The sequence below is a fragment of the Helianthus annuus genome, chromosome 3, assembly GCF_002127325.2.
Source record: "Helianthus annuus cultivar XRQ/B chromosome 3, HanXRQr2.0-SUNRISE, whole genome shotgun sequence".
In the NCBI taxonomy this organism is placed as follows: Eukaryota; Viridiplantae; Streptophyta; class Magnoliopsida; order Asterales; family Asteraceae; genus Helianthus; species Helianthus annuus.
Window position 1 is genome coordinate 67,243,532 of NC_035435.2, and position 72,089 is coordinate 67,315,620.

Genomic DNA, 72,089 nt, shown 5'->3' on the forward strand with positions numbered 1-72,089 from the left:
CAATGCATTTGAATCAATTATTTTATTATACAAAATAACATATTCACTTGTGCACATTACCCTCCATGTATACATTCTATTTACAATATATGTTGTGCACATGTGCAGGTGTCACTCAATATAACTGAACAAACAGTAAGTTGTACATGTCTTGGGTTCACTCATATTGGATACCTATGCTGACATGTATTCTGTATATTCCATTATAACCAATTTGAACGAATCCTGTCACACTGCATCATTCCATGTTGGAAACGAGATGCGCTCCCATCAGTTGTGCATAGCATATCTAACATGTACTCATCCGACAACAACGAGTTTGCTATCATCGACAATGAAATATTGGATTTAGTCACCCATATCACAAACTGACTCAGACGTAATCCTGATCATCTACGTTCGTTATCTGCTGAAATCAAACACATTAGGAACCGCATATTCGAAACATTCCCATGTGATCCACAGCCTCGTTCCATCCAAAAAACTGCAAACATCAGCGGCAAATTAAACATACTTGCAAATCTAAGCACAAGTGTCCGTCCTCCTCAAGGTATTAGAAACAAAGGGTGTGGGACCAAAAAAACAACGAATCGGCCCGGGTGGTCAAAAAAATTAAAGATAAACGAAATATAGCTGGTAAATGTCAAAAAGCCACTCGTTTATGCAATAAACTAGTGTTTTTCAATGACGTGCGTTGCGCGAAAGGCATTAGTGTTTTTAATGGCATTGCAAAAAGGATTAGATTTCACTTACTTTCAATTCGATCAATAGGTAGATATAGTTTTATTAATCAGTCTCAAACATATATTTTTTCGAAATTTTTACAAAGGCGTCAGTTAATAATAGTATGAAAAACAGTTCACTACTTGTTTCATTTCAAAACCACTCGACTTACAGTTCACAAAAAAAAGCAACCATTATCTAAACTTCCAGATGAAAACAAATTAGCATACTCCACCTTGAACCATATATCTTGTAACATTCTCAGCAACCAACAAATCAGAAGCAACAACAAGTGAACTAACAACAGCGAACAGATCATTAGAGACCCCAACCATGACCTCTATTCTAGACCTTATAAGTGCTATAAGTGCCCTGAGACAATCAATCTGTACCAGTCGATTTCAATGTCACATTAACTCTTAAAATCCTAAAGAGAGTGGAAAAGTTTTAGAATACAATTCAAAACACATACCACCACTATATGACTTGTAAACACCACAAACGGCGCCATACTATAACAATAACTATGCCAAAACTGCATTTATAAACAACCTAAGCTTAACATTACCTGAGTTAGACTGACGATACGCTTATGCGGATGTGGCAGTGGCAGTGCCAGTGCATATTTCTCCCCATTGTCACACCCCCAAAATCCACACGCGGAGTATCACCGCCTGGAGGCGTGACTAACCAGGTTCAAGCCACCAATCATATTGAACATAACAAATAATAAATAAAATTCAACCACACAACATGAAAGGTGTTTCAAATCACAAACGTAGTTAAGCGTTTAGCGGAAGCATAAATATGAAAACCCAACATAAGTATGAGTTTGAAATGTCATAAATGTTTAACATGGCAACCTCGATCCATGTCCCACAACAACTGCGCCTTCCTTTGCAAGCTCCATGAGTACCTATCGACCTGCAAGGCATGTAACAACGAGTCAACAACAAAGTTGAGCGAGTTCACAGTTGGTTGTTTAGTTGTAGTATTCGTTTCGTAAATCATATGTTCGTTTGTAAACCATGTATCGTATTAATTCGTATCGCGGTCTCCCAGACATGTGTGCGATGATTAGTGGGGGTTTCCCATGTGTTCTAGACTAGTTGTATCTGTATTCGTAACGCGGCCTCCCAGACATGTTTGCGAAGATTAGTATTCGTATCGCGGCCTCCCAGACATGTTTGCGGAGATTAGTATTCGTATCGCGGCCTCCCAGACATGTTTGCGAAGATTAGTGGGGGCTTCCCATGTGTTACTAGTCTAGTTGTATCTGTATTCATATCGCGCCCTCCCAGACATGTTTGCGAAGATTAGTGGGGGCTTACCATGTGTTACTAGTCTAGTTGTATCTATAGGTGTCCTTCCCCGAACGAGGACAGTGGTACGTATTCCAGTAGCGATGAAAGTACGAGTAATCATTCAATCCCATTCCCAACCCACCGGGAATCCCATGCCTTGGTAAGAGTGTGAACTTACCTTGGTTTGCTCGTTATTCTAAACTATGTGCTCACAAGAAATCAGTCAAGTCCTTTAGTGTGCACGTATACATAATCAGTACATGTTTGTAATGTTTCACACACGATCTATGTCACCAAGTGTGTTTGGCAATTAACATCATGCATCACGTAAGCAGTTAATCAATTTCATGCAACTCATGTTTCACATTTCACATACATGTCCTTCAAAGTTTATTCTATCATGGTTATTCATTAACATACTTAACAAAGTTAACAAACTTAACAGGATTAACATACATAACAGGAACAATAAGCTAACAGTGTTAGTTAACTAACAGAGTTAACAAACTAATAGAGTTATATACTTAACAGAGTTGCATACATATGTTAACAGAGTTAATAGACTTAACACAGTTAATAGACTAACTGGGTTTACATTCTTAACATGCATAACAGAGTTAACTTACCTAACAGAGTTAACATACTAACAGAGTTAACATACTAACAGAGTTATCACACTAACAGAGTTATCACACTAACAGAGTTAACATACTGAACTACTGTTACTTATAATTTCACGAGGAACCTTAAGTAGTTACAGGTTTCACGAGGAACCTTAACCTTCCCCTACGGGGAACCTTAACCTTCCTCACGAGGAACCTTAACCTTCCTCACGAGGAACCTTAACCTTCCTCACGAGGAACCTTAACCTTCCTCAACTGAAGGTTCCCCAGGTAATCATCGTCATCAGTTACAGAACACAGGAAACCCTAATGCTCATCTAGTAGGTACATAATCACATACTGAAAACTCTAACCATCATCACTAGCCGTTTCATCATACTCATCAATCATAAAGTTACATTCCAACACAAGGAACATTCATGGCTATCTATCATCATTCCTAATACATCACAGCCGTTAACCTCTAGCATGAATCCCTAAATCATAAAGTAATTATATACGATCTAGATTTTGTCATATATGCATCCGATGATTCGACCCATTCAATATAAATACAGTAGATAATATACAATGTCAATCATCAACCACAACTAATAATATTGAACGTTGAATAGAACAGAAATAATCACAAATCATCAGACCTAGTTTAAAACATCAAACCCTAGTTGATGACATATGAGAGCATGGATTCTAGTATCGCACAAAATAACCAAGTAGTGCAACAATGAATCTAATCGAATGATCGTATACTAACTGGGTACGTGGTGAGATTAACGAGGGCTTCGCGAGAGATGACAGTTGCCGTCGGGTGGAAGAGGGAGAGAAGATGAGAGCTAGGGTTTGGCGATTCGCGTAACTGATAAACAGTCGGTTCTTAACATAAAGTGAGGAGTTGGGCCGAACTTCCTTGGGCCGAGGCCCGTTTCCCCACGAAGGTTTCAATCTTCGTCGGAATGTTGGTGTGATGAAAGTTGGTGTGACGAAGGTTCAATGTTCGTCGAGTGGTTGTTTCGGCGAAGGTTCCAAGCTTCGTCGAATGGATGTTGTGGCGAAGCTTTCAAGCTTCGTCGTGTGTGTGGGTGGTGAAGGTTATTCAGAATCCAATTTCACCATCTTTATTAATAGTTCACAGTTAAATGTTTAAAATAATTACATCCACATATATCAAGCATGAGCAAGTTATAATGCAAAGAATTACAAAGATTAATCATGAAACGATTAATGTGTCAAGTAAAACCTTGGAAACTCGGGTTGTCACATTATCCCCAACTTGAAAGAAATTTCGTCCCCAAATTTAGCACGTGGTTACTGAGGAAGCTAGTTGTGTTGCGTTGTTTTCCTCGTTTTCCTGGGGTGTCACATCATCCCCCCGTTGGTTTGGAATTTCGTCCCGAAATTCCGCGGTAGCTTCAGCCTCAGTAGTGGTTGCACTGTTCCCGAACAACTGGGGATACTTGAGTTTGATTGTACTTCTCGTTCCTAGGTAAACTCTGGGACACGACGGGAGTTCCAACAAACCCGAACAAGGGGTATTCTGGTGCGCTTGAGGACCTTAATGTCTCGGTCCGTGATTTCAACTGGTTCCTCGATGAATCGCAACTGATCGTCGATAGTGAGCTCCTTCAAAGGAACTATGAGGGTCTCATCTGACAGACACTTCTTCAGATTTGACACGTGAAAAACGTTGTGAACTCCACCAAGTTCTGCTGGTAGGTCCAGTTTGTAGGCCACTTTGCCTAATTTCTCTATGATTTCGAACGGTCCGACATATCGCGGATTGAGTTTGCCTCGTTTGCCAAAACGAACTACACCTTTCCAAGGTGAGACTTTGAGTAGCACTCAATCCCCAACCTGGAACTCGAGTGGTTTTCTGCGCTTATCAGCGTAGCTTTTGTGACGGTCACGAGCTGCCGCCATTCGTTGTCGTATCTGAGCAATTCTTTCCGTTGCGTCAACTACTAGTTCTGGACCCGTGATCTGACTATCACCCACCTCTGCCCAACAAAGAGGTGATCGGCATTTACGCCCATACAATGCCTCAAATGGAGCGGCATGAATGCTGGTGTGGTAACTGTTGTTATACGAAAACTCCACTAATGGAAGTTGTTTTTCCCAGCCGTTGCCGAAATCAATTACACATGCCCGAAGCATGTCTTCTAGAGTTTGGATGGTGCGCTCAGACTGCCCATCCGTCTGAGGGTGATAAGCTGTGCTCATGTCTAATCGAGAGCCAAAAGATTTGTGCATTGGTTGCCACAGTTCCGGAGTAAAACGTGCATCACGATCGGATATAATAGAGGTTGGCACCCCTTGCCTCGAAACCACTTCCTTAAGGTAACCGTCCGCTAGAGTGGAGAACTTATCCGTTTCCTTGATAGCCAAGAAGTGTGCAGACTGTGTGAGTCGATCCACGATCACCCAAATAGTATCATTCCCACGTTGAGATCTAGGCAGGCCAGTAACAAAATCCATGGAAATTTCCTCCCATTTCCATTGTGGTATCTTTGGTTGCTGAAGTAGGCCTGATGGTTTCTGATATTCCGTCTTGACTCTCGCACAAGTCAAACATTTGCTAACGTAAGTTGCTATGTGAGCTTTCATGCTAGGCCACCAATACGTAGTTCTGAGATCGTGGTACATCTTATCCGAACCAGGATGTACCGAGTAGCGAGACTTATGTACTTCATCCATCACAAGTTCTCGTAAATTGCCATAGAGTGGGACCCAGATGCGTCCTGTTACGTAATAAGCGCCGTCTTCCTTTTGTTCTAATCGTTGCCTTGAGCCGCGTAAGGCTTCAGCCCTGACGTTTTCTGGTTTCAATGCTTCCACCGGAGCATCTCGTATCTGTGCAGGAAGACTAGACTGGATGGTAAGTTGTAATGCTCGCACGCGTCTAGGTGCAGTATTTTTTCGACTGAGGGCGTCAGCCACAACATTGGCTTTGCCTGGATGGTACTTGATGACACATTCGTAATCATTCAATAGCTCGACCCATCGACGTTGTCGCATGTTCAATTCCTTTTGCTTGAAGATATGCTCAAGACTCATGTGATCGGTGTAAATGGTGCACTTGGTACCGTACAGGTAATGTCTCCATATCTTAAGCGCGAAAACAACAGCTCCTTGCTCCAAGTCGTGTGTAGTGTAGTTCCTTTCGTGAACTTTAAGTTGGCGGGATGCATAAGCAATGACTTTATCCCGTTGCATCAACACACAACCAAGACCCTGAATTGACTCATCACAATAAACCACAAAATCGTCGGTGCCTTCAGGCAATGAGAGAATAGGTGCGCTACAAAGTCTGCTCTTCAAATGTTGAAACGCTGATTCTTGAGCATCACCCCAACGATAGGTGACACCTTTCTGAGTTAGTGTGGTGAGAGGTTGCGCAATCTTCGAAAAGTCTTTGATGAACTTTCTGTAGTAACCTGCCAAACCCAAGAATTGGCGAATTTCGGTTGGTGTACGCGGTGCAGGTCAGTTTTTAATCGAGTCTACCTTGGATGGATCGACATGAATCCCATCCTTGTTTACCACGTGGCCTAGAAAGTGGACTTCACGAAGCTAGAAGTTGCATTTGGAAAACTTAGCATTAAGTTGCTTTATTCGAATGAGTTCCAAAATAAGTCGCATGTGCTGCTCGTGTTCCTCCTGACTCTTGGAGTATATCAGAATTTCGTCGATGAGAGCAAGTGACATATTCATTTGGTTAGACTAGGTTCGAACGTCGAGTCTGAGAATCCATATCGGTCGTATCAAGTTCAAAGATCAGTACTTGTGGTATCATCACATGTATAGCCCAATGCTCATCGAGTAATATTCGTAGAGTGTAACTTGTCCAAGCAAGTGTCCGCGGGGATTGTTGTTAGGATCACTGAATCCCAAAAGTATATCATGCATTGGTGTGGCAACATAAGAAAGAGTAGTCTCATTCGGTGGGTAAGCGTTTAAGAATCTACAGCAAGGGTTTACTTGATATTGAATGTATAGCTGGCTGCATGCCAGTTGGGTATAGTTAAGATAAACTATGTCGTTGCTTACATATTGTTGTCACGGGGTTAAATCAATCAGAACAAGAACTTAACATAGCAGCATGGTTATCGAACAATCGTGTAGCGTTAAGTTTCACCGTGACTCCCACTAGAAGCCGTTGAATTCGCCCCCGTGTGAAGGAGGGACAATTTACCTAAATCCATGAACTTAGGTGTGTGTGTTTCATCAAGTAAGTAACCAAGTCGGGGGGGGGGGTTTCCTTAAGTCGTGCTATTGAGTCTAAAGTACGTCTGTGTATTCATGAGGTTCCAAGGAAAGACGTGTAAACGCATTCAAGAGAGTATAATCGTATCAACATTACACCCCTATTCTCAAGGTTTCGTGGAGTGATCACCAGTGATAAGGAGTCTAGCCTTTTAAATTCTCTAAGCTGGAGAGTGGTTCGTTTCAGTGGCTCGTCATGGAGGAGCGAGAACGTAACGTTGTGGTGGTACGGGTGTGATGGTTTGCTCGGTATGCTAAACTATGTGCTCACAAGAAATCAGTCAAGTCCTATAGTGTGCACGTATACATAATCAGTACATGTTTGTATGTTTCACACACGATCTATGTCACCAAGTGTGTTTGGCAATTAACATCATGCATCACGTAAGCAGTTAATCAATTTCATGCAACTCATGTTTCACATACATGTCCTTCACAGTTTATTCTATCATGGTTATTCTTTAACATACTTAACAAAATTAACAAACTTAACAGGATTAACATACATAACAAGAATAATAAGGTAACAATGTTAGTTAACTAACAGAGTTAACAAACTAATAGAGTTATATACTTAACAGAGTTGCACACATAATTTAACAGAGTTAATAGACTTAACACAGTCTATTAACTAACTGGGTTTACATTCTTAACATGCATAACAGAGTTAACATACCTAACAGAGTAAACATACTAACAGAGTTAACATACTAACAGAGTTATCACACTAACAGAGTTATCACACTAATAGAGTTAACGTACTAAACTACTGTTACTTATAATTTCACGAGGAACCTTAAGTACTTACAGGTTTCACGAGGAACCTTAACCTTCCTCATGAGGAACCATTGTGACAACCCGTATTTTCGAGGTACAAGTCGTTCGTTTTGTTCTTACGAATAAACGTATATACTTATCGATTTTCGACAAATTAAATTTATACTCGTTTAGTTATCGTGTGCAAACTTGTAGTCGAAACCAAGTCCATTTGGTGATGAACCTACCCGAACCGTTTGAACCATGACATAACCCGTATAACTCAAACTTTTGAGGCCGAATCCTTAGCGTGAATATAATTAATCTAAGCTAGTTGGTTAGTCATAAATTTTTTATTAGTTATTAAAATGTTTAAAATAATAAAAATGATAATCATAATCATAAAAATGAATTTACATAAGTAAATTAACCCAAACCAAACTTCCCAGCCCACCCCCCTTAACTCTTCGGCCCACAAAACTAATTCCACCGCCCCATGGATTTTTTTTATGCGTGACCTTATACAAGCATGCCTCTCATAACAATACCCTAACTCTAAAGAAACCAAACTTGCGATTTCTGTTTCCCTCCTTTCTTCCTGTCGACACCAGCTAGGGTTTTCTAGACTCTTTCTCATCTTTTGGTTCAAGTTCAAGCGGCTCGCATCGCGGTTAGATCTCGGTAACACTTTAGTTTTATTATAGGTTGTAATCTCTTCTTTAATTACTCATTCATGGCTGTTAGTTTGATATTACGTGGCTGTGTTTCTGCATAAGTTGGTGCTCTTGAGGTTTTATGATGTTACGTGATGATTTAGGGAGTTTATAAGTTGATAGAATCACGTGTGGTAATGTTTATACGAGTTGCTTGCGATATTAACATGAGTTCATGCATGTTTCTGTTATCAAACCATTATGACTTGGCTGTGTTTTGCTATATCCTGATGAATATGTTGATAATACTGTTAACTTGATGAATAGCACGCATGAAAATCGCATATGGCGTTTGTTATACCGATTAGTTATTCATAGGCTTATATGTGTTAACTAGGGTCCGCTTTCGATTTGAATATTACTGATTTAACAGTAAATATGACGTACAATCTGAGGTAAATGATGATTATCTACTGTAAGTAAACATTACGGGTCATTGGGTGCGCTAGGCTTTTGGTTAGGGCGATCGGGTATCGAAAACAGAATCTGTCCAACGAATTCAGCCAACTTCAGTTGGCTGTAACCGGGTTAAAAATTAATGAAATCTGAATTTTCTTGAGTCTATAATGCGTATTTCGAAACACGATTCAAATGGCACTGGAATCATGATTTTTGGACGTCGTTTTCTATTTTAAATAAACTATTTCGTTTCAGCAACTAAAGCTGAGTTTTTCTGCAGAAAATACGCTGACTTGCGTAGCCTGTTCCGGGACTTTAAATTATCGAAACCTTACGTTTTCAGAGCCTAAAACCAAGTAACCGGAAATAGCTTTCAAATAGAAGTGGTTTCGTATTTTTTGGACAGGTCTGGGTATTTTTAGCGGAATTGTTTGTAAAACTGCTATGAGCTGCCATTTTCTGTAGAAAATGCAGCGAACGTTTTGCGTCATAACTCGGTGTGTGTTTACTGTTTGAATGTGAAAATTTTACTGTAGATACTAGGGATCGGACATGTGATTTTGTTTTTGGTTTCGCGCCAATTGGATAAACAGATATTTTTAAATAAATTGTTCGGCCAACATGATCAGATTACATCAAATCTGATCATGGTTTGGCGCATGATTTTTCACGAAAAATCCGTAAGGAATTTGGTCACTAAATTATAATGCAATGGTCTCTGGTTCAATTGAAACGTTCTGTAATTCTTCGAGAGCTATCCGATGTCCGAACGGTCCCGATTAATGCACCGCAAATTGTTCGAAAATGCACTTAAAAGCTGAAATTTTGTGACAAGATTTACTTGTGATTTGTGACGAAAATGTGGTCACTATTTCGAATAGCGACACTTTGCATGCATGTGTACATATATAGATATTATAATAATTTACGTGCTACGTGTTAGATACGTGTATGAGTTTTGTGCATTACTTAAACATGAACCTGACTTGTATGGTAACCATGTTAGGACGTGGTTGACCACATTAGCTCAAGTGACCATTTATCTGCCGAGCTAATCCAAGGTGAGTTCACACTTTCTACAAGGAATGGGATTCCCAGGGGTTGGGAATGGGTAAAGGATTTGAACTGAAACTGCGTGATCTCCTGGTTTGGAACACGTACACACCCTCTTTATTGAAGGGTGACAACACGTACTAAGAACTTAATCGGAACCTGCGTAATCTCCTGGTTTGGGGATTTCGTACACACCCTCTTTACTGAAGGGTGACAACACGGATACTAGACCAAAACTCTCTATCATGAAATCCCTCCTTTTATATCGACTTAATCGCCGGGCCAATGGTGAGCGGGTCATTAGTTAGATAGTGCTATTTAGGTTTGACAAGCCTCACACCGTGCCGCAGAGGACGGGCGTGAACTAATGGACCAGGGCACTAGTCAATGATGATAGACATTGACGTCAGGGCACCAACTTACTTTAGTCAGTGGTCGATATGGTAAACGGGTCTAGTGGTTCACATGGGGAAGCCCCCACTGATTATGGATATGGTTTGGGAACGATACTGGTTAACTCGTGGTTTACGAAACAACTCATGGTTTTCAAAACAAACTTGTAAAACTAAACAACCAACTGTGAACTCGCTCAACTTTGTTGTTGATTCGTTGTTACATGCCTTGCAGGTCGTTAGGTATTTCAGGAGCTTGCACGAGGAGGCGTGGACGTTGTGGGACATGGACCGTTGTGTGCCATGTTAAACTTTAAGAACTTTTGACTTATATTTTGGTTTTATATTTTATGCTTCCGCTGATAACTTGAATTTGATTAACTTGTTTTGGAACACCAATTATATTGTGTGGTTGGACTTTTATTTATTTATTTGCATTGTTCAATATGATTGGTGGCTGGATCCTGGTCAGTCACGCCTCGAAGCGGTGATACTCCGCATGTGGATTTTGGGGGTGTGACAACCATAACCTTCCTCACGAGGAACCTTAATCTTCCTCACGAGAAACCTTAACCTTCCTCACGAGGAACCTTAACCTTCCTCAACTGAAGGTTCCCCAGGTAATCATCGTCATCAGTTACAGAACACAGGAAACCCTAATGATCATCTAGTAGGTACATAATCACATACTGAAAACTCTAACCATCATCACTAGCCGTTTCATCATACTCATCAATCATACAGTTACATTCCAACACAAGGAACATTCATGGCTATCTATCATCATTCGTAATACATCATAGCCGTTAACCTCTAGCATGAATCCCAAAATCATAAAGTAATTATATAGGATCTAGATTTTGTCATATATCCATCCGATGATTCGACCCATTCAATATAAATACAGTAGATAATATACAATGTCAACCATCAACCACAACTAATAATACTGAACATTGAATACAACAGAAACAGTCACAAATCATCAGACCTAGTTTAAAACATCAAACCCTAGTTGATGACATATGAGAGCACGGATTCTAGTATCCCACAAAATAACCAAGTAGTGCAACAACGAATCTAATCGAATGATCGTATACTAACCGGGTACATGTGAGATTAGAGAGGGCTTCGCGAGAGATGACAGTTAGGGTTTGGCGATTCGCGTGACTGATAAACAGTCGGTTCTTAACATAAAGTGAGGAGTTGGGCCGAACTTCCCTGGGCCGAGGCCCGTTTCCCCACGAAGGTTTCAATCTTCGTCGGAATGTTGGTGTGACGAAAGTTGGTGTGACGAAGGTTCAATGTTCGTCGAGTGGTTGTTTCGGCGAAGGTTCCAAGCTTCGTCGAATGGATGTTGTGGCGACGCTTTCAAGCTTCGTCGTGTGTGTGGGTGGCGAAGGTTATTCAGAATCCAATTTCACCATCTTTATTAATAGTTCAGAGTTAAATGTTTAAAATAATTACATCCACATATATCAAGCATGAGCAAGTTATAATGCAAAGAATTACAAAGATAAATCATGAAACGATTAATGTGTCAAGTAAAGACCTTGGAAACTCGGGTTGTCACATCCATGAGCAGCTCTCTTTGGAAAATTAGTCTAATTTTTAGTTAGGTTATAAGGCTCAGATGGTGTCGTTAACATGGCTGCAATGGATGCCACGCCAATGTGAGATCCTTACCCGATCATCATAGCCTAATTTTTTAGTTAGGTTATAAGGCTCAGATAATGTCATCAACATGGCTGCAATGGATGCCACGCCAATGCGAGATCCTTATCCGGTCATCATAGCTTTATCGTCCATCTTCATCATATTAAAAAACCCACAAAACGTTTGTGCTTTAGTGGTGCCTTATTGTCCATCTCATCATATTCAAAAACCCACATAACGTTTGTGCTTTAGTGATGTAAACCTGATGAAGTGGAAAAGACACCAGGCACCGCCCCACAACATCCAATTAAACACATCCACACAGAGACGTGCAGGTTGAAGATGAAAGGCCAGGTGTTGCTTGGGTGGACTCACACTATAGGTTATATCAACCTATCAGAATGAAGTACTATTCATTCAGCTTGGTTTATTATTAGACTACTATATAACTGATTTTTGTGTTTGATTTGTTAGCGAAAGGTAACATGCATACGAAATTCACCGCCTATGAACCCCAACCAGAACTAACATCGCAAGAGGAAGGGTTCCAGCTGAATACACGCGGATTTGGTGGAAACCATATTGGTACCAACCTCCCTACCATGAAACACGTCCAAGAAGTATCCTCTTTTCATCTTCATATTAAACGTAACCTTAAGTCGGAAATCTGTAACTTCTACATGTTCACCCAGGTCATCCTGCATACCAGAGTAGAACAAACAAAAACAACTTTTGGATATAATGAGTCTGATGTGCAGATCAAGTTCCTCACCGACTACACATAATACGCGTACTGAACAATGGATTAGTCATATATGCATGCAAATGGAATTCATACTTGAAGCTTAAAAAATACAAATACACAAACCATGTTAATCAAAAGGATATATGATTTTGGAGTAAAACCAAATACTTACAACTTTATAATTGAAAGAACACAAGTATCGTGATAATGAGATAAACAAAACCCAAATCACTTTCACTCTTACCTAACAAAGTGAAAGTTCTTTGTTTGTGGAATCGTTTAGGAGGATTAGCAGTTATCTAGTTCACATGAAACTCGAATAACATTCATGACTCAATAACAAACTTAAAGAGCATACGCATGAACAAAAGGAATACATGCATTACTGAAAAAACAGGCCTGCAGCTCCAAACTCCACTTTTTATATAAATCTGTTAATCCAAACACCCTCTTTACTTTTACTCATAACTTGTTCCTTCCACCTCATATATCTCACATGGAGGTATCACATCAAAAAGTAATGTACACCACAGAAGCATATTTATCTCCCCATAAGTTGCTTTGTTTTTTTCTTCCTTTTACCCAAATTTCAAAGCTCAAGGTTATATCAACCGACCTATATAGTTTGTACAAAATTTTACTTAACAAATGATCCCACAATAACCATATGAAGGTAGACATATCAGGATTGCTATTTATATAATTTCTATTCTTAGACATAAATAGATAAAGTGATGCATTCCAATTTCCAAATGACAAATTGACAACAGGATGGTTTATTGATTTTTAATGATTAAAGTAATGTTTACTTGAAGATGGTATATGAAGCATTGCAAAGGGTCTTTATAGTATTATTTAAGAGGGTAAAAGTAGATAAAAGTAAGTGTTTAATCCAACAATGAATCAAAAGACACCAAATCAGAAGATTACCTTTAAATCTTCTAGGCCGCTATTTGATGAGTGAAACAAAGATGAGGGTCATTGTTCCTATTGTCTGAGTAAATCAAAAGCACCGCCGATACACCACCGGAACCCTCATGAGAAATTGCCACCAATGAACGCCTTGCAGCATGGCGAAGGCGGCGGATTCAGGACCGCCACCGTCCGACAGAGGCGGCGGCACCACCATCCACCACCTACTAACCAACAACATGGTGAAAGCGGCAGATTTAGTACCACCACCGTTCGCCAGAGACGACGGAGAGAAGACACGGGCTGCTACAGGCTCCGTCTCTCTCTATCACTTTCTCTCTTTAGATGGACATTTGGTGATTTACTTGTGGTTTGGCGTCTAAATCTGATGAAGAGGAAAAGCACCAGGCACCGCCTCATCATCCAATTAGATACATCCACACAAAGACACGTGGGTTAAAAGATGAAAGACCAGGTGTTGGGTAGGTGGATTAACACCATTGGTTATATCAACCGACCTGAATGAACACTGTTCATTTAGGTTGGTTTATTAATAGAGATTAATGCAACAAATATGTATTTAACCATGATTCACGCAACTGCGAAAAAATCAAGGCTGCCAAACTTGCTACACGAGCAGCTAAATGTGCTGCTGCTATTGATGTTGTACTCCCTGCCCCGCCTGATTCCTGTTCTGATGATACTGATGTTGATCTCGATGACACCGATGATGACATCGATGAGTATAATTCTTCTGATTAGGGTGCATCTGAATACCCCGTCTCCATGCAAGAACCATCTGGACCCGAATAAACAACTGTTAGGGATGAATATGAGCAAGCTCGTGAACCTGATCAAACTCTTAGGCATTCAACCAGATGTCGCAAACATCCAACCCAACTTGTGATTTTTGAACTTATTCGACTTGTTATTATTGTCATTAACTACTTGTGACTTTCAGTATGTTTTTATTATGTTTTTTTATTTGACTATTTATTCGTAAAAACATGTTTACCATGTTTTTTTAAATTTAATATTTATGCGTCTTTCATATATTAATTAGTATGTTTTTAGCGTGTTTAATATTAAATGAAACAAAACAATAAAAAAAACAATGCACATGTGCATATATGCCTAATAAATATATAACCAACAAAAAAAAAAAGATAGCACGTGTATAATGTGCATACATGTTTACTGTATTGACCCCACATAGTTACTAGTATTAACATATCCAGTTGTCACAATTTGTGATGTTTTACATATGAACATATCCGGTGTAATACATTTATTACATAACACAACGAATTACTAATATAATCATCACTGTAAACAACAAATGTACGTGTCATCACTTTATGCACATGTGCGTATCCGACAAACACATTACACACCACAAAAAAAAGCCTGTACGTCTTAACACTCAATGCAGTTGTGCATCAGCAACCATATTCACCATTTAACTGTTACCATGAACATGTGCATAACAAAGCAACAATTATAAACTCCAAATATCAACTGATATCGACCAAAAGTACCCGCATCACATCAACTATTCATGTGTTAACCCGTCTAACCAAACAAAAACATAAACTGTAAAATAAAAATGTAACCCACACATAAACTGTAACATAAACGTGACATACAACTTGAACGAGTAACGTTAACCATCAAATGTATTACTAACTTGAAACCTAAAATCTCATACTTTTTATCCATTTTTCACTTGCGGGGCACGTTCCAACATTCATCTTGATCCAGCGCCTCTTTCTTTAACATATTCTACACCCTTTCATCTTTCAGTCCATGTACCGTCTCCTTTGCGAGCTCCATAACAGACCATTTATATACGTTCGCCTCTGATAACAACAACTTTGTCGCTATCTTCATCCGCAAGTTTTTTAATTGCATTTTCTAAATATCTTTATTGGTACTAAAACCGCATTCAAAGCTAATAGCACTCCCTTTATACATCTCCATGTGTCGCATTGCGAACACGCCGCAATCGTTGAAATTGTTGGTCGTTGCCCATTCTAACCTCTTTATCGTAACTGTTGCGTTCACCATTGGTGATGCCAATGGATGTCCGACATCTTTCAAATACCCATCAATATAATGTTTCTGCAATACATATATACATTGTCATAAACTTACATCCTTATTCACAAATATAACGTTAAATATAAAATATATACAAACCACTTTACATGGCGACCCTAAATATCTAAAATTCGTTCCTGATGTCATCTTGTAAAATCTAAGGCTATCTTGCATATTATCGACCACTTCTACCGTTGCATTATCCAAATCAAAACAAATCAGGTAAAAATGTTTTTTTTTCAATCATGGGTATGATTATAATGTTGAAATCCCTCAACTTCAACAGTTCGTTATCACGCTCCACCAACTCTTTCAAGTGTGATGTTATTGTTGCAAATGCCTTTTTTTGTGTTTGTTTTGTTTTTAGCATAAACTCCGGCTACACACAATACATTAATACATGTCATGCACAAATAATACTTAATTTAATTACATTTGTTTTGTTAACCATAAATTATGATACACTTACAATTGTGGTTGTATAACACTAAAACCTCCTTTTCCATACTGGATTTTCCTTCTTCTCCGTATAGTTCAACAGTGCTGCCCAACAGTCTATTACATTCTACGAAATCCACTTTCCTTCTTCCAATGTGTTTTTAAAGAATGCTCTGGTTGACAATCCTTGCTGAGTTTCAAATATATGGTTGTTACATACATCACATACATTTCATCAATTTATTTATTTATTTTTTTATTATTTTTATGCACATGTGCATCAAACACATTACATACATTATAAACAACATTTATAATAATATAATTCACATGACATATTGTGTTCGTATGTCGTAATACATAATCGTATATGCATATGTGCATCAAACAAAAATAATAATATAAATCATAGTAATAATAATAACAACAATAATAATAGTATTATTAATAGTAAATATAATGCATATGTAAACTTACTTGAAAGTCAACTTTATCTCCTTCATCTCATGTTCGATGTCTATCTCCTCGTTATCATTCTTGTTATTGCGTTCCGCCATATAACATCAGTTTGTAGTTCAGTTTGTTATAATGTCAATACAAATCATATAATAAAATTGTAACATTCGTAGTTACCCCCGTTTATCATCCATAATCGTCAACAGATACTGCCATATGAGTTTTTCATCATCATTCAATGGTTCGGTTATTTCAATCTCTTTGTTCACTGGTTCATTCGTTTCAATCCCCTTTTTACCTTCGACACTCTCATACGCGTTTGATTCAATTTAACTTTATGTATCTGAGGAACTCTTTGAGCTTTGTGACAGCAACATGAAGCTTGGTATTGAGTCATCAACGTACTTTTTCTTACATGATTTTCCTTTCACGACGCCTTTAGCCGCATCAACATCTTCCATCGTATCTCTCTTATCATCCATGTCGTTATCTTTACCATCGACAGTATGCACTCTAACCAGAAGCTCTGCCATCTTGTGGTCTCTTTTAAATAATTTATCAAAATTCCTAACAAGCTCTACAACCTTCTCATTTTTCGGGTATTTTGACCAAGCTTCATCTAACTTTTTAACCAACACTACTTTTGTCATCAATATATCATCCATTAATCTTTGGATTGAAACCATATGTTCCTGATTATGAAAACATTATTAATAACAAATATAAATATAATAAAACTTTTATGTACATTTGAAATATCATTTTTTATATTCGTCATATGTTATGTATTATTTATATTCATTATGCACATGTGCAAACATATATATATATATATATATATATATATATATATTTATTAATGTGTGTGTCAACTTTACTTTTTATTATTATTATTATTATTATTATTATTATTATTATTATTATTACTAATAAAACACATCTGCATTTTTTCATAAATAACATGAATATTATCTTATATCTATACTACTTTAGTAAGGATATAGGAAGGACAGAATGGTAATTCAGCAATGTGTTGAAAACACCCTCAATGCACAATGTACAAGTCTTAAGACATAAAGAAACACAATACTTTTACCCTTTACCCGGATCCATCAAGAGCCGTCCATTTTCTTTCACTTTTTCACATGGATCATAATCTGACGGCTGTTTTTGTGTTCACACGGATCCACCTTTCCCATTCCTTCTCTCTCACAACTCAGATGTCTCACAAAACTCCAGATCCTCTCTCTCTCTCTATCTCTCTCGCTCTACGACTCAAGAACATCATGCCAGATCTCTCATCAGATGCCGTTTCATGACAAGATCGTTGAAGGTCTGCAACCTTTGTTCTAGGAATCTTGAAAATCTTTCGTTATTACAATTTTCTGTAAATCATTGTGACCACTACCGGTTGTAATGCAGTGGTTCCGACACCTGAGCTCTGGTGGAGGAGACTAGGGTTTCGGCGAAGATAAAGCCATCGGAGGCTGAACCACCGGTGCAGGTATCATCTTCATCATCTAAACTATCATTGTTGGGAACATGGATGCCGTTTATTGTTTACAATTAGATCCATTGGCAGCTATTGAACCATCTTTCTTCAAGGTGAGAACAAGTTTATCCTATAACTTCTTATTTTTGTTCCACCAAACATTCTATTTTTGTTCCAGCAAACATTCTTATACTTGTAAATTGGAGGTTGAAAACCCAATTAATTGAGATGTACGATAGATTACGGGTCGGAGCGGTTGCAGGCGGAAGATATCCAGAAGGTAGTGCTTTTGTTCTGGACTTTGTGTTTTACAAATTGATTTTGATATTGTTTGAGGTTTTTATTTTTGGTTTTTTGAACATTGTACGAACTTTTCTGTTATTTTTTTTTTTGATTGATTGATTTTGCGTGTGCGTAATTTAGGGAATGTATGTAGATTCCATGAGATTGTTGGGGCTGTGGGGTGTGAGAGGCGGAAAGTCTTATTTGGAGTGACCAGGAATGATGCTACGGTGGTGGTAGTCATGGAAGAGATCTCCCAACAAGTCTTTTGGTTCGGAATCTTAGTTCATTTTGTGCATTGTATTGATTTAATAATATATTGTGACAATTTTGACATTATATCTCTTGATGGGTATTGGGTGAGGCTTTGAATTTGATTCATTTCTCAGATTTTTTTTTTTTTAATTTTCCAACAACTTGGAAGTATTAAATAGTTTTTTTTATTATTTTTTTACTTTATTTGGTGTCTTTTTATACATGTGGATATTAGTACTGTGCTGATCTCTTCATGGATACGTTAATAATTTTTTTACATTGAATTTGGGTTTGCTTTTCTTTGCGTAGCTACAAGTGTTAATGACATCTGATGTGCTTTTTAATGCAGGCCTGAGGATCTTCGGAGGCCATTTGGACACTTTGGTCCTTTAAAGGACATTTACTTGCCAAGGGATTATTATAGCGGGTAAGCTGGTGGTGTAACCCTAATTTCTATAATTCTAGCTGTATCGTCATTTTCGCACGAGGTTTTAATTTGTAGTAAAGTCGTAATTTCTAATGAAAATCCACTTCATTAATGTCATAGTTTGTTTTTGTTTAATTGTCCAAAATCTTTCATAAGTCATTCCACAAAGATTTATTCAACCAAAACAGTTTAGATTTTGGATTATATAATCTAAAATATTGAGTTTTATTTCTTTGCCATTCAACAGGAAATAGAGGCTATAAGGAACAATTTGATGCCCTTAAAGAAAAAGTAGTGTTTGGGACAGACATGGGAACCGAGAGGTTGGGTATGGAAGCTATCAAGGCGGAGATGGGTACATGCTTATTCACCCTATGTATATTCATATTATTATTGTGCATTTCAGGTGGTTTTGAGTTTCCTTGTAGTAGTATGGGGTCTTCGCCTTGGATTGTTTCTACTGATGCATTATGGATGCAGTTATATAGTTAAACATCGTATAACTACTCTTTAACTTTCATCCTTATAGTTTTATTCTTTTACATTTCTTGCAGAATCTTGAATTGGGGTGAAGATCGACGTTTCAACGAAATGCGTAGTAATTTTGGCAAATTGGCTGTTTTCTGGATTTTTCAGGTTATATTATTATTAACTTCATAGAGTTTATATAATAAATTTAATTTCCTGCAAAACTGGTTTATGTTTCCCATTATTGTAATTAATTAACTAACAATAAATTGTTTTTATGGCAGGCTATAAGGGTTTGGACTTTGGACAGTAAGTCTACCTGTGACAATTGTCAATGCGAGTGACTCAGATCCCGATATTGAAGCACGAGACATAATCGGGTGCATTTTTTGTGTTTTCAGTCCTCGGATTCCACTGCCTCAGTGGAAGCTTGCCGTCTTGGGTCAAAGCTGCTTTCTATTTGAGCTTCAATTGTATAATCGAAATCTTCCTAAAGAAGAAGCATTGGGCTGGTAAGTCGTTATCCTTTTAAAGTTATGTAGAAACTGTAAATTGTTGAAATTTCAGGGGTGTAAATGTAATTTGCAAGGTATAGAGATGGAAGTGTAGGAACAAAAATGGGTTGATTTGGTTGATGGATTGATGAGTGGTATTTTGTATTTTGTACATTTTTTTATACAGATCTTCGTTTTTGCTGTCATTTCCGTTTGCGTCATAATCAGATCCAAGTTTTTGCTGTCATTTCCGTTCTCAATCTAATAGATTTGGTAGTCGTTTTTTCTGTCAATCTCTCCATCTAATGTGTTCGTGTTTGTTCATTAAGGAAAGGAACGTGTTCATTATGTGATTATATGTCAGTCTCATTATAAAAGAATGCTACTATTAATAACATATTAGTTTCTGATTTACAGGTAGTCCCTGTAAACCACAAATATGTTGTTCTCTCAACCAAGATAGAAATCCGTCTTGCAAAAGTTGAACCAATCCACTGGACATTTCTTGAATTTAACAAAAACGTTCTGGTTGCGAGAAGCAGCACCGTCGGTTCAGGTTATGCTGACATACCTACATTTTTATGTTAATATTTCTATTTTTTTATAAATATAGATACTTTATAGTTTATAAATAATAATCCGATCTTTTGAATCAACTTGTTTAGGAGGTTATATGGATTAAATACACTTGTAGGGAATTTTCATATTGTTAAGATACTTTCTTTGTATTTGATTTACTTCTTGAAAATTACATTTTTGAAAACCAACGCCTTCAAAATTGGGTTAAAAGAAAAGTGTTGCATTTGATGTTCTAAAATTATACGTCCTTAAATACATAGGTAATCGAAGGCCTGTGCATTCTTCCTCAAAACCAACAAAAGACTGGGATCTTTTGAATCACTATGTATCCCCATGTTCATGTGCTGAGTGGTGTTGTGGGGTACGCCAGCGAACATCGTTTTTCCGGTCACAAGAATGAGACAGCAGTGAAGGGTTCAATCGTTGTGCGGCGAAGAAATTGTGATGGTGTTCAGTGGTGATAGACATGTTTGTGGTGGTGTCCGGCTGTAACAGGTTAGTGCCCGAATCTCCGCTGTGGAGCGCGGGGTAAAAATTTTTGTTATAGTATAAAGTATAAAGTTGTATACTTATATTGGAATATGCTTTAAGAAAATTATATGTTGAATGTTTAAACAGGTTGAGAGCTTACTTGGTGACCAACCGACCATGGTGGTGGATTTGAACTAGAAACTACCAAACGAATGAGAAATGAGTTTTTGGCAACATGGGATGGACTAAGGTGGTAAAAATATAGTGAAAGGATTCTCATTGTTTCCGGTGACCAGGCTCTTTTCGGAGAAGCAGCAATTACAAGGCTCGCTTCTGCATGTTCTGTTGTAGAACGGATCCATGATTTTCCAAGGTTAGTTTGAGGGGTGTAGGTACACGCGGTGTGTTTCACTATTATTTTTCAATCATTCAAGTTAGGACGACTTGTGATGTTTAGTTTTTTTATATTCTAGAAGTTGTTGGATCTGTGGTCCTTGAGCACACTGTAATGGTTCATTCTATATAATTTGCATGCATTCATGTCTAATCGACGTGGCAATTTTAAGCCATTTACTTATGAACGGGTCAATTTAGGATGTGATTTGTCTAAATCTTGGTTTTAACCGACATATATGTTGTCAAAAGCGGCGCGCCTGGCGGCAGCCTAGGCAACGGTCTGAGAAAAAACGAAACTGCCTCACGCGGGCCCGGGTTTTTCGGAGCTGCATTTGTGTCCGCAGGTGCGGGCACACATGAGTTCAACCAAAGTCCTAAACTTTTGCTACTAACTATTAGCTCCATGATCTTAATTGGCATATATAATAGTTTTTTAATTTTATATGTGGAATGTTATTTATTTTCAAAGCATAACATATTTTTTATTTTTTTTCTCTATGTGCACTTTTCTTAAAAAAGCCCAAGCTTTTTTTGCGCCTTGCGCCTAGGCTCCGGGCGAGGCCGATGCGCCTCACCTGCGCCTTGCGTCTTTGACAACATAGACCGACATGCCTCAGGGCTTTGAGGCTTTGATGGAAAAGACAGCTCCAAGGAGAAATTGCATTAGATGCATTCCATCCTCAGTTGGTGAATTCGTAAGTATCATCAGAATGTTTTCTTTTAGAGTTAACTAATATAATAAATAATAAGTTATTGCAATGGTGAAATATGTAGGATAGATCCATTCTTTATATATAGGTAGTTAGGTGGCCATTGATCCTACAGGGGCAATTTTGGCAAAAATTTGCAAATTTGCAAATTCTGGTATAAATAGTGTTGTCAAAGGTGCACTAGGCGCCTGTCTAGGTGCTCAGGTGACGTTCAGCGACGAAAAAGGGCGTTATGGCAGTCCAGGCGTAATTTTGGCAAAAATTTGCAAATTCTGGTATAAATAGTGTTAGCCAGTCCAAAATATCGAAAAGAACGGCCTGAACCTTGATCCTTGCAGGTTAGTTGGAGTGGCTTTGGAGAAGATGGAAGTTTATACAACCGTTTAAACCGTTCGGTACACCCGGTTGAACCGTCCGATACACCTGGTTGAACCGTTTCTTTGCCCGGCCCAGTATGGAATAAAAACCAGTTTTTAAAACATTGGTTTCGACCACTCAGCTGCAGGCAACAACCCCGGTACACTGGTGAAGGCTGTCACGCTCTGTTGTGGTGATATCAGACCAGAAGATTGTGAGGACTTTGTGAAGAAGAGGCGGCCGCGTGGTACACGACTTTTATGCAATGACTTGAACTCTGAATGATATTGTAAACAAGTCTGTTGATAAAATAATAAATCTTGATTGTTAATATTGCAAGATGGAACGTGGTGTCATTAATAAAAGTTTACTTGCTTTAAAGGAATGTGTTGGAGCTGATAATGACCAGGTTCATATTCCTTTTAGAGGGCGTAAACTAATCGGATTGTCGGTTTATAAACCATGTTCGTGTCAATGTTGTACTTTCCTTGTAATTAATGTTTTTATATCTGTTTTAATCTGACAATTTGTGCTTTAAACTAAGATAGTTGAATCATTCTGCATGCTTGCTTTCATGTCTGTTTTAGTTTGTATATATATATATTTATTAATATTAATTATATTTATTCCATCTCAATTTCTAACTGTAGTTGTAAAATAACATCTAACATTACGCACTTCAATTTGTACTTATATTTCAAAATCATCGAATAAAAAAATTAGAGCACTCGCAATCTGGGATTGATTATTAAATATGGCCATTATGAATGCTAAAGATATTGAATCAATAGCATGCTCAGTGAACTCTCAGATTTACTAACTAATAATGAATTATTTTTATGATCGAACACTTCAGAAATCAAATACACTTTCCTAATTTTTTTAATCTCTAACTAATAATGATTTATTTTTATGATCAAACACTTAAGAAATCAAATACCCTTTCCTAATTTTTTTTAATCTATTTGTATCTCTTATTAACTAATACTGATCTATTTTTATGGTCAAACACTTAAAAATTAAATACCCTTTCCAATTTTTTTTGGTTATGGCTCAAAACCGAACTGATCCGTACATAGCCCTAAACTCACCAACCTAAGTGACATGTTTCCCGCCGCATCGCGCGGGTAAACGACTAGTTACCTACTATGCACATGTGCATTTTCTAAACAATTAACATTAGTATACATAACTCAAATGATACCGACTCGCCTCCAGATGTATCCTTATTAGATGTATCCTTATTTTCCGTCACCTTTCCATTTCCCTTCCCGCCAATATATCTGCCAATATCACCCACATCATTATCTCTGACATCTGTCACCATTGCATCCACCTTATTTACAATTTGATCCTCAACATACCCTTCCCGTAACACCCCTTTGCCAAACCCTTCATTTTTATCTCATACTTTTCCCTCCTGCTCAACATGTCTTTCGTCCAGAATGATAACGGACTTGTCCGAATCGAATTGATATCACCACATATATCATCTGAACAAGTGCAATAATACCATACATGACAAATTTATACAAATTTAATATGTTATACAATATACCAAATAATTTATACGATTTACAAACTTAACAATTAACTTACCACTAGAATTGTAAGAGCCCCATTGAAATATTTTGACATGCTATCCCGTTGCCATCCATCTTTGCTTATCTTGATCGTGTCACAAATGTATTTGCACCAATTCACGTCTTCCACCACAATATCTTCACCCAAAGACTCAGGAAACTCGGTTGTGCATGTCCCGTCCTTTTTTATTTCCACCATGGTGTTCATGAATAACGCCAACAAATCGTATTTAAAGATTATTCCAACTTCATCTTGGTTATCTATTATTCTTTCGACGATTCTACTTGGTGTCACTGCACACCCTTCATACAACTTTGTCCACTTACCATATGTCCCACATTTTTCATCGTCATCTTCTTCTTCTTCTTTGTTCACCTCACCTTTTATCTCTTTATTTCCACCTCTTTCCCCTTTCTTTTGTCTAATATTAACTTGTTTTTCACCCTTTTGTTCCTTCTGTTTTTCCTTCTTCCCGTCATACGTTTTTTTGTCCTTCTTTTTCTCTTTTCTCTGACAATTCAAAACAACCCCACTATTCCTTAACCCTAACAACCCACTAATCACATCCTCGTCCACCTTTTTGTTACCACTATTCAATTTAATCACCATTTCTTTTTCGCTAAACTTATCCACCACAAAATGTGACAATTTTGATGGTAAGTTGTCCGTTTTAAGCTTTAAAATACTACCAAAACCCACGTCTTTTACTATAACCTTCTGATTTTCGGACAACGCGTCTAACCCCATCAAAAGTTGATGGGGTGACAAACGTGTCCATATAGATCGCCAGTTAACCGCTCTAATGACTCTTTTTCTTACGGTCTTTGTTGCCAGCTTCTTAACTCCTGGGGATATAATACCTTCATTTGCTTCTGATTTCGCTTCTGATTCTGATTTCGCTCCTGGTTTCGCTTCTGATTTCTTTGAACGCAATAAACGCACTACGATGCACATGTGCAAACATAAAAACAATGTGATAACAAATATTTACAAATAATAATGCACATGTGCATTCTAAAGTTTGATAAATTATTTTAAATAAAACATACCATCAATATTTTTGTTATCCCATTTAACGTCATTCTCTGGTGTGATCTTCTTCGCTGGTGTGATCTTCGATCTTACCAATCTCTTATTCTTCTTACTCCCATCAACCCCTTTAGTTTTTGTTTCATTGTGTTTTCGTTTGTTTGTCTTACTATTTATTTCCTCGTGTTTCCGTTTGCTCGACCTTGTTTTGACGTTATCATCAGTTTGTAAATTCTTATCATTTTGTACGTCTTTTTGCACCTTTGTATGCTTACATTAATAAAAAACAAAAAAAACATCACAATAAATTAATTAGAAAATGCACGTATGCATAAACTCATACTTCATCACAGATTCTAACCTTTTTGTTTAACATTTGTGAATTCATCATCTGTTGCATTAGGCATTTTTCTTGACCCTTCTTCCCTTGACTTTAAGACAAATGTCACTTTTTTTTTATTTATTCTCCATCTAATATCTACAATGAGCATATGCATCAACATCAATTTATGTTCAACATAAAAATATACACACATATACATCATTATACACATGTGCACAAACCTTAAATACATTAACAACCTGTTAAATACATTAATAACTTGTTACAACAAATTATGTGTCACACCCCGACCACGTAGAACATACAAAACGTGGCGGAAACGTCGGGGAGTGTTGTAACAGAATCAATTGTTTCAAATCCATGGCAAATGAAGTTTCGTTTTATAAATCAAACATGAAAGTTTACATTGTCTAAACAAGAATCAAAGCGTACATAACATAAATTAACTAGTTCTTGTCTCGTTTTAAGTCACTAAGGCACAGGTCCGCCTAAGTATGTCTTGATAAGTCCTATGCATCATCTCCTGAAAACACATGTGAAAATAGGTACGTCAGCATAAAAATGCCTGTGAGATACATTGGTTTTGTGAAAACGGAATTCATGACTTATGTTTGAGAAAATGTTTAGTCATGAACCTCGTATTTTGCTTTGTCTTGTAAATCATTTGAAAAACGGTAAGATCAAATGATATGTATAAATAAGAAGACACTGTATGGTTAAACGGATAACCATGAAAAATGCATTTGTATAAGATAAGTCGTTTGTAAAGCAATGTCTCGTGAAAAGTGTGTTATTTGTATAAAATGTCATATGTCTCAAATTGAAATGATTCAAATAACGCTACGATATGTTAATACCATACAAACACTTATATATAGGAAGTACCAGCGGCGTATCCACCATGCTTGTATCATATTACACACGCCTCGTTACTTAATCACTTACTCAAACCAAACCATCAGAATGAAATGTTTAACAACGGTAGACATGTTCATGTATAGTTAAATGTCTATTGTCAAATGTAATTCATGTCAACGGATACAACTGGTTTACACGGTTCAATGGTTACAGACGGTTCATGAAATCAAAAGGGTAAGACGGTTCACATAGTCAAATGGTTACAACGGTTCAAAATGTAGGGTAATGTGTTCATATGCTGGATGAGCATATGCATCAGAAATGCAATGTGAAACAATGTACTACGTATGCACACAATGGGCGTACGTAGCATGAAATGTATTGTAGAGTACAACGGTTCAAAATGTAGTATACTGTGTTCATATGCTGGATGAGCATATGCAACAGAAATGCAATGTGAAACAATGTACTACGTATGCACACAATGGGCGTACATAGCATAAATGTGATGTAAAGCAATGTACTAAGTACGCACACAATGGGCATACATAGCATAAACACAATGAAATCATGTACTATATATGTACTATCGAACATAGCAGTATATGATGTGAAAACCGGAAAGCATGAAAGTAGCAAGTAGGCACATGTGTTTCACCCCAAAACAGTTTGGAAAACAGTAAAAGAGGGGTTCAATGTACTCACCTGAGATTGCTTTGAGTTCTTGTATAATAACCAAACAAATGCTAGATCACGGAATATCAAACGGCACCTAATAGGTAGCTATGTTAATATACCGGACCAAATCGGAAGGATCGGATAGTACGCGGGTTCGTAAACCAAACGAGTATGGAGACTCGTGTAATATGGTTTAACAAAGCCTACATACTAAAATGAAACCTAACCTAAGTGCTTGCGACCCATTACGACCCGTTTAGGTAGCTTATGCTACCCTAACGCGTCGTTCGCGTAGAACGCGTTTGGAACGCCTAACATCGTGACCACAAGGTATAACCTCGGAAGGTTATAGCTATGGTCACCTAATGTGTTTGGTCGGATCCTAAAGATCGACCAAATGGGTCGGGTTCGAAAGTATAAGCGATGGTTTAGATCGCTTACCTTACGACCCTATATAAGCACTAAACTAAAAGTGACGAGCTAAGCATGTTAGAACATGCTTAACTAAGTTTAGAAAACAGGTTTGACATCAAAACAAACGGCTTTGATGCTCACGAGTAGTTTGGTTACAAAATATGCAAGAATGCACATTTTGGCCGAAACTACGACCCGTCATTGAGCCTAGTTAACGTGGTGATCAGTAGGTATAGTCACTACGGACTATAACCATCGTGATCACGCTCACGTTATGAAGTTCCATGAACTTCGCATCGACCATAAGCTGGTCAATGCAGAAAGTCAACAAAACGTTGACTTTCAGACTCGAAAAGCGATAAAAGAGCGAAAGAAGACTTACGGAAGGTCCCCGAGTGCTAATCTAGATCAAATAGCTCAGGTATGGAACAATGGTTCCAACTTAGAGCCTTAAGATCAGATTTTGTGGGTTTTTGGAACAAAGGGGGGGTATTTATAGGAAAAGTGGAACCGTTAGGATCGTTTATCGAATATCGTGCCGCGATCTCGAGCGTACACTTGTCAAATTCTTGTGGTAAGTCAGAAATTGCCCCTTGGCTCTTGATTGGGTGAAAGGGCATTGCCTCTTGATCGAACGAAAGGCCAACTGCATTAAATAGATACATTGAATCTGTCTGACAGTCTCACGCGCCCCGCGTAAGGATTTGGTAAATCCTTACGCGCCCCGCCTAAGGTTCCCAGATCAGAATTTACAATTTTGGTCCCTGCACTTCAGAAACACGTATTTTGGCCCATTTTTGGCACGTTTAAGCCCCGTTAACCTCATTTCAAGGCTCTAAGATGAAGTTAAAGTGTAGGGGACATGAAATATGCTCAAAAATATTCCGGATGTCGGTTCGTTTGGCCGTACGATTGCGATGTTCGCTTAATTACGACGGAATGCGCATAAGCGCGAAAGACGATCCAAATGACGCGACGAATGGATTTTTCTCATGCCCAACACTAAGGCATAATATAAGGATGCTTACATAAATTTTTGGATGTCCGGATGTATTCAGAACGTAAGTTATGCGCGAAAGTGCAAACTTGTGCACTTTTTGACACTTTTAGTCCCTGAATGATCCAAAAGTTTGTTTTAGCATACCAAACACCTCAAAGCCTATTTCTAAGCTATGTAGAGGATATTTAGGGTATGTTTAACTTATGAACATGTTCCGGAAATGGTCGTTACAGTTCAAATTGGCATACTTTCGCAGTTTGTCAAGTTTAGTCCCTGTAAGCGAATTAACTTGTTTTTGCTATACCCAAGCCTTCAAAACTTATTTCTAAGTTATGCAAAGGTTTTTTAAGGTATGTTGAGTATATGTTGATGTTCCGGAGTATTTGTCGCATTAAACTGAGTACGTTTACGCACCAGTTTGCGTATAATGCTCTAGAAAGCAATGTAGAGTTTGAAATTGAACAATAATTGATATGTGCAAAACATACACATATTTATACAAGATCCCAAGTATGAAATACAATATTTCATCGGCTTGGTATTTGTTTGATGGTCGCGGTGACACAGGTGTCACAGTCTCCCCTACTTTAGGAAATTTCGTCCCGAAATTTATTCGTAGGAGTCTATTTGTGAATTTGCCAAATAACCACCAATGATATGTAAGGCAATATCTTGTCATTTCCTTAACGGTCATTCTTCCGAAACGAAAATGAACAGACGGGTCATTTTCAATGGTTGCTTCATCAGAATTGGAAATGAAGGATTACACAACGGGTATTTATTTCCTCAACGGATAATCTTCAGAAACGAAAATGAACAAACGGGGTCATCTTCAACGGTTGCTTCCTCAGAGTTGGAAATGAAGTATTACACAACGGATATTCATTTCCTCAACGGATAATCTTCAGAAACGAAAATGAACTAACGGAGTCATCTTCAACAGTTGCTTCCTCAGAGTTGGAAATGAAGGATTACACAACGGATATTCATTTCCTCAACGGATAATCTTCAGAAACGAAAATGAACAAACGGGGTCATCTTCAACGGTTGCTTCCTCAGAGTTGGAAATGAAGTATTACACAACGGATATTCATTTCCTCAACGGATAATCTTCAGAAACGAAAATGAACTAACGGAGTAATCTTCAACGGTTGCTTCCTAAGAGTTGGAAATGAAGGATTACACAACGGATATTCATTTCCTCAACGGATAAATCTTCAGAAACGAAAATGAGCAAACGGGGTCATCTTCAACGGGTATTCTTCAGATTTGGAAATGAAGGATAAACGGATATTCATTTCCTCAACGGATAAATCTTCAGAACGAAAATGAACAAATGGAGTCATTTTCCTCGACGGGTATTCTTCAGATTTGGAAATGAAGGATAAACGGATATTCATTTCCTCCACGGATATTCTTCAGAAGTGAAAAATGAATAGCTAGTTCATTTTTCCTCAACGGATGCTTCATCAGAATTGGAAATGAATAGGGTTAACTCTAGACACATGACAGAACTTGCTGTGATTTCTGTGCACTAAATTCCATAATTATGTATGCATCCATAATTACGTAATCCCTTGCACAGTCCGCACAGTTTGTTTTGTAATGTTTCGGGGAAGGATATCAAACTTGTGATGAGGGTGACTAGACTTCCATCGGTTCCTTTTTAATTAGATCGACAGGGGATCTTCTTAGTTAGGCCACCAAGGAGTCCTTTCAGCTATATCATCACATGATATCCCTAGCCAGATTTTTTTTTTTTGGATCAATCTGTTTATCTAGACCACTCAAGGGGTCTAATTATGAAGTAGTACTTTATAATCCAAAGGACTTAACTATAACATAGAAGTCCATTGAGGATTTTAAGTAATACCTTTGGGTATCCTACTATGAATCTCTTGTACAAGGATATGTAAGATTCTACGAGGATTTGGATAACATAATTTGGATCTCACAACAACACATAAGGGAACACATAAGCACAAAGTCACATAATTGTTTAACTTGATTATAATTTGTTATTAACTTGTTATTGATTGAATACGGATATGGAAACCAATCGACGGGTCTCAATGTTCACTGGGATCTATCTGAGAAGATAGAAAGATCTCCCAAAATTTGATTTTTGATTACAAGGAATCACCACATTCGAATTAAGGTATACAACAATTAAAGACTTACAGGAAGTCCTTAGGTACCCTATTAAGGATTTATAGTGGTACTTTGGGTATTCGTCTTGTGTTGTAACCTGCGCTTTGTACTTCGTTTCCTTAGAATAAACGGGTACTTAGGAATTTTGTAGAAGACGCAAGCGATTATAGAATGGGAGAATTTTGGGGGTAGTTTGTTCTTTAAGGAATACGGTCCCTTGATTGTCGGTATTGTAAGGGATATGTCGTTTATACATGCAACCACAGAAATACATTGCAATGCAAATAAAAGATTTATTTATAAACAACGATAACAACGGTTTCTTGGACCTTGACAACAAAAGAAAATAATACATAAGACGTGATTATTTCTAAACGATGTTGTCTTCTAGTCAGTCAGACGCTTATCCCTGTGCTGGATTTGCATTAGCAAGCTTTGGGCAATTTCTTTGGAAATGACCCATCTCGCCACAGTTGAAACAAGAGCCTGGTAGAGAACGACCTTGAGCAGGATTGTTGCCAGCTTGGTTTGGCGTAGCTGCAGCTGGGCAGACTCTTGCTGTGTGGCCTATAAGCCCACAAGTTTGGCATTTGCGGCACTGTACGTTGGTGTGATGATGGAGGCTACATTGGTTGCACAAGGGTGCAGTTCCATTGTATGGTTTTCTAGCAGGGGGTTGAGCTGGTTGGTTGGGGACGGCTTAACCATTGTGAGCGACCACGGCGAAGTTCTGAGAAGCCTTTCGCTTCTTTGACTTCTTAGGAGATTCAGTCTGTTCATCCATGGTCTTTGATTCCTCGATTGGCTTCTTGTCACCCTTTCGAAAAAGTTTATGCTTTCTGATCTGCGATTTAGTCAAGGTTGCAGATAGCTCAATGGCCTGACGGGGTGTGGTAGGGTTGCTACCAGTGACAATGTCTTGTACCGAGTCAGGCAGGCCGTCGATGTACCTTTCGATAGCCTTGTCGAGTGGGGCGACCATAGTCGGGCAAAGTAGACTCAACTCCTCAAACCTATCAGTATATGCCCTGTGTTCGCCACTATCTTGTTTCAAATCATCGAACTCCTTCTCCAACGCTCGTTGTTCATGACGAGGACAAAACTCTCTCATCATAAGAGCTCTCAGTTCAGCCCATGTTTGTGCTAGAGCAACATCTGCACCACGGTCTCTCATTACCCCGTTCCACCATGTAAGAGCCCTCTTCTGAAACACACTCGAAGAAAACTCGACCTTGCGATTTTCCGGACACTGCACGTGGCGAAAGGTATTCTCGATGCTCTCGAACCATTGAAGAAGCCCAGTTGCTCCCTCAGAACCACTAAACTTGAGTGGTTTAACCGAGTTAAAGTTCTTGAAATTGCATGTACCATTGTTGTTGTTGGCTTGGTTCCATTGAGCAAAGAGGTTTGGGAATTGAGTAGCCATCTGCTGCGCAATGATTTCTGCCAGCTCGGCAGTTGCTATCTGGTGTTCGCGTCGAGGAGGCATTCTAAAAGAGGAAAACATGAAAGGAAACAAATAAAATGGTATTGGGTAAGAATAGGATTTTACAATCACCGACCATAATCATGGTTGATGGTCATTTGTTTGAATCATGAAGCAAACAAACAACACCAAGGCTGAATCAAAGCAAATAGATCCTCATAGTGTATCGCGAAGACATGCTCACCTATAAGTGGACACTCACCCCAAGAGTTCCCAGGTAAGAGTGACTGGTCCGATTGTGTGGATTTGTACGAACACTCTAACCTTAGACAGAAAACCCAGGGTACAGGCATTCACTCTTCCAGTTCGCACGTGTTCACACTATTTAGGACCCAAAACTTTGACGAGAGTTTTGAAAATTCAAAGGGGTTCAAAACCTTATAACAAAGGGTTCAAAACCTTACAATAGAGGGTTCAAAACCTAGTAAACAATCATCCTAGAACAGATGATTAGTTTTCAAGGCGGTTTTGAAATTTATGTTCTTGTTGTGGTCGTCGCCTAAGGATAGGTGACGGTATTGTTTTATGACTAAACGCAAGTGAACTCGTGTTAGGGTCCTAGGAAGGTTATAGACTAGGTCAAAGCATTACTAATAACCTAATTCCCTATAACCATTGGCTCTGATACCATCTTTTCTGTCACACCCCGACCACGTAGAACATACAAAACGTGGCGGAAACGTCGGGGAGTGTTGTAACAGAATCAATTGTTTCAAATCCATGGCAAATGAAGTTTCGTTTTATAAATCAAACATGAAAGTTTACATTGTCTAAACAAGAATCAAAGCGTACATAACATAAATTAACTAGTTCTTGTCTCGTTTTAAGTCACTAAGGCACAGGTCCGCCTAAGTATGTCTTGATAAGTCCTATGCATCATCTCCTGAAAACACATGTGAAAATAGGTACGTCAGCATAAAAATGCCTGTGAGATACATTGGTTTTGTGAAAACGGAATTCATGACTTATGTTTGAGAAAATGTTTAGTCATGAACCTCGTATTTTGCTTTGTCTTGTAAATCATTTGAAAAACGGTAAGATCAAATGATATGTATAAATAAGAAGACACTGTATGGTTAAACGGATAACCATGAAAAATGCATTTGTATAAGATAAGTCGTTTGTAAAGCAATGTCTCGTGAAAAGTGTGTTATTTGTATAAAATGTCATATGTCTCAAATTGAAATGATTCAAATAACGCTACGATATGTTAATACCATACAAACACTTATATATAGGAAGTACCAGCGGCGTATCCACCATGCTTGTATCATATTACACACGCCTCGTTACTTAATCACTTACTCAAACCAAACCATCAGAATGAAATGTTTAACAACGGTAGACATGTTCATGTATAGTTAAATGTCTATTGTCAAATGTAATTCATGTCAACGGATACAACTGGTTTACACGGTTCAATGGTTACAGACGGTTCATGAAATCAAAAGGGTAAGACGGTTCACATAGTCAAATGGTTACAACGGTTCAAAATGTAGGGTAATGTGTTCATATGCTGGATGAGCATATGCATCAGAAATGCAATGTGAAACAATGTACTACGTATGCACACAATGGGCGTACGTAGCATGAAATGTATTGTAGAGTACAACGGTTCAAAATGTAGTATACTGTGTTCATATGCTGGATGAGCATATGCAACAGAAATGCAATGTGAAACAATGTACTACGTATGCACACAATGGGCGTACATAGCATAAATGTGATGTAAAGCAATGTACTAAGTACGCACACAATGGGCATACATAGCATAAACACAATGAAATAATGTACTATATATGTACTATCGAACATAGCAGTATATGATGTGAAAACCGGAAAGCATGAAAGTAGCAAGTAGGCACATGTGTTTCACCCCAAAACAGTTTGGAAAACAGTAAAAGAGGGGTTCAATGTACTCACCTGAGATTGCTTTGAGTTCTTGTATAATAACCAAACAAATGCTAGATCACGGAATATCAAACGGCACCTAATAGGTAGCTATGTTAATATACCGGACCAAATCGGAAGGATCGGATAGTACGCGGGTTCGTAAACCAAACGAGTATGGAGACTCGTGTAATATGGTTTAACAAAGCCTACATACTAAAATGAAACCTAACCTAAGTGCTTGCGACCCATTACGACCCGTTTAGGTAGCTTATGCTACCCTAACGCGTCGTTCGCGTAGAACGCGTTTGGAACGCCTAACATCGTGACCACAAGGTATAACCTCGGAAGGTTATAGCTATGGTCACCTAATGTGTTTGGTCGGATCCTAAAGATCGACCAAATGGGTCGGGTTCGAAAGTATAAGCGATGGTTTAGATCGCTTACCTTACGACCCTATATAAGCACTAAACTAAAAGTGACGAGCTAAGCATGTTAGAACATGCTTAACTAAGTTTAGAAAACAGGTTTGACATCAAAACAAACGGCTTTGATGCTCACGAGTAGTTTGGTTACAAAATATGCAAGAATGCACATTTTGGCCGAAACTACGACCCGTCACTGAGCCTAGTTAACGTGGTGATCAGTAGGTATAGTCACTACGGACTATAACCATCGTGATCACGCTCACGTTATGAAGTTCCATGAACTTCGCATCGACCATAAGCTGGTCAATGCAGAAAGTCAACAAAACGTTGACTTTCGGACTCGAAAAGCGATAAAAGAGCGAAAGAAGACTTACGGAAGGTCCCCGAGTGCTAATCTAGATCAAATAGCTCAGGTATGGAACAATGGTTCCAACTTAGAGCCTTAAGATCAGATTTTGTGGGTTTTTGGAACAAAGGGGGGGTATTTATAGGAAAAGTGGAACCGTTAGGATCGTTTATCGAATATCGTGCCGCGATCTCGAGCGTACACTTGTCAAATTCTTGTGGTAAGTCAGAAATTGCCCCTTGGCTCTTGATTGGGTGAAAGGGCATTGCCTCTTGATCGAACGAAAGGCCAACTGCATTAAATAGATACATTGAATCTGTCTGACAGTCTCACGCGCCCCGCGTAAGGATTTGGTAAATCCTTACGCGCCCCGCCTAAGGTTCCCAGATCAGAATTTACAATTTTGGTCCCTGCACTTCAGAAACACGTATTTTGGCCCATTTTTGGCACGTTTAAGCCCCGTTAACCTCATTTCAAGGCTCTAAGATGAAGTTAAAGTGTAGGGGACATGAAATATGCTCAAAAATATTCCGGATGTCGGTTCGTTTGGCCGTACGATTGCGATGTTCGCTTAATTACGACGGAATGCGCATAAGCGCGAAAGACGATCCAAATGACGCGACGAATGGATTTTTCTCATGCCCAACACTAAGGCATAATATAAGGATGCTTACATAAATTTTTGGATGTCCGGATGTATTCAGAACGTAAGTTATGCGCGAAAGTGCAAACTTGTGCACTTTTTGACACTTTTAGTCCCTGAATGATCCAAAAGTTTGTTTTAGCATACCAAACACCTCAAAGCCTATTTCTAAGCTATGTAGAGGATATTTAGGGTATGTTTAACTTATGAACATGTTCCGGAAATGGTCGTTACAGTTCAAATTGGCATACTTTCGCAGTTTGTCAAGTTTAGTCCCTGTAAGCGAATTAACTTGTTTTTGCTATACCCAAGCCTTCAAAACTTATTTCTAAGTTATGCAAAGGTTTTTTAAGGTATGTTGAGTATATGTTGATGTTCCGGAGTATTTGTCGCATTAAACTGAGTACGTTTACGCACCAGTTTGCGTATAATGCTCTAGAAAGCAATGTAGAGTTTGAAATTGAACAATAATTGATATGTGCAAAACATACACATATTTATACAAGATCCCAAGTATGAAATACAATATTTCATCGGCTTGGTATTTGTTTGATGGTCGCGGTGACACAGGTGTCACATTATGCATATGTGCATATAAACATACTCTATCAATTTATGCACATGTGCATCACTGTATATCACACAATGCTACCTTATTATAATATTCAATCATGAGTTACAGGTTCATATAACTGCAAAATATCATTGATTACATATTAATATAACTACAAAACTGTATGTCATAACAAAAAAATAACACCAAAATAACAATGCATACAAATTATATATCATTTATGAATAAATAATTGAGATTAATATTCAAATTAACGTGCATATTAACCAACTATGACAATTTACGCACACGTGCATAACTATATAAAAAACAAAATCACCTTATTATATTGATTTATTAAGTGAATCCTATTCAAATTTATGTACATGTTAACATACTATTACGTTTTATGCACATGTGCATAACTATGTATCACACGTAACTACCTTATTATCATTATCTCCTATGCACATGTGTATAACTAAATATATAACAGATTCACCTCGTTGTCTTATTTAGTGTAATCGTAATTTGTCAAACTATGGTTGGGTGGTGGTGGGGGTGGGCCCTACTTAAATCATGTAATATATATATATATATATATATATATATATATATATATATATATATATATATATATATATATATATATATATATATGAGGTTCGGCTAGAAAGTCCAAGTTTCCTAAAAAGTGTAAAAAGTCATAAAACACAATAATTTCAGGCATAAAACACACCTAAAACTCACAAATAATAGAATGAATATTACTAAAACACCATATTCAAACTCTAATAGTCCATAAAAACTTCAAACGCACCATCGTATAACTATGAATATAAAACACAAAATGCTAAACAACATAAAACACAATAATATTTGTCATTCCATAATCAAAGCCTTAACATCTAAAACACAACACAAAACCCACATACATGATGTTTTAGTAATCTTCATCATATTATTTGTGGATTTTTGGTGTGTTTTATGGTTGACATTATGGTGTTTTATGACTTTTTACCCTTTTTAGGAAATTTGGACTTTCTGGCCAACTCCTAGCCTATATATATATATATTTCTTTCAAACAATAAATCAAATTTTTATGTTTAGTAAGGACAATTTAGTAATTTCACACCAACTTAACTGACCAAATTAACTAAAACTTACTCAGGGGGCTATCCAAGTAACAAAATAACAAACGATAGGGAGCATACCTGCTATTTACAAAAGGTGAGGAAGAAACGTGAAAAACGTAAAACTACAGGAACTATCAAAGCAATTAACTCTTATAAATTTTGAAACATTTTAACAAATATTTGTACACATTATAAAATTATAGAATTATGTGTAATACATGGTTCTATAATCTAGTTTATTTAATAGAATGGATCAGGCAAAATTTTATTAAGCAATTTTTTTTCAAATATAACTCCAAAATAAATACTTATAAAAATTTAATTTTTAAATATTTCCTAACTTTATAAAAAAAAAAGGAATTTAGTATATCATGAGTGATGAAAAGCCATATAACATAAAAGCGTAATTACACCAAACAAGCCATATAAAATAAAACGGTAATTACACTAAGGGGCTGTTTGGCAACTTTTAAATGGTTAACTGCTAAATCAGTAAGAAGTCTGAACCATTAAGTGCTGAACCAGTAAGGGGTCTCAACCATTAAGAGCCAGTATAATGTTTAACTTTTCAGAGTCAAATATCTGATCAATTTAAATAAAAGGTCTTAACCATTCAGACTCAGTATAATGCTTAACTATTGAGAGACAAATGTCTGAACCATTCAGACATCTGCTTGCGAAACAAACAGTCTAAACCATTAAGTACTGAACCAGTAAGAGTTCTAAATCATTAACAGTCTCGTTAAAAGGTAAACAAACAGCCCCTAAACATCCTTCTTCTACGGAAAAATAGTAAAATTTCAATACAGGCCCCTAAACAAGTTCAAACTCCATTGAATTTATCATATATAGTTAAATAGAAATAGTAATATCATATCTTAAAACTTTTCAAAACATCATATTTACGTAAAAATATGGAAACAAAATTCATTAGATTTTTTTTTTTTTGCATAAATATATAGTGTTATTTAACGTTTTAGTCTTTCTATACATACATGCTCTAACAAAGATACTAAATTTAAAACTTAATACCTAATAATATTATTTTGTTGTTTCCTATAATAATTTATAGGTCTATGCATCCAACAGGTAACGATCCATGCGATGGTCGTCCTGTTTTATATTGAGTCGTCAAACAAAGTGGATGGTGACTTGTTTGTAATCATTCTGAATCAATCTTTACGATAAAGCCATCCTCTTTTTTGTGCCGCCAAGATTATGATAATACACAATAGTAAGTGGAAATAAAGTTAAAAAGAAAAACACAGAATCTCTCCAAAACCTACCACAGGAAATTTTCCAGCAGCTGCCACCCAAAGAATACGGGATCATAGATTTTGTCTCTGTCGTAGCTTTGTCGCTGTCTTTAGCAATGACCGTACTCGTTAAATGAATATAGAAATTAATTAACAATTGAATATAACGTATGGCCCTTGTAATTGATTATTTTGAAAAGAATTCCTATGCATTTGACTATTTCTTGTCAGGAATCTTAGTACTGAAGAAATTAGGTTAGTCGGTATGGGAGGAGACAAGTCCTTGGAGTATACCCCACCATGTTAGCGGCACGTCAACATCCAAGGAGGATGCCCCTCCAAGGATAGACCTAAGGAAATGGAGGATGAGGCTAAATATATATATATATATATATATATATATATATATATATATATATATATATATATATATATATATATATATATATATATGTGTTGTATGTATATGTGTGTGTGAGAAGAAGGAGGCCCGGCATGAACGTCCTCCCCAAGCCGCTGAAGACGACGACTGTAAACTGGTATGACAATTGCAATAAACCAAAGGAAACAAAAATAACGACAAAACGGTGACAAAACTATTATTATTCACCCAAACCAGAAAATACCCCCCTGAAACCCTAGATCTCACAAACATTGAGATCTGTAATAATACAAAGAAGAAGATGATCAACTGGTGGTAATCAGTTGATCTTATACAAACCAGAACAAGTAGATCTCACACGAGATCTAACAAATCAGATCACAATGGATCTGAATACACAAACCCTAATCGCCCAATTGCGAGAGAGAGAGAGAGAGAGAGAGAGATAGAGAGAGAGAGAGAGAGAGAGAGAGAGAACAAGAAATATCTGGAAACAAGTTGAAAACTTAACAGTACAATACACTACCTTTTATAAGCGCATAAAAGATACTTTCACTTTTTACCCTCCAAGATTCACAAGCTTCCACTTTAATCCTCAGGAGATTGCATCTAAGCCCTTTATCCTTTTAACCTGCACACTTTACACCCTCTAAGAAATAACTGCATAACAAACAGAAGTAACAACTTTATAACATACTTAACAACCAATGTTGGCAACATGAATTATCAGTTGCACTTTATTTTAACATGCCCCCTTAATTCTTGTGGCAAACATGTCTAACATACCAAGACTTTCACAAAGAGTTTGATGTTGACTCGCACTCAAACCCTTTGTGAATATGTCTGCAATCTGCACATCCGAATGAACCTTTTCAGGTTCTGTGATACCAGCTACAATTTTTTCTCTCAAAAAATGTAAGTCGATCTCAAAATGTTTAGTACGTTCATGGAACACAGGATTTTGAGAAATAAAAATTGTAGACTTGCTATCACAGAATAACTTAACTGGCAGATTATATACAACTTTTAACTCAGTTAAAATATTTAAAATGGTAGCTGATCACATAGCTCCGTACTCAGCTTCTGCAGTTGACCTTGATACTACACTCTGTTTCTTGCTTTTCCAAGAAACAAGTGTATCACCAAGGAAAATACCAAAACCAGTGACGGACTTTCTGGTTTTAAGACATTTGGCCCAGTCAGAGTCAACAAACCCTGACATGTTCATATCATCAGATTTCTTAAAATTAACACCCTTTCCAGGTGATAACTTCAAGTATCTTAACAACCTCAGTGCTATATCTAAATGAACTTGACTGGGACAACGCATGTATTGACTTAGAAACTAGACAACATAACTTATGTCTGGCCTAGTTAATGACAAATATATCAACTTCCCTATCAACCTTTGAAAACCATTTATATTTTCCAAGTTTTTTTTTTGTTCTTTATCACATTTATTAGTCACAATAAAACTTTGCTCAATTGGTGTAGTAACAGGTTTACACCCCAAATATCCAAATTCATTTAATAATTCAAGATAATATTTTCTTTGTGACAAACAAATGCAAGCATCAGAATATAGCACCTCAATACCTAGAAAATATCTAAGTATACCAAGATCTTTGATTTGAAAACTTTCCTTCAAACATGTCTTAACCTTTTCTATTCCAGTTTTATTATTTCCAATCACAATTATGTCATCAACATAGACTAAAAGAATTATAAACACATCTTGTTTAGACAAAACAAACAAGGAATAATCAAAAACACTTTGAACAAACCCCATTGACACTAACACAACAGTCAATTTTTCATTCCACTACCTCGGAGCTTGTTTTAGACCGTACAAAGATTTAACTAATTTACACACTTTAGTATTATCATTTGTAAAATAACCTTGAGGCAAAGTCATAAACACATCCTCAGTTAATGCTCCATATAGAAATGCATTATTTACATCCATTTGGTATAACGGCCAATTATTATTAATAGCAAGCTTTAAAACATTTCTGACAGTTACCATTTTTACCACAGGTGAAAAAGTTTCACCGAAATCTATTCCTTCCCTTTGGTTAAACCCTTTGGCCACTAATCTGGCCTTGTACCTTTCTACCTCACCATTAGCCTTATACTTTATCTTATAAACCCACTTGCAACCTATAGGCTTCCTACCTTTAGGAAGATCTACCAAAACCCAAGTATTATTTCTATAAAGTGCTTCCATCTCATTATTCATTGCTTCAACCCACCTTTCATCTTTAACAACTTCACTATAAGTTTTAGGCTCAACAGTTTTATTTAAGGAAGCAACAAAACACACATTTTCATAAGACAGGTTAGCATAATTAACAACCTTTTCCATACCATATCTAACTTTACCCTCAATAACAAAATCATCAAATCTTTTAGGCATAGACACATTCCTAGAAGATTTTCTAACATTCACATCACCCTCAGATTGGTTGGTCTCAACATTTGACCCTATAGTGTCCTCTGCCCTCTCATTGGTACCCTGTCTACTACTGCTCACCTGTTCAGATTGTTGAACAGTATCAACACCTGATACAGGGGCTGATGTAGAGGGTGACAATGGTTGCTGATCATCACTAACAGGATCTTGAGCACCATTTGTACCATCTTCATCATTGGGTATGTTAGAAACTTCAGGTGAAACATTGTCAAAAAAAGTTTACATGATTTAATTGTTTATCATAAACTGGTTCTCGGTTATCAAAAGTTTTAACTTTAAAAGGATAAACATTTTCATAAAATTTTACATCTCTTGAAAAAAAAACACTTTCTTACTATCCAAACTCCATAGTTTGTACCCCTTTTTAAAACTAGAATAACCAAGCAGCACACGCTTTTCAGTGTGATAAGAAAATTTATGAGATTCATGTAAAATAGTACTAAAACACAAACACCCAAAGTTTCTTAGATGAGATAAAGAGGGTCTAAAGTTAAACATCATTTCAAAAGGACTCCTACCATTCAACACATAAGATGGCAACCTGTTAATAAGATATACAACAGTTAACACACAATCAGACCAAAATCTTAAAGGTAAACTACCCTGAAACATCAAAGCTCTAGCAGTATTTAACATGTGTCCGTGTTTCCTTTCCACCACACCATTTTGTTGTGGCATATAGGAACAAGAGGTTTGATGTATAATTCCCTTTGTTTTACAAAAACTGTCCATTTGATTATTAACAAATTCCATTCCATTATCACTTCTAATTATTTTAATTTTCTTCTTAAATTGAGTCAACACAGCTCATAAAAAAACTTTCAAGGTTTCAAAAACCTCTGTTTTACTAGTTAAAAAATAACACCACATAGCTCTAGAATAATCATCAACGATAGTTAAAAAATATATATAACCATCATAACTTGTCACTTTATAAGGACCCCATACATCCAAATGTATGAGATCATCAACTAATTTAGACTTGCGTTCACTCAACGGAAATGGAACCCTAACTTGTTTTGCGCTATGACATACATCACAAGGGCCATGTTCACTAGACTGGATTTTAAGACTTTGTTTTAACACTGCTAGAACCTGATCTGAAGGGTGTCCTAGTGTCACACCCCGACCACGTAAAACAACAAAACATGGCGGAAACATCGGGGAGTGTTGTAACAGAATCATTGTTTCACAAACATGGATTAAATAGTTACGTTTTATTGAATAAATGAACTCATTGTTTTAATACAATCAAATAAGTACAACTATTATCTTTCAAGTTTTAAAGTCGCTAAGGCACGAGTCCATCCTAAGTGTAGCATATATCATCAATCATCACAAAGCAGCACCTGAAACATGTGTAAAAATAGGTACGTCAGCATAAAAATGCCTGTGAGATACATAGGTTTTATAGTCATTAGGATTCAAGACTTATAAGTTTAGAGGCAAAAGTTTTAATAAAAGTAGTCATGATCCTTATAAAAGGTTTTCTTTTATAAATCATTTATAAGAAATCAGATGATATAAAATAATAATACACAGGAAATTAAACAAGTAAGTAGAATAAGTTTGTATAAAAATATATTGTTTGAAAAACAATATTTTGATAAAAAGGTTTATAGTATATATAAAAATATACTTTGAATTAAGAAAGTCGAATAAATAATATATTAGAATATATTTTAGTTCCAAAACCGTTAACCCAAGTGTACTAAATAACGCCACGGTATGTAATGCGATGAAAACACTTATATATAAGAAGTACCAGCGGCGTATCTACCATGTTTTCATCACATTACACCCGTCCCGTTATCTAAACAATAACCAAATCCCAATTGTTAAACAAATAGTATATTAAATATACTTTAGTTGTTAAAAAAAATAATAGTTTTCAGTAGTATATTAAAAGTAAACTTTGGATTTATAAATAAACATATTAAACTATGTTTTGGTTTGAAAATAACATATTAAAACTATGCTTTGGATTATGAAAATAACATATCAAACTATGTTTTAATGATTAACAAAATATATGTTGGTTTTTGTACAATATCCCATATGAGAGCATGTCAAACTATACTTTTGGGAGTATAACTTAATATACTAAAATAATGTGATTTAAGAATTCATTCAGACCTAGTGCATCAAAATACACTTTGAGACTATAGAAATACCACAAAGGCAATCCCTATTTGGATGGAGCAACAAATTGGTTTCCGACATTCCATGACAACAGGAATGGGGTGTCAAATCTATAGCGCTATATCATACTACCAACCGGTCTGGTGAACAAAAATAAGTACTATTCCAAACATTAATTTTATAATCTTTTGAGAAAATTTTAGAGTTTAAACCATAAATAATCATTCAGTTTGTCAAAAGATAAGTACTAACATGTATAATCAATTATACTTTGAAATCATGAAAATAACAGATAGGTACACATGCTTCACACCAAAACAGTTGAAAACAGTAAAAGAGGGGACTATGTACTCACTTGAGAGTGCTTAGAAGTCTTGAACAGCTACCAAGCAAGCTAGAGGGAGCACGGAATCAAACGGCACCTAATATAGGTAACTACATAAATAAACCGGACCTAAATCGGGAGATCGGATAGTATGAGGTCTCGTGAACCAAATGAGTGTGGGAACTCATATGATATGGTCTAACAAGGCCTACATACTAAAATGAAACCTATCCTAAGTGCTTTCGACCCATTATGATCCATTAAAGTAGCTTACGCTACTTTAACGCGTAGCGCGCGCCATGCGCATTCGAGACGTCTAACTAGCCTTATGACAAGTATTATATGCCAAAACATGTTTAAATATGTTGCATAATTAGTTATGTGACAAAAATTTAGGTTACATATGCTTAATTACCAATTATGTATGAAAAGGGCATTTTGGTAATTTACCTAAGGCATATAAACTACTTATCATACAACTACTTAAACTAGGTGACCATAAGGTATAACCTCGGAAGGTTATTCCCTATGCAACTATGGTCACTAAACATGTTTGGTGGGATCCTAATGATCGACCAAACGGGTCGTGTTCGAAAGTCTAAGCGGGTGTTTAGTCCGCTTGACTTACGACTCTACACAAGCACTAAACTAAAAGTGACGAGCTAAACATGTCGAAACATGTTTAACAAAGTTAGAAAATAGGTTTGGTATCAAAACAAACGGTTTTGATACCTATAAGTAGCTGGGTTACAAAATACGTGAATACGTATTTTGGCCGAAACTACGACTCGTCACTACACCTAGATAACGTGGTAATCAGTAGGTATAGTCACTAGAGACTATAACCATCGTGATTACGCTCACATTATGAAGTTCAAACGAACTTCGCATTGACCATAAACTGGTCAATGAAGAAAGTCAAACGCAGTTTGACTTTTACGATTAAAACGAATGAAAAGAACGAAGGAATACTTAAAAAGGGTCCCCGCAAGCTTTGATTTCCCAAGTATTCTCAGGTATGAAGTGGTTTAGCACTCCAACTTAGAGAAATCTCAAGAAATCAAGTGGGTTTTGCAAGTGAATGGTGAGGGGTATTTATAGGAATTCAAGAACCGTTAGGATCGTTTCTCGAAGATTGAGCTTCGATCTGGATTGTACAGATGTGGCCCATGGTTTTGAGATACTAGGGGTGCCCCAAAACCAGCTAACGGTATGGAAAAAGTTACAAAATAGACCCCCAAGTTCGACCCCATTGCTGAAAAATGCAGAAAATCAACTTTCTGTCCAGATGAGGTGCTCGCGTAGCGCTACGGGGAGAGCAGTTGGTGCTCGCGTAGCGCTAGCAGGTGCCAGCTTCAGAAAAGTTTCAAAAATTACAGTTTTGGTCCCTGCACATGTTTAAGGCCTTTTTCGATGCGTTTAAACCCCGTTAACCTCATTTCAAGGCTCTACAATGAAGTTAAAGTATAGGGAACTCAAAGCATGCTCAAAAACATCTTGGATGTCGGTTCGTTTGGTCGTACGGTTGCGTTGTTCGGTTAATTACGACGGAAGTCGTAACGAACGCAAAAACGATCCAAATCAAGCGACGAATGAAATTTTATTATGCCAAACACTAAAATAAAATATTTTAATGCTTACATAAATTTTTGGATGTCCGGTTATATTCAGAACGTAAAATATGCGCGAAAGTGCAAACTTATGCACTTTTTGACGCTTTTAGTCCCTATTGTCAATAAAGTTTATTTTAGCATACCGAACCCATCAAAGCTTATTTCTAAGCTATGTAAAGGATATTTAGGGTATGTTTAACTTATGATCAAGTTCCGGAATGTTCATTACTATCCAAATCGGTATTGTTTCGCAGTTTGACACAAATAGTCCCTGCGATCGAACAAACTTGATTTCAACATACCAAACCATCCAAAACTTATTTCTAAGTTATGTGAAGGTCATATAAGGTATGTTAATCCTATTTCACTATTCCGGAGTGTTCATTGCATTAAACTGGTTATATTTACGCATCAGAGCACGTATAACCTTCCAGAAAGCGATTTAAAGCTTGAAATCGAACAAGAGTTGATATGTGCAAACGATACACATATTTATACAAATTCCAAGTATGAAATACAATATTTCATTGGTTTGGTATTTGTTTGATGATTGAAGTGACACAGATGTCACAGTCTCCCCTACTTTAGGAAATTTCGTCCCGAAATTTAATTCTAGAGGAAACTTGTGAAGACAGCTGTGACGGTTTCGCTTTCAAATAAATCCATTGAACCCTTAAGTAAAACTCTGGGCCATGTTAGGATTCTTAGCGAAATTGTCAACCCTCAAAGTGAAGTCCTTGTAGTATCAAAACATGGGGTTTCGAACTACGAACAAAGGAACGTTTCTTATGAAGACTTATCATAGGAAACTTGTGTGTGCTTGAAATCTGAATTGGGGAGTGTAAGATAAAATGACATCGGTCAAGGTCGAAGACTTATCCCGTATCATTACTCTTGTCACTATAGGTCTTAACACATGACAAAACTTCCTGTGGTTTCTGTGCACTGAATTCCATAATTATGTAGGCCTCCATAATTACGTAATTCCTTGCACAGTCTGCACAATTCATTTCATAATGCGTATGGGAAAAATCAATTGAATAAACATGAAGCGATTTGACTAGACCACCAAAGGATCTTTTTAACTTGATCAATGAACGATCTTTTTAAGTAGATCAACACATGATTTTTTTAACTAGACCGTCATACGATCTCCTTAAATAGACCACTTAAGGGATCTTTTCAACTATATCATCACATGATATTTCTAACCAGATTTTCAAATCAATCTGTTTAACTAGACCACTCAAGGGGTCCAATTATAGAATAGTACTTTATAACCCATGGGACTTAACTACAACGTTGAAGTCCATTAAGGATTTAAGATAGTACCTTTAGATATCCTACTATGAATCCCTCATATGAGATATGGAAGATTCTATGAGGATTTGGATGGATCACATAAAAACACAAAACATATAAGAAAACACATAAGCACATAATCACATAATTGATAACTTGATTATTAATTTGTTATCTTTGGACACGAATATTTAAAGCACACCAGGAATCCAATTCGTGGATTTCATTTGGCACTTTAAACATAAGAATCTAACTATGGAGATAGAAAGATCTTTAATAGGAATTCGGATTTATCCTTATCGAATCGTAATATACGTATTAAGGCATACGAATAATTCAATTAAGGGCTCCGATTTGAGTGATAATCATCCATAAAGATCTAATTGTGAAGATAAAAAGATCCTATATGGATTTTGGAATTTGTGTAATGAGAGGTGTTTCGACACCTTGCACTAGGCGTGCTTAAGTCGATACACAAGGTAGAAAGTTCATGAGGTTGAGGCGCTAGATATGCCAGGTGACATATGAAGCAGAGTTTGAAGGTTGAGCAGCAGCAGGATTTGTAACAGCTTTGCTTTGGATTGCAAAGCGACACATGTTAACCAAATGTCCCCATCGTCCACCGTGGGTCCATTTGAAACAAGGTATTTGATTCGGATGATGACGGTGGCATTGATTGCTCCAAGGAGCGGTTCCCTTGTATGGCTTCATCCCTGAGACGAGTCACGGTGATAGCTAAATCAACGGTCTTCTGGTAGTACGACGCCTAGTTGATGGACAATTGCAGCACCTAGTTCGGACATTGTTGTTGCGATGAAGAGGCATCATGAAGAAAATGGGAGACATGGGAGGAAACAAGGGAAATGAAAACAGAATAATAATGCATAAAATTGCGATCATTTGTTTGTTTCCTAAGGCAAACAAATGAGACGGTGACTAATCAAAGTAAATAGGTCAATATAATGTATCGCGAAGACATGCTCACCTATAAGTGGACACTCACCCCAAGAGTTCCCAGGTAAGAGTGACTAGTCCGATACTGTGGATTTGTACGAACACTCTAGCCTTAGACAGAAGACCCAGGGTACAGGCACCCACCCTTCCAGTTTGCACGTGTTCACATTATTTAGACCAAACTTTCATGGGATTTTGAAAACTTAAAGGGTTCAAAACCTTATAATAAATTATCCTAGAACAGATGATTAGTTTTCAAGATGGAAACGAAATTTGTGTTCTTATTGTGGTTGTCACCTAAGAATAAGTGATGGTATTGTTTTAAAACTAAACACAAGATAACTTGTGTTGGGGTCCAAGGAAGGTTATAGTCTAAGTCAAAGCATTACTAATAACCTAATTCCCTATAACCATTGCCTCTGATACCAACTTTTCTGTCACACCCCGACCACGTAAAACAACAAAACGTGGCGGAAACATCGGGGAGTGTTGTAACAGAATCATTGTTTCACAACCATGTATTAAATAGTTTCGTTTTATTGCATAAATGAACTCATTGTTTTAATACAATCAAATAAGTACAACTATTATCTTTCAAGTTTTAAAGTCGCTAAGGCACGAGTCCATCCTAAGTGTAGCATATATCATCAATCATCACAAAGCAGCACGTGAAACATGTGTAAAAATAGGTAAGTCAGCATAAAAATGCATGTGAGATACATAGGTTTTATAGTAATTAGGATTCATGACTTATAAGTTTAGAGGAAAAAGTTTTAATAAAAGTAGTCATGATCCTTGTAAGAGGTTTTCTTTTATAAATCATTTAAAAGAAATCAGATGATATAAAATAATAATACACAGGAAATTAAATAAGTAAGTAGAATAAGTTTGTATAAAAATATATTGTTTGAAAAACAATATTTTGATAAAAAGGTTTATAGTATATATAAAAATATACTTTGATTTAAGAAAGTCGAATAAATAATATATTAGAATATATTTTAGTTCCAAAACCGTTAACCCAAGTGTACTAAATAACGCCACGGTATGTAATGCGATGAAAACACTTATATATAAGAAGTACCAGCAGCGTATCTACCATGTTTTCATCACATTACACCCGTCCCGTCATCTAAACACTAACCAAATCCCAATTGTTAAACAAACAGTATATTAAATATACTTTAGTTGTTAAAAAAAATAATTTTCAGTAGTATATTAAAAGTATTCTTTGGATTTATAAATAAACATATTAAACTATGTTTTGGTTTCAAAATAACATATTAAATCTATGCTTTGGATTATGAAAATAACATATCAAACTATGTTTTAATGATTAAAAAAATATATGTTGGTTTTTGTACAATATCCCATATGAGAGCATATCAAATTATACTTTTGGGAGTATAACTTAATATACAAAAATAATGTGATTTAAGAATTCATTCAGACCTAGTGCATCAAAATACACCTTTGAGACTATAGAAATACCACAAAGGCAATCCCTATTTGGATGGAGCAACAAATTGGTTTCAGACATTCCATGACAACAGGAATGGGGTGTCAAATCCTATAGCGCTATATCATACTACCAACCGGTCTGGTCAACAAAAATAAGTACTATTCCAAACATTAATTTTATAATCTTTTGAGAAAATTTTAGAGTTTAAACCATAAATAATCATTCAGTTTGTCAAAAGATAAGTACTAAAATGTATAATCAATTATACTTTGAAATCATGAAAATAACAGATAAGTACACATGCTTCACCCCAAAACAGTTGAAAACAGTAAAAGAGGGGACTATGTACTCACTTGAGAGTGCTTAGAAGTCTTGAACAACTACCAAGCAAGCTAGAGGGAGCACGGAATCAAACGGTACCTAATATAGGTAACTATATAAATAAACCGGACCTAAATCGGGAGATCGGATAGTATGAGGTCTCGTGAACCAAATGAGTGTGGGAACTCATATGATATGGTCTAACAAGGCCTACATACTAAAATGAAACCTATCCTAAGTGCTTTCGACCCATTATGATCCATTAAGGTAGCTTACGCTACTTTAACGCGTCGCACGCGCAATGCGCGTTCGAGACGTCTAACTAACCTTATGACAAGTATTATATGCCAAAACATGTTTAAATATGTTACATAATAAGTTATGTGACAAAAATTTAGGTTACATATGCTTAATTACCAATTATGTATGAAAAGGGTATTTTGGTAATTTACCTAAGGCATATAAACTACTTATCATACAACTACTTAAACTAGGTGACCATAAGGTATAACCTCGGAAGGTTATTCCCTACGCAACTATGGTCACTAAACATGTTTGGTCGGATCCTAATGATCGACCAAACGGGTCGTGTTCGAAAGTCTAAGCGGGTGTTTAGTCCGCTTGACTTACGACTCTACACAAGCACTAAACTAAAAGTGACGAGCTAAACATGTCAAAACATGTTTAACAAAGTTAGAAAACAGGTTTGGTATCAAAATAAACGGTTTTGATACCTATAAGTAGCTTGGTTACAAAATACGCGAATACGTATTTTGGCCGAAACTACGACTCGTCACTACTCCTAGATAACGTGGTAATCAGTAGGTATAGTCACTAGGGACTATAACCATCATGATTACGCTTACGTTATGAAGTTCAAACGAACTTCGCATTGACCATAAACTGGTCAATGCAGAAAGTCAAACGCAGTTTGACTTTTATGATAAAAACGAATGAAAAGAACGAAGGAATACTTACAAAGGGTCCCCGCAAGCTTTGATTTCCCAAGTATTCTCAGGTATGAAGTGGTTTAGCACTCCAACTTAGAGAAATCTCAAGAAATCAAGTGGGTTTTGCAAGTGAATGGTGAGGGGTATTTATAGGAATTCAAGAACCGTTAGGATCGTTTCTTGAAGATTGAGCTTCGATCTGGAACGTACACATGTGGCCCATGGTTTTAGGATACTAGGGGTGCCCCAAAACCAGCTAACGGTATTGAAAAAGTTACAAAATAGACCCCCAAGTTCGACCCCATTGCTGAAAAATGCAGAAAATCAACTTTCTGTCCAGATGAGGTGCTCGCGTAGCGCTACGGGGAGAGCAGTTGGTGCTCGCGCAGCGCTTGCAAGTGCCAGCTTCAGAAAAGTTTCAAAATTACAGTTTTGGTCCCTGCACATGTTTAAGGCCTTTTTTGATGCGTTTAAACCCCGTTAACCTCATTTCAAGGCTCTACAATGAAGTTAAAGTATAGGGAACTCAAAACATGATCAAAAACGTCTCGGATGTCAGTTCGTTTGGTCGTACGGTTGCGTTGTTCGGTTAATTACGACGGAAGTCGTAACGAACGCAAAAACGATCCAAATCAAGCGACGAATGAAATTTTATTATGCCAAACACTAAAATAAAATATTTTAATGCTTACATAAATTTTTGGATGTCCGGATATATTCAGAACGTAAAATATGCGCGAAAGTGAAAACTTATGCACTTTTTGACGCTTTTAGTCCCTATTGATCAATAAAGTTTATTTTAGCATACCGAACCCCTCAAAGCTTATTTCTAAGCTATGTAAAGGATATTTAGGGTGTGTTTAACTAATGATCAAGTTCTGGAATGTTCGTTACTACACAAATCGGTATTGTTTCGCAGTTTGACATAAATAGTCCCTGCGATCGAACAAACTTGATTTCAACACACCAAACCATCCAAAACTTATTTCTAAGTTATGTGAAGGTTATTTAAGGTATGTTAAGCCTATTTCACTTTTACGGAGTGTTCGTTGCATTAAACTGGTTATATTTACGCATCAGAGCACGCATAACCTTCCAGAAAGCGATTTAAAGCTTGAAATCGAACAAGAGTTGATATGTGCAAACGATACACATATTTATACAAATTCCAAGTATGAAATATAATATTTCATTGGTTTGGTATTTGTTTGATTATTGAAGTGACACAGATGTCACACCTAGCCTACTATGCCAAGAAAAAGACTTCACAGAACTATTAAAACAGGCATTAACATTATTACCAGCATTTCCTACAAAATACAGACCACAGTCCTGTCTACCACTCATCAGGATTCTCTTTGAACTGGAATCCTGTAAGAAACAACTTGTCTCATTAAACTTGACTGACACATGATTATCTTTAGACAACTTGTACACAGACAACAGATTTACACAATAACCAGGAACATAAAAAATATCTTTCAAAAGAATATCATTTGTCAACTTTAGATCACCAAACTTTAAGACCTTGACACTTGTACCATTCGGATGTCCAACAGTAATGTTAAACTCAGACACATCCACAAAATTAATCAAATTTTTATCTGTACTAACCATATGTTGACTAGCCCCAAAGTCAACAGTCCACCCATTCATACTAAAACTGACAGAACTTGAACAACTAACAAAGTTGAAAACATTAAAACACTCACCTCCTACATTCTGATTCTGAGAATCAGATCCACCCTTTTCTCCAACAAGACTCAACAACTTACCAATCTGCTCAGATGTAAAAGGTAAACCATTTCCACTAACAGATGAAGATGTTCCAACCACAGAATTAGTTTTATTATTACTAGCCAAGTTGACTCTATTAGACTGGTTGTTACTATTAACCCTACGTTTGAACCCAGGTGGATATCCAATGATTTCAAAACATCTATCAATAGTATGTCCTAAGATATTATAGTGAGTACACTTCAGTTTTGAGTTAGGACCTCTATTAACTTTCTTTCTTTGATCAAATGACTGATTGGATTTAGAAAGAAAAGACACACTTTGTGTTTTTGACCCACTACTAGACAACCTATGTGACTCTTTTCTAGAAATGACAGAGAATGCCACTTTAACAGAAGGTAATGGTTCTCTTGTTAATAGATTTGTTCTCACAGATTGATAAACATCATCAATCCCCATAAGAAATTGCATTAATTTGATTAACGTTGAAAAATCATTAAAGTCTTTAGCAGCTTAACAAGAACATGAAGGAAGATGCAACATAGCATCAAAATGCTTCCACATTGTTGTCAGTTTATTATAATATTCTGCAACAGAAGTACCATTTTGTGAAACACAATTATTTTTTTATACAAATCATATACAATAGAACCATCCACCCTATAGAAAGACTCTTTGAGATCTGTCCAGACCTCAGATGCTAACTTTGAAAAAACCTGACCAAGAAACAGTTTCTCAGACACAGAATTTAACAACCATGTAAGTACAACAGAATTACATCTGTCCCACTAGCTAGCTAACACAGGATCACTCTTAGACTTAACACATTTACCATCTATGAACCCATACTTATTCTTAGCCTCTAAGGCTAACTTCATTGCACTTGACCATACAGAATAGTTTTCTGTACCTTTCAACTTAATATTCACTATAGTCAGGGCACTAGAGTCACTCGGATGAAGATATAAAGGATCTCCTACATCCGACTTACTAATCAAAGTCTGTGACGAACTACCTGTATCATTCATTTTAAGTAACAGAAAGACAGAACAAATACCAAAACAATAATGAACACCAAGAAACTAATAACACAGAATAACAGTAGTTATCAACAGATAACACCCACAATGAACAAACAAAGAATATAACAGCAGAACCTAAGGCGAAGCTGAGTCAGGGACAAGACTCTAGGTTCATCACTCAAAGGTGCCTGGACATGCCTTTACTCAGGAACCGAAACTAGACAATAACCCACAAACAAGAAAAAACATATCAAATAATGCACAATTAGCACGTAGACTCGATCAAGTGATGGCCCGACTAGTCCGGAAAACAAGGATGCCTAGACACACAATATATGATGAAAATGAAACAGAAATAACAAAGAAAAGGACAAGAACGATCTTACAAACTTGCGTTCCAAACTAGTATGAATCTGTAACCTTCTAGGGTTACAGATCACACAAGAAGACAATGAAGCAAGAGAAAAAGACACTGGTCAGTTTGCTCTGAAAACCTTCTAGGTTTTCAAAGACCAACACAGCCTTCAACACCAAGATCGAGTTGATCAAGTATCACAACAACTGATCTGCAAACCCTAGAACACCAGGATTGAACCAGATTTGAACGACACACTTTCCAAGACCAGATCTACACACTTCTTTGAACACAGAAGAACTTCTCCTGCAACAATGGCCAAAAACCTAAAAAACAACTCACAACGGAAGAACCAAGATCAGTAATCAAGAGCTATTTAGCTCTGTGACAACCCGAGTTTTCACAGGTCTTTCCTAACACGTTGCTTGTTACAATTTTGTTTTTTTGTAATTTGTTGTGCTATAACATGTGAGTGATTAATTAAAATAGTGTTATGTGAGGTTGATATTAATTATGAAAATCTTTACTGCATGTTCCTTGCCAACCCTCCCCACCTCGACGAAACCTACTCGACGAAACACTGAAGTTTCGTCATCATCCTATGCTCGACGAAACATTGATGTTTCGTCATCACTCTTGCACGACGCTTGGGCTGTCGGCCCAAGTAAAGCCCATATGCGATTCAGTTATATATACTATTGGTGCTGCATTTTTGTGCGGCAGTTATCTTTTGGCAAACCCTAATCTCCGTATCACCCCTCCTCTCCTCCTTCGAAACCCACGGCAAATCTTTCTCGATTAAAGTTATTCTTCGATTCCATCTTGGTTAAGGTTAGCATAAGCTGCCCCAAACATTCAGTTTATCTATTTGTCCTACTTGGTTGCGTGATTTCTTGGTGTGTTAATGGAACATCATTCATGTTTTGGATTATATGATGATGTGAATCATAGTAACCATCTGTTGATAGACTGTTGTTGTCATTGGTAATGATTTAGAAACACGATCAGTAGTTAACCGTATGTTTTAAGGAAATTCATGAATATATATATAGCATGATAATTGTAAAACGGATACTACTAAACTGATGAATTGTTAATGGTGGTGATTACAGTTCTTAGTGGCATGATTAGGGTTCCTGCGCGTACATGGTTATTTGTTATTGTGACGAAACACTTGGTATTTCGTCAATCTCCTGCCGACGAAACTTGTGAAGTTTCGTCACCCTCATGCAGACGAAACATGTGAAGTTTCGTTACTCCCAGACCGACAAAACATGTGAAGTTTCGTTACTCCCAGACCGACAAAACATGTGAAGTTTCGTTACTCTAATGCCGACGAAACATGGGAAGTTTCGTCACCTTGAAGTTTAAGTCATTAGGACAAAAGCTTGCAAACCGACCATAGTTTGGAACGAGGATAATAATGAATTATTATATGTTGATCCTTGCCTGCAAATGATATCAGTTATGCCATGAGAAAACATAATTCGGTTTTGATTAGTATACTTGACTGATGAATACTGTTGCGAAATATGCATGGGAGTGGTGGTTATGTATGACTTGAAATGACTGTTATGTATTATTTAGAAACTGTTACTTGAATGCATGCTACGATTATAAACGTAAACTTGTACATTGTGAATGTAAACTGATTTCGTAAACATGAATACCATAGGCTGTGACTGTTTAAGTATGAACAAGTAATTACTCATACCGAGCAAACCAAGGTGATTTCACTGCTCTTTTTCCAAGCATGCATCCCGGGGAGGGATATCAGGTAACGTTCCGGGGAGGAATGTAAGGTTATTGGGATGTTGGTTATTACACTCATTTCTATCGATAAGACCCCTTACATCTACCGATTAGTTGCCGGGGAGGCAACAAGCTTATTAGTTGATAGCGCTATTAGGTTTGGCACCCTCACACCGTACCGGGGAGGATGAGCATGAGCTAATTACCTTAACCACTTGACCAATGTTTTGATAGAGACATTGGGGTTGGGCAAATAAATCTAGCTGCCATCTGCGGTAATCGAGTTAATAACAACATCAAATCAAATCATTAAACTGTTTTTACTCATATCTGGTAACTAAACGCGTTAACAAAACTTTGAACTCACCAGCGTCGTCTGACACACTTGTCTGCATGCTTGCAGGTCGTTAGATTCTTGACATGGACTTGCTATCTAGGAGTGCTGGAGTGGTCATGGGTCGAGACTCTTCTATACTTGCTGCGTTGATTATGAACACTTGTTTTGAAACAATTGATTTACAGTTTACATTATGCTTCCACTGAACAACTACTTTGGTTTAACTTATGTCTTGGATTTATATTTTTGAAATTAATGGAATGTTTTATTTAAATATTATGCGTAGTTCAATGTGATTGGTGGCTTGGATCCTGGTACGTCACACGCCCCACGGTGATTCCGCATGTGGTATTTTGGGGGTGTGACAAGCTCTGATACCATGTAAAATGGTATGACAATTGCAATAAACCAAAGGAAACAACAAAATAGCGACAAAACGGTGACAAAACTATTATTATTCACCCAAACCAGAAAATACCCCCCTGAAACCCTAGATCTCACAAACAGTGAGATCTGTAACAATACAAAGAAGAAGATGATCAACTGATGTCAGTTGATCTTATACAAACCAGAACAAGTAGATCTCACACGAGATCAAACAAATCAGATCACAATCGATCTGAATACACAAACCCTAATCGCCCAATTGCGAGAGAGAGAGAGAGAACAAGAAAGATCTGTAAACAAGTTGAAAACTCAACAGTACAATACACTGCCTTTTATAAGCGCATAAAAGATACTTTCACTTTTTACCCTCCAAGATTCACAAACTTCCACTTTAATCCTCAGGAGATTGCATCTAAGCCCGTTATCCTTTTAACCTGCACACTTTACACCCTGTTAGAAATAACTGCATAACAAACAGAAGTAACAACTTTATAACATACTTAACAACCAATGTTTGCAACATGAATTATCAGTTGCACTTTATTTTAACTCCTAAGGAAATGGTGTTGGGGACTGGCGCCGTGGCTGGGCGGTCCAGGTCCGTCCCCCCATCCAGCAGCCTTAAAATACATGACTGTAATTGATCTGTACTTTGGGAGTCGTATATATGCAAGTTTATGGATGAAAACCCTAGCCACTGGTATTCTAAAATATATCTTTTAAGTGATAACACTTTTAAATATACATCAGCCTCTTTATTCCATTGCAAAAAAATGGAAATAATAAAGCTGTTAAATAGGATTATAAAAAGTTTTGTTACTATGATAATATAACAATGATATGGAAGTTTGTTGTGGTACAAAGAGGTAGCCAACTTGTTTGACCTATTTGTCGCACTCAGGATTTAGCTACGTTCTTTGATTTAACCATGGAACATGATACAATTTTATGTCAATTAGTTAAAATTGTGACACCAACAAATGCCGCATCAAAGTTGCGTGAATTGTTTGTGCTTAATTTTCGGCCAAATATTGAGTGCAATGAATAATACACCATGTATGTTTTGTTATAGACTAGATCAAACTAAAGTTGTCCATATTTTTTTTGATATATTCATAATCAGAAAGGGTAGTGGTGTAAATAATTAGGTGTTACAAATTATACTCCAAGCGAAATTTTATCAATCTCTTTTATTTTGGGACCCTTATATAGATGACAGTTTTAGGTTTTAAACTACGAATGGCAAAAGAAAAAAAATAATCTTTCCAAGATTTGGTATGTGTTAATGTTTACTAAATATTTAGGGCCATCTATGCGATTTTAGAGGTTATGAGCAATAAATAAAAATAAGGTTTTAAAATAGAAACAAAATCTATTAGTACAATAATAATTGTCAAAATTTACTATATACAGGGTCGTTCCTACATTTTTGGAGAACTTAAGCGAACTATGAAGTAGGGGCCATAATTTCGCCGGTAAACTCTCCTCCAATCCCGACGCAATGGGTGATAACCCTTACTTTTTTCGTCTAGTGATATCCGATAGTCTAGAAATTGAAAGCAGGTTGCGATGGGAAGTGAGAATGATGATTGCGGCTGTATTTTGGGGCTTTATGCCGCTAAATATTGATGATCAGGTCAATGGTTGTTATGTCTTAATAGTTCGAAATCAAAGGCGAAATGGGTTTTAAAACTTGGCATTTATTTGCTAAACAATATTTATTTTGGGCTCCTTCAATGAAAAACCACTTTGGTGGGGTGGTAGAGGCTTTGTGCCTCTTGGGGAGAGACCAGGGTTCAAATCCTGGCATAGGGTAGAATTGATGTAATTTAGGAGTGTTTATGTAATCTTTGCCGTTCAAAAAAAAAGTTTTGAAATAAACGTATTTATTTGGGGCTAATTGAAGGAAGTCCGTGGTATAATTTTTTACTTTTATTTTATGAACCCGGTTCATATTAAATATGTGTCTATTTTGTTACAAGGATTAGTCAAAACATTTTTGACAAAAGAATACATGTAAAAAATATGTTATTCAAAATGAACTTTAATTAGTTAAAACTATATACACATTTTTAGGCAATGGAAGCGTGTGTAACAAAATTAACATGAACACTTTTATACCAAGGAATACCCGTAATGGAACAAGGTCACCAACATGCAAACACGAAATAGAACATCAACCATAGGGGGTTTAGATATACCTTCGGTTAAAGACTAACCGGTCGAGACACCGAGATTCAACGAACAAGGGCTAGTTAACGAACCAACGAGACATGATGAGGGGGCGGCGCCAAGTGGCGGCAGTCAACAGCAGCAGCCGCGGCAGTAGGCGGTGGTGGCCGGTTTGGGTGTGTGAGTTAAAAGAGTTTTGTTGCAATCTTGTGTTTTTTTCCTCAAAACAAGACCCACATATATAGAACATGGACAATATTGCATGCTTGCCAAGTGTCAGAACATGCAAAAATTGCATGTGTTTTGATTGGCCACAAGTTAGGTGTAGGACAAGTGGCGAGAAGATTCATTGCATGTAATTCCATTGGCTGAAATCTAGGTGCTCGCCAAATGGCGATGCAAGAGAATTCTTGTCCCACCTGATTTATGAACCCGTCTCTCAGTTCAATACCCGCGTATCGTTCGTAATTACCAGTTAAATCAGTTAAGTGGATTTTAGTTCATTGACCACGGTGTAACTCTTACGGGTCAAGACCCGGTCGGCAGCGTTGACTTATCGAACCGGACATAAATATCCAACAGCTCCCACTTGGACGGTCTCTGATAAGATCTCAACGCAGACAGCCAGCGGTGCTCTAGCTACACATAGCTGCCCCCAATAGGTCATGACACTTTAAAGTCACTAACCAAGGTATCTTCCCTTTAGCAACGGCTTGCTACCTGAAGACAATAGACTTATGGCAATCGTTGTCATCTATCCCTTCTGTAAAAGACATCAATTGAACAATGAGACATGGATCAGGTTCAATCTCATATGGCATTCAATCATTATCGTTCTCGTTCAAGAATCAAAGTGGTCCAATCAAACACACAGTCAGTTTGGGTAAGGCCTTACACTTTGCCAGTTTGAATCAACGAGGGCGCCCAGATGTCTAACTGTTAAATATAATGTAAGAGTACAGAATCCCATCTTGACTACATACAACTCCCACTGAACTTCAGAACCACTCCCAACCAATGCCTTTATGACTGGCAGTTACGCGACAGCGGTTGACACTGATCAAAGAATAGTCTTCAGTAAACGAAAGTTCTAGTATGTATCTCAGGTCAGAGGATACTAAATGAGTATGCCCAAATCAAAACATCTTATGACTAAGATCCATAAAGATGATTTGATGCGAGTTACATCCAGCGTCATTCATAATGAACCCTGTGAATTTGGAAGTCAATTCCTTGAGTCCAAAATCAGAATAGTCTTAATTCAGAGTCGTTCCCACGAGTCTGATCGACTACGGATAATTTAGAATACAAGATTCACGGATTAAACGTATCAAAAATCGAACACAGTTGTAGGATTCAAGAATTTCATTTAACTAGTAAATCAAAATGAATACAGGAATACAATTGTTTGATGTTCGTACATCCAAATACTAAATCAAAACATTTCACTAGCTAATCTAAGCCCAATAGCGTCCATATGACGGTCATGTTGCTCTTGAGTCATTGGCTTAGTAAATCGGTCAGCTAAGTTTTGATCTGTGTCAATTTTGCTTATAACGATGTCTCCACGTTCCACAATCTCACGTATGTAGTGAAACTTTCTCAGAATGTGTTTGGCTTTGTGATGTGATCTAGGCTCCTTGGCTTGAGCAATAGCACCCATGTTATCACAAAATATCTGGATGGGTTTCATGATACTTGGAACCACATCGAGATAGGTTATGAACTTCTTCATCCAAGCAGCTTCCTTTGCGGCATCCGATGCGGCAATGTACTCAGATTCCGTGGTAGAATCAGCTACAACACTCTGCTTGGAGCTTTTCCATGAGACAGCTCCTCCGTTGAGAGGAACACGAAACCCGTTTGTGAGCGAGAGGTATCTCGATCAGTTTAAAAACTAGCATCAGTTTAACATTTTACAGTGAGCTCCTCATTGACTCCTCCAAATATCAAGAACATATCCTTTGTCCTTCTCAAGTACTTAAGGATGTTCTTAACTGCAGTCCAGTGGGCTATCCCAGGGCTCTGCTGGTAACGGTTGGTCATGCTCAAAGCATACGAGATGTCTGGTCGAGTAAATACCATAGCATACATGATAGAGCCAATCGCTGAAGCATATGGAACTGCTTCCATTTGCTTTATCTCTCGGTCCTCAAAGGGAGCTTGCGATTTGTCCAAAACGGTTCCTTTAGTCATTGGAACACTTCCTTTCTTGGAGTTTTCCATCTTGAAGCGTCTCATTACTTGATCTATGTATGTGCTCTGAGTTAGCCCAAGAAGTCGCTGTCACACCCCGGCCGCGTAAAACAACAAACCGCGGCGGAAACGCCGGGGAGGTGAGTGGCGACAGAATTATTGTTTCAACAACCATGGCAAATAAAGTTATGTATTATTTAAAATTAAAGTTACATTGTCTTTGAGTTCAACTAAAACTACATAATAACTGTCCTTTTAGTCACTAAGGCCCGAGTCCGCCTAAGTGAAGCACAAGCATCATCATGCATTAACACCTGAAACACATGTAAAAATAGGTACGTCAGCATAAAAATGCCTGTGAGATACATAGGTTTTGTTTATGCAGATTCATGACTTGTATTTGAAAGAAGTGTTTAATAAAATGTAGTCATGAACCTTATAAAATGTTTTTCTTTGTAAAACCATGTGAAAATCAATGAAAATCAAATGATGATGAAATGATAATGCATGGTTAAATAAATAACCAAGTGAAAATGAAATTTGAATAAATGTGTACTTTGTAAAACATTGTCTAGTTCTTGTATAAAATGTTTCATGTCTTGCCCAAGTGATTTATATAACGCAACAATGTATATAACACATAGCCCCGTTACATAAGTCACTTGTCAATAACCAACCAAAATGTCTTGTTTCATGTCAAAAATGTGTATGTGTAAACCATGTACAATGTCATGTGTGAAATGTTTCATGCATAACCAAATGAAATGCATAGCAAGTAGGGAATCATCTACTTAAACTATGTGATGATGTCGATGTATAAACTGTGTCATGTATGGTGAATAACTAAAAGCTACTCAACCCCATAGAAAATGTACAAAACAATGTTTTTGAATAAACCTAAGTTTAAATCAAATGTTATGTTTTGCAGAAAAACAATGCTTTATGATTACCAACATTTATGCAGTAATGTTAATCGCATACATTCAAGCCTTGCGACTGTGGTGACAAACCCTTAAACGAATTAAAGGTTTATCTAAGTTATGTTGTCGGATTCTGTCATCCCCAACTTCCAAACAAACCTAGGAAGTCGGAAACGGGAGTTGTCAATTCCTATGGTACCATTACATAAGTCTGAGCGGCGTGATCAATGTTAATGAATGTATTATTGTCCCGATTTAACATACCAAATGTCATAACCAATGTAGCATGTGAAAACCATGTACTAGGAATGCTAAGTAAACATGCCTAGTAAAAATGTTCATGTAAAACAATGTGCTAGCATGCTCAGTAAACATACATAGCAGAAATGTCATGTAAAACAATGAGTTCCATATGCTAAGTAAACATATGCAACAAATGTGTAACAAATCAATGTGCTAGCATGCTTAACATACATAGCAAAACATAGTGAAAGCATGTACTAAATATGTACTAGGTGAAACTAGCATGTTTATGTCATAAAAGCATGAAATGCACGAAAGTAACATGTATGTACATGTGTATCACCCCAAAGTATTTGAAAACGGTAAAAGAGGGGAACTATGTACTCACTTGGGATTGCTAATTAGTCTTGAGAATAAGACCAATTTAAGCTCCAAGGGTCACGGAATCAACCGGCACCTAGTATAGGTAACTATGTTAATAAATCGGCTCCTAAATCGGGAGATAGGATAGAATGAGGTTCTATAAATCAAATGAGTAATTGAACTCATATGGTATGATTTAATAGGCCCTACATTCCGATTGGAAAGCCTACCTATGTGCTTTTGACCCGTTTCGACACATTATGGTAACATAAGCTACTATAAGGCGTCGTTAGCGTAAAACTATGTTCGGATGGTAATCTATGTGCTATGTCAAGTCTTACATGCCCAATTACCCCTAAACATGTTACTAAATCAGATTACAAGTCAAAAATATGTTCACATAGTCAATATACGGATTTATGCTTCAAAAGGGCATTTTGGTCATTTCTATGGGCATATAAGCTAACTAGCAAATGACTAACCAATCCTAGGTGATCATAAGGTATAACCTCAGTGGTTATTCCCTATGCATCTATGATCACTAACTAAGCTTGGTCGGATCCTAAAGATCGACCAAACGGGTCGGGTTCGAAAGTGTAAGCGGCTGTTTAGACCGCTTAACTTACGACCTTAAACAAGCACAAACTAATAGTGTCGAGTTAGACATGTCAAAACATGTCTAACCTACTGATTTGGTATCAAAACAAAGTGTTTTGATACCTTAAAGTAGTTCCGTTGCAAAATGCGTGCTAAAACGCATTTTGACCGAAACTTTGACTCGACACTACAACTAGCTAACGTGGTAATCAGCGGCTATAATCACGAAGGATTATAACTATCGTGATTACAATCACGTTTCAAAGTTCAATTGAACTTTGACTTGACCAATTGATGGTCAAAACCGAAAGTCAAACTGTTGGCCAAACGTTTGACTTTCTGCATTACATAAGGAAAAAGCCAATAAAAAGAATGAAAGAATGCTCACTAAGGGTCCTTGCTATCTTTTCAACAAGAAGACAAAGTCCCAAAGCTTGAGAGAGCTCCCAAGTCAGATGTGAAGAAGAGAAAATGAGAATGAGAAAGGAAATGAGGAGAAATGGATGGCTATTTATAGTTGTTGTGAAGTAACAAGATCATTACAAGTGTTTTGATTAGCCATTAAGCAATGAATCATGGCCATCCATTTGTCACAAGCAAGTACAAAGCCTTGGTGACCACTTAAACTTGCTTAACACACCAAGAATTTACCAAAACAGCCCCTGAATTTGCAAACAGTTTGCAAAAACCAACTTTCTAGTCACTGGGCACGTGAGGCGGCCCGCATAAGAAATAGGGAAGGGCTTACGCGCCCCGCCTGAGTCCCCCAGATCAGCAAAGTTTCAAATTTGGCAGCTTTGGTCCCTGCATGCATTCGAGTCCATTTCAGGCCTTTTTGACCCCCGTTAAGCCATTTTCAAGGCTCTACAAGGTCAACAAAGTTTAGAGGACTCAAAATATGCTTGGAACATTCTCGGATGTCGGCTCGTTTGGGCGTACGGTCGCGTTGTTCGTTAAATTACGACGAAACTCAAACGGACGTAAAAACGAACCAAATTGAGCGACGAATGGAATTTTTTGCATGCCGATAACTAAAATAAAAATATTTTAGTGTGCACAAAAATTTTGGATGTCCAGATGTGGCCAGAGCGTAAGATATGCGAGAAAATGCAAACTTACGCCGTTTTTGACACTTTTAGTCCCTGTAAGATCATGTAAGCATGTTTTCGCACACCGAACCTATCAAAGCTTATTTCTAAGACATTTTTAGGTTATATATGGTATGTTTAACTTATGATCAAGTTCCGGACTGTACGTTGCCTTACGAAACGGCAGACTTTTGCAAGTTGACGCAAATAGTCCCTGAGAGCGAATAAACTTGTTTTTGCCATACCAAAGCCTTTAAAACTTATTTCTAAGTTATATAAAGGTTATTTAAGGTATGTTAAGTTTATGATGATGTTCCGGAGTGTTTGTCGCGTAAAACTGATCGTGTTAACGCATCAGTTCGCATATAACTTTCCAGAAAGCGATATAGAGTTTGAAATCGATCAAAAATCAACATGGGCACAAACCAAACATAAAAGACAAACATTGGGATCAAAACACACTGTTTTATTAATATTGTATTGTTCAGAGTTTGTAAAATGATATCACGAGCACAGATGTCACAGTCTCCCCTACTTCAGGAAATTTCGTCCCGAAATTTATTTAGAGGAAACTTGTGAGAATAGATGTGGATATTTCGCTTTCATCTGATCTTCACGTTCCCAAGTAAACTCTGGGCCACGTTTAGATTCCCAGCGAACTTTGACCAACTTAATCCGCTTGCTTTTCAACTGCTTAAATGAACGGTACACTATCTCCACAGGTTTCTCAACAAAGTGCATCGTGTTATCAATACGAATTTCATCAAGTGGTATGTGGAGGTTCTCATCAGCTAAACACTTTCTGAGATTGGACACGTGGAATGTTGGATGAACATTTCCAAGTTCAGGAGGTAGCTCAAGTTTGTAGGCTACTTTTCCGACTCTTTCAACGATCTTGAATGGTCCAACATAGCGAGGTGCAAGTTTTCCTTTCTTTCCAAATCTAATCACACCTTTCCAAGGGGATACCTTGAGTAGGACGTGATCACCGACTTGAAATTCTAAGGGCTTGCGTCGTCGATCCGCGTAACACTTCTGGCGGCTTCTAGCTGTCTGAAGGTTATCACGAATCTTCTTAACCTTATTTGTAGTCTCTAGAATGAGTTCAGGTCCAGTAAGCTGAGCTTCACCTATCTCATTCCAGCAGACCGGTGAACGACATTTTCGACCGTATAAAGCTTCGAAAGGAGCCATATTGATGCTAGAGTGATAACTGTTGTTGTAGGAGAATTCGATCAAAGGTATATGCGAATCCCAACTACCACCAAAGTCAATCACACATGCTCTAAGCATATCCTCCAGTGTCTGGATTGTTCTTTCAGATTGACCATCTGTCTGCGGATGGTACGCTGAGCTCAAATGAAGTTGAGTACCCATGGCAGATTGCATGGTTCTCCAAAAGCGAGACAAGAATCGAGCATCTCTGTCTGATATAATGTTCAAAGGAACCCCATTTCGAGTTACAATCTCATCAACATAGATCTTAGCAAGCTTGTCAGCAGACAGATCCTCACGGATCGGCAAGAAATGTGCTGACTTTGTAAGACGATCAACAACAACCCAAATGGCGTCATGACCCTTTTTAGTGCGTGGTAACTTGGTAATGAGATCCATAGAAATGTTTTCCCATTTCCAAACTGGAATCTCTGGTTGCTCTAATAATCCAGAGGGATGTTGATGTTCTGCCTTAACCTTAAGACAAGTAAGGCATTTGGAAACATATAAGCAATGTCTTTCTTCATACCCGGCCACCAATACTGGGTTCGAAGATCCTTATACATTTTGTCTGCACCAGGATGAATAGAATAACGAGACTTGTGAGCTTCATCCATAAGCAAAGTGCGAAGATTGTCTATACTTGGGACCCACAAACGGCTCATGTAATAGAAAATCCCAAAATCTCTTAGTTCAAGCTCAGGATTGGTATGACACGGTAACTCTTTACCCATAAAGTCTTGTGTAATACAAGTATGTTGAGCCTGAATTATGCGGGATTGAATGTCAGATCGAACCTGAACACAGTGAAGCTTGACACGTTCCTTACGACTCAATGCGTCAGCCACGATATTCGCCTTACCAGGATGGTAGCGAATTTCACAATCGTAGTCGTTTAGGAGTTCAACCCAACGTCGTTGCCTCATGTTTAGTTCTTTCTGATTGAAGATATGCTGGAGACTTTTGTAGTCAGTAAGCACTACACACTTTGTACCATACAGGTAGTGTCTCCAGATTTTGAGAGCAAAGACTACTGCACCTAACTCAAGATCATGAGTGGTGTAGTTCTTCTCGTGTACCTTCAGCTGTCTTGATGCATAGGCTATAACTTTGTTTCTTTGCATAAGAACACAGCCAAGGCCTAAGTTGGATGCATCACAGTACACGACAAAGTCGTCATTACCCTCGGGCAAAGATAGAATAGGTGCATCGCAGAGTTTCTGTTTCAAGGTCTGGAAAGCTTCTTCCTGTTTGGATCCCCACTCAAAAGGTTTGCTTTTCTGAGTTAAAGCAGTGAGAGGAACCGCAATCTTGGAGAAGTTTTCAATGAAACGGCGGTAATAACCCGCTAGACCAAGAAATGAACGAACCTCAGTAGGAGTAGTAGGAGTATCCCAATCCTTAATCGCACTGATTTTGGCGGAATCTACATGTATACCTTGTTCGTTGACTATGTGCCCTAAAAATTGAACTTCCTTAAGCCAGAATTCGCACTTGGAGAATTTGGCGAAAAGTTGTTCTTTCTTTAGGAGCTCCATTGTAAGGCGAAGATGTTGTTCATGATCAGCTCGAGTCTTAGAATAGATCAAAATATCATCAATGAAGACGATGATGAACTTGTCCAAATAAGGCTTACAAACCCTATTCATCAAGTCCATGAAAACAGCAGGAGCATTAGTTAAACCGAAGGGCATAACTGTAAACTCATAATGACCATAACGCGTACGAAAAGCTATCTTGGGAATATCTTCTTCGAGAACTCGAAGTTGATGATACCCAGAACGTAGATCAATCTTTGAAAAGCAAGTAGCACCCTGTAGCTGATCAAAGAGATCATCAATACGAGGTAGGGGATATCAATTCTTGATGGTAAGCTTGTTAAGCTCACGGTAATCGATACACATCCTGAATGATCCATCTTTCTTTTTCACGAATAGGACAGGAGCGCCCCAAGGGGAAAAGCTTGGACGGATGAATCCTTTGTCAGAAAGCTCCTGAAGCTGTTTAGATAACTATTGCATCTCAGACGGTGCTAGACGATAAGGTGACTTAGCAATGGGATTTGCACCACGTACAAGATCGATGCGAAACTCAACTTGGCGTACAGGGGGTAAACCAGGTAATTCTTCGGGAAATACCTCTGGATAATCCCGAACAATAGGGATATCTTGGATAGTCTTACCCTTGCCTTTCTCTTCTACGACATGTGCTAAGAAAGCAACATATTTCTTCCGTAGATACTTGTGGGCTTGGGTAAAAGACATAACCTTAAGACCATTGACGGGTTTCTCCCCACGAACTTCTAAGATCTCACCAGTCGAAAGCGGTATACGGACCAACTTCTCAAAACATACCACCTCAGCATGGTACTTTGATAACCAATCCATTCCTACTATAATGTCGAAGCTCCCGAGTTGCATCAGTGGGAGGTCGATAGGGAAAAGATGGTTATTGAGATTCAACTGGCAATTTCGAAGAACAGAGTCGAGTACAACAGGTTCACCACTAGCTACTTCTACTGTCAAGGGCTTTCCTAGTTTTGTTCTAGTCATCGCAAGCAAAGGCTCAAATGCTAAGGACACAAAACTCTTATCGGCACCCGAATCAAATAGAACAGAAGCAGATGGTTGTTAACAAAGAACGTACCGTTCACCACTTCGTTATCCGCACGTGCCTCATTTGTATTAAGATTAAAAGCTCTACCACGAGCCGGTGCCTGATTTGCGTTTGCCAACCTCGGGCAATTGTTCCTGTAGTAGGTCAGATCCCCACAGTTGAAACATGAACCAGGCGGAAAGTGAGGTCGTGCAGGATTCTGGGCAGGGTTTTGTACTGCTGGGTTTTGAGCTGCCTGATTTTGATTAGGAGCAAAACGGCAGGTGTTGGCGAGATGACCAGACTTGCCACAATTTGTGCAGATGCGGCATTGCAACTGTGGCTGGTGATGGCTGTTACATCTGTTGCACAAAGGTGCATTACCAGCATACTGCCTCTTGGCAGCAGGTTGTGCAGCCTGATTCTGTGCAGCCTGATTAGGAGCAGCCCGGTTTGTCTGAGCAGTGACCGCGAAATTCTTGGAAGCCTTACGCTTCCTCGATTTCTTTGAAGACTCAGCAGCCTTCTTGCCCTTACTATCCTTGGTACTATCAGACTGTTTCTGCTTCTTGTCACCCTTTCTGTGGAGTTTACCCTTCTTGATTTGGGATTCAGTAAGGGTAGCAGCTAGCTCAATGGCCTGTCGGACGGTAGTAGGGTGGCTGCCAGTGACAATATCCTGAACAGGATCTGGCAAACCATCTATGTACCTCTCGATTGCCTTATCCAAAGGTGTGACCATTGTCGGACAGAGCAAGCTTAACTCCTCATATCTGTCAGTGTAAGCCCGATGTTCACCACTGACTTGCTTCAGATCATTGAACTCATCTTCGAGTGCCCTCTGCTCGTGACGAGGACAAAATTCTCTCATCATGAGAGCCCTGAGTTCCTCCCAAGTCTGACCCAAAGCAACATCAGCACCTCAGTCTCTCATTACCGCATTCCACCAGGTAAGAGCCCTCTTTTGGAATACACTCGAAACAAACTCGACCTTACGGTTGTTCGGACACTGAACATGGCGAAATGTGCTCTCAAGACTCTCAAACCGCTGGAGAAGCCCAGTTGCTCCTTCAGTACCACTAAACTTGAGCGGTTTAGCCGAATTAAACTGTTTAAAGTTGCACGGAGCAGGTGCATTAACATTGTTATTGGTGGCTTGGTTTATTTGACTTATGAGACCAGGTAGCATAGCTGCCATCTGCTGTGCTATAATAGCTGCCAGTTCGGCATCAGGTTGAGGAACATTACGTCGAGGAGGCATTCTAAAAGAGGAAACATGAGAGAAAATGAGTGAGATGATGTGATGAAAATGAGATAACAATAAAATCGACAAAAAGCAAGGAAGGTGGTCATTTGTTTGTTACCACAAAGCAAACAAACAACACACGGTGACAAATCAAAGTAAATGAGTCATAATAATGTATCGTGAAGACATGCTCGCCTATAAGTGAACACTCACCCCAAGAGTTCCCAGGTAAGAGTGACTGGTCCGATACTGCGGATTTGTACGAACACTCTAGCCTTAGACAGAAAACTCAGGGTACAGGCATTCACTCTTCCAGTTTGCACGTGTTCACATTATTTAGACCCAAAACTTTGACGAGATTTAAAATTCAGAAGGCATAAAGCCAAAAACTGAATCAAACCGGAAGGGTTCAAAACCATATAATCAATCATCCAAGGATAGATGATTAATTTCAAAATCATTTTGGAAAATTATGTTCATGTTTTGGTAATCACCTTAGGATAGGTGACGGGTATTGTTTTAAGATCTAAACACAAGTAAACTTGTGTTAGGGTCCTAGAAAGTTATAGTCTAGGTCAAAGCATTGCTAATAACCTAATTCCCTATAACCATTGGCTCTGATACCAATTCTTCTGTCACACCCCGGCCGCGTAAAACAACAAACCGCGGTGGAAACGCCGGGGAGGTGAGTGGCGACAGAATTATTGTTTCAACAACCATGGCAAATAAAGTTATGTATTATTTAAAATTAAAGTTACATTGTCTTTGAGTTCAACTAAAACTACATAATAACTGTCCTTTTAGTCACTAAGGCCCGAGTCCGCCTAAGTGAAGCACAAGCATCATCATGCATTAACACCTGAAACACATGTAAAAATAGGTACGGCAGCATAAAAATGCCTGTGAGATACATAGGTTTTGTTTATGCAGATTCATGACTTGTATTTGAAAGAAGTGTTTAATAAAATGTAGTCATGAACCTTGTAAAATGTTTTTCTTTGTAAAACCATGTGAAAATCAATGAAAATCAAATGATGATGAAATGATAATGCATGGTTAAATAAATAACCAAGTGAAAATGAAATTTGAATAAATGTGTACTTTGTAAAACATTGTATAGTTCTTGTATAAAATGTTTCATGTCTTGCCCAAGTGATTTATATAACGCAATAATGTATAATACAATAAAAGCACTTATATATAGGAAGTACCAGCGGCGTATCCACCATGCTTTTATCATATAACACATAGCCCCGTTACATAAGTCACTTATCAATAACCAACCAAAATGTCTTGTTTCATGTCAAAAATGTGTATGTGTAAACCATGTACAATGTCATGTGTGAAATGTTTCATGTATAACCAAATGAAATGCATAGCAAGTAGGGAATCATCTACTTAAACTATGTGATGATGTCAATGTATAAACTGTGTCATGTATGGTGAATAACTAAAAGCTACTCAACCCCATAGAAAATGTTCGAACCAATGTTTTTGAATAAACCTAAGTTTAAATCAAATGTTATGTTTTGCAGAAAAAACAATGCTGTAGGACCGGTTTGGCGACCGTTCGATTGCGTAACGTTCGTTTCACGTGCGGAATCCGTGAACGAACGTGACCGAACACACGATAACGTACTTCTAATGTGATTCCATTGCTAACTTTGACAAGATTGATACGCGAATCACGTATTTACAACTTTCTCTCTCTACTTTCTCTCTCTAGAAAGTCTTCTCCCCAACTTCTCTCTAAATCTCTAACTCAAAGTCTACCAAAAGTCTAACTAAAATCATGACATATCTCCTATTTATATGGTCAAGGCAACTAAATGAAAGTTTACACTAATTACAAGTTTGCCACCTTGCCATTTCTAACTAAATATGACAATATGCACTTGATTTCTTCTCGGCTTTTCACTACGACTCGGATTGACGAAGGCGATAGACAAAATATGCATCAACAATCTCCCCCTTGGATATTGCCGTAGTCAATCTCGTAGTGAAACTCGTAATGACTTGTCTTTCTCTCTCTCTAAGACTCGAACAAAGATGTAGTCGACAGACAACTGCACTAACAAACTCCCCCTTGAATGTTGACGAAATCTTCAGTGAGAGTCTTCAATCATTCACAGCACCTCAATCTTGTTCGATCTTCTTCAGGAACTCTGCCTGGAATCATTTCTTTTTCAGAAACTTCCTCCTGAAATCATATGCCTTGATCTTTCTCTGGCTCTAACTTTCGTCAGACTCCCCCTATCTTCATGCTGGGATCTTTATCTGGAAATCGTTATCACCATTGAAATCAACTCCTGGCTTTCTCTGTTTAAGCTCTTCTCTGGTTCTGATGAGTCTCCTGGCTATCCGTAGCAACAGGATCAGAAACCTGCAAATCTCAAACACACTATCACAGACCAATACAATTTGTAATTCAATTTAATGAATCAGCAAATCATATAAGAACAATTATGAAGATTAAACTGTAGGTTACCATTCAACTTAGTCATCAAGTTAATGAACCAAATTTTGCATTTCAAATCTTCACAATTTTACACACTCTCCCAAACCACAAGTTCAACATGTTTTACACTTGAAATATCGAAAATCAGTTCTTCACACTCTGTTGTCGAAAATCTTTTTGAAGTTTTCAAATATCAAACAAAAATACAATATTTTTGGATTTTTGAATTTAATGAAATACAAAAATGAACACTATTTTTGAGAGATTGTGCAAGAGGATCATATCGGTTTTTTGAGACATATCACCAACACCGTTGATCTTGATTAATCAGCAAATGTTAAAAACAAATTTACTTCTGATTGTCAGTATTGTTGTCCACTTAAACCTCTACACAAATTTTCAATTGATTCAAGATACGTATTTAATGTTTTAGAACTTAGACTTATTTGAGTGTCCCACCTCTTGAATATACTCCCGTATCCAGATCTCAATATTCTGATTTACAGGTAAGTATACTACAAATGATATCTGTATATAAATTAGGGGAAAAATGCGAGAACTGAGGGATCTCAGGTCAGAACTTCCGTTCAGCAGAGAGATATCAGCTTCGACTTAGCAGTGGGTCCCCTTTAGAGGATCTTTTCAGCTACAACAACTGATCATCAATTTTATTGTCTAATCAGCTGAGGGCTTTATGCTATGTTTCAAGCATATGAAGAAAGTATTAGCCAGGGACTAGGTCAGAACCACCGTTCAGCAGAAGTCCCGGAATAATACCCCAGACATCATTTGAGTACAAGAACCTAGTATTCCAGAATAAGAAACCTTTCAAACGAGATTTCAGGGGTTACCTATATATCCAAGTAGTGTTCCCCACAAAATAAGTAAGTTTTGATTTTATGTTTATATCTCGAATACAATTTACTAACTGTGTGAAGCCTACTGACACATCATTAGTAAGACTTGTTTAAAAACAATTTTGTCTTTACAAATCTCTAGCATGCTGTGATAGTCCACCGATGTACTATCATCTCCTCTTTTTGCAACAAAACTCATTTTCATTTTTTTCAATTTTTTTAAATTTTTCAAAATTTTAATACTCCCCCTAAAATCAAAATATGTTTCAATTTTGATTTTCTGAAGAAAAATTGAAAACAAACTATACAAGAAACTTGACAACATTATGTGAATTACCTCAATTTACCATTCTCGTGCAAAAACAATC

General features: G+C 37.4%; 2 long non-coding RNA genes across 11 annotated transcripts; one reads left to right on the top strand and one right to left on the bottom strand.

Moving 5' to 3' along the window:
• The first annotated feature begins 17,719 nt into the window (after positions 1-17,719).
• Positions 17,720-23,036, top strand: LOC110929488. 10 transcript variants are annotated; one of them, XR_004889200.1, is made up of 12 exons: positions 17,720-17,863; positions 17,953-18,302; positions 18,446-18,575; positions 18,909-18,986; positions 19,234-19,341; positions 19,541-19,622; positions 19,739-19,763; positions 19,856-19,966; positions 20,352-20,504; positions 20,788-21,022; positions 21,146-21,371; positions 22,443-23,036. It is a non-coding gene; the product is annotated as an uncharacterized LOC110929488 (long non-coding RNA). The 10 variants fall into 10 exon arrangements; XR_002587166.2 differs by adding an exon at positions 21,914-22,089 and having other exon boundaries at positions 19,739-19,966; positions 20,366-20,504; positions 22,443-23,004; XR_004889197.1 differs by having other exon boundaries at positions 17,721-17,863; positions 20,366-20,504.
• An 18,480-nt stretch (positions 23,037-41,516) lies between these two features.
• LOC110931921 lies at positions 41,517-52,094 on the bottom strand. The gene is made up of 3 exons (XR_004889370.1): positions 51,894-52,094; positions 51,483-51,552; positions 41,517-41,653 (listed from the first exon to the last, which is right to left on the bottom strand). It is a non-coding gene; the product is annotated as an uncharacterized LOC110931921 (long non-coding RNA).
• Positions 52,095-72,089: the final 19,995 nt, after the last annotated feature.